The sequence below is a fragment of the Eutrema salsugineum genome, unplaced genomic scaffold (genome assembly GCF_000478725.1).
Source record: "Eutrema salsugineum unplaced genomic scaffold, Eutsalg1_0 scaffold_3, whole genome shotgun sequence".
In the NCBI taxonomy this organism is placed as follows: Eukaryota; Viridiplantae; Streptophyta; class Magnoliopsida; order Brassicales; family Brassicaceae; genus Eutrema; species Eutrema salsugineum.
Window position 1 is genome coordinate 14,536,553 of NW_006256756.1, and position 57,728 is coordinate 14,594,280.

The 57,728-nt window shown below is 41.2% G+C and overlaps 3 non-coding genes across 3 annotated transcripts; all 3 read left to right on the forward strand.

Annotated features, from left to right (window-relative positions):
- The first annotated feature begins 2,904 nt into the window (after positions 1-2,904).
- On the forward strand, positions 2,905-3,012 carry LOC112085878. Its single transcript, XR_002899162.1, has one exon. It is a non-coding gene; the product is annotated as a small nucleolar RNA R71 (small nucleolar RNA).
- A 21,647-nt stretch (positions 3,013-24,659) lies between these two features.
- LOC112085576 lies at positions 24,660-24,766 on the forward strand. Its single transcript, XR_002898879.1, has one exon. It is a non-coding gene; the product is annotated as a small nucleolar RNA R71 (small nucleolar RNA).
- An 8,787-nt stretch (positions 24,767-33,553) lies between these two features.
- LOC112085722 lies at positions 33,554-33,661 on the forward strand. The gene has a single exon (XR_002899021.1). It is a non-coding gene; the product is annotated as a small nucleolar RNA R71 (small nucleolar RNA).
- Positions 33,662-57,728: the final 24,067 nt, after the last annotated feature.

A 57,728-nucleotide genomic window follows, 5' to 3' on the forward strand; every position in this document is an offset into this window, starting at 1 on the left:
ATACAAGCACAGAGCTATCAATGGCTTATATGACTTCGGATAAACAGATCTTCAAGCAGCGGATTGATAGAACAATGATGGTGGATCGAAGAACGCCACTCAAGGGTGTGAAAGCCCTTGTGATGAGTTCACAAACCTAGTCTCAAAGAATCTCACACAAGAGACATAGATTTAATGTTTACTAAGTAAAGGAATCTCACCTAACTTAGATAAACAAAAACAAAGCCTAAGCTTTAGAGAGAAAACTCTTTCTTTCTATTTTTCCAAAAATCTGTATATCTTTTTACAATGACAAGTGATGAGCTTTTATAGGCTCATTTACAAGACTTTCAAGGTCAAAGAAATTAATTACAAGAGAAAATTATGCACAGTAAAAAGAGGAAAAAATCAGCTAAATTAAATTTATGGTCTTCTTCCACCAATTTAGCCATGATAATTAATGGAGATTAATTCTTTGTATCTAGACAACTTCTTGATATATCCATGATCTGATTTTATTCTAGAAACTTCTTGAGATTCTGGGCTGGATTTGAATTGGATCATTTGTTGATAGATCAAAGATGTGATTGGTATTATCATGGTTGCATCACAGTGACTCCTCCTTTTTTCGGAACAACATGAACTGGGCTAACCCAAGTGCTATCTGAGATAGGAAAGATTATTCCAGCTTCTAAAAGCTTCGTAATCTCCTTCTTGACAACATCCATGAGATTAGGGTTCAGTCTCCTTTGACTTTCGATTGAGTTTTTAGCATTATCCTCTAGATTTATCTTGTGCATATAAAGATCTGGAGAGATTCCAGGTATGTCATCAAGTGAATATCCTAAGGCTTTTCTATGCTTTCTCAGCTCAGTCAACAGCATTGTGGTTTCTTCTTCCGTCAAACCAGAGTTTATTTTGACAGGATAAGTAGAATTCGGTCCAAGGAAAGCGTACTTAAGTCCGACAGGAAGAGGTTTAAGCTCAAATTTAGGGGCTTTAAGCTCGCTCCAAGGATCATTAATTGCTGCAGCAGTGTCTTTAGGAGGTGTAGGAATGGTTGTTTGGTCCATAAGATCTAGATAGTTCAGAGGTTTCCTATAAGTTTCGGATTTATCAAGCATACGTGCGCACTCACTTGAAATTTCTTCAAGGAAATTGCGTTCATCTTTTGCGGGTGAGAGCGTGACATTTAAAGGGTCGTCTAGAAGCAGATCTTCATAGACTTCCTCAATAATTCCGTCTAACTCATCAACCCAAAAAATTTTGCCATCCAGAGTTGGTTTATCGAAACTTTTGTTCATGTCAAACTGCATAACTAGGCCGGCTAGATGAAGGTCAATTTTTCCTTCCGGGACATTGATTATGGCTCCGGCTGTAGATAGGAATGGACGTCCAAGAATAAGTGGATCCTTAGGTTCTCTTTCTAGCTCTAAAACTACGAAATCGGTAGGGATGGAACATTTTTCGATTTCGATAGGAACATCTATTAAGATACCTACAGGTTGTCTAACAGAACGATCAGCTAATACTAAAGAAATTTTAGTGGGCTGGAAAGTGTGGTGTCCTAAACGTTTTGCTACTGAAAGAGGCATCATGTTTATGCTAGAGCCTAAATCACAGAGAGCACGCTCAAAAGCTACATCATTGATGGTGCATGAAAGTACGAAGCTTCCAGGATCGTTTTTCTTTTCAGGGATTCGGCTTTGCAGGATAGAACTACATTCATGGGTTATCATCATAACGCCTTCTTCAAGAGTTAAAGAATTTGTTAGAATATCCTTCATGTATTTTCTTAAAGCGGGAATCATAGCACAAGCTTCTACGAAAGGTAATTTCACATTTAATTGATCGATTAACTCTTTCAGCTTAGCTTTTTCTTTCTCTTTCTTAGGGGCTCTTAAGGCTCTAGGATATGGAGGTTTAGGTTTATAGACACGAGTTGGTGGAGGTGGAATTGGGTCTTCGCCGAGAATTTCCCGGGATGAATCTTTTCTTACTTCTTCTCCATCTTCTCTCCTACCACTTCTTTTTCAACATCTTCAACCGTGATTCTGTCTCCTTCTTTTTCCTTTTCTTTACCCTTTTCCTCAACTTCGGGATCTTTAGGAAATTCAGGCTCTTTGTAAGCTAATCCACTCCTAAGTGTGATAGCTTTCACTTCATCGGAGGGATCTGCTTCACTTGAGCTTTCGAAAGAGTTTGCACTTGGCTCCTCCTCAGGTGGAAAATTTTTCATTGAAATCCTCTTGCATCGTTTTTAGTTCAGATCTAAGATCACTAATCTCTTGAGACCTAGATTTTTCAAGCTCTAGAATTCTTTTGTTTAGGTTTTCAGCTTTAGAAGAGGGAAAACTAGGATATGGAACAAGATTAGATTGAATAGCCAAGATTGGTTCGGAATGTGGTTTCTAGGTAAGTTAAGAAGACAGTTTCCCGCGGTCAGAAGGCTCGCGACCGCGGTGAAACAGGTCTTGGCCGCGGTCAGAAAAGACACGACCGTGGTGAAAGCTTGCTTGGCCGTGGTCCGGATGAATGGACCCGCGGTGATGAGAAATGAATGGAAGATCTTGAATTTGATAGACTTCTGCTGTGTTAACCATCCCTTGATCATAAGAATCCATTGGGTTGTCCCAACCGTCAAAGTTACACGTATTGTGTGCCTTGTTTGGTTGTTGCAATCCAAGATGACTCATTATGTGATGGAGACACTTCATAACTTCTGAAATTTCTTCTTTCTTCTCAGGAAGTGCAGAATTACCAAAGGTTACTAGATTTTGGATGCTGTTTGCGAAATTTTTAATGAAAACGTGAGCATCTTCTACAGATCTAGTTGAGAAGTCTCCATTACTTGCTGTGTCGAAAGAGTGTCGTTACTCTGGAGTTATACCGCGATAGAAGATACCCAGCAGGTATTCCTCGGTATATCCATGGTGTGGACAATTTCTTTGGTATTCCCTAAATCTTTCCCAAGTATCTAAAAGATCTTCATCTTCTTTTTGTTTATAAGTTCTTATCTTGTTCCTTAAGAGATTTGAACGATTTCTAGTATAAAAACGATTTAGGAAAGCAGTTCTACACGCTGCCCACGTTTTTAGTGAAGCAGGTGGCAAAGATTTTAGCCATTTGCTGGCATTATCTCTCAAAGAGAATGGGAAAAGACTACACTTTTGGTAATCCCCATTTGCTGTAATGGTTGCACATAATTCTTTGAACGTCTTGATATGGTCTATCGGGTTTTCGAATGAATAACCATAGAATTGATTTTGTTGAACTAAATGGATATATGGTACCTTAATTTCGGTTTTGCCATCCTTTGGTAAGGCTGGTTGAATAGCTCTTCGATCTCCCAAGAACTTTTCGAGTGAATCGAAACTTTCAATCAGTTCATCATCATCTTCATGTTTTGTCGATCCGATTAGCTCATTGTCATCATAAATCGGTTCTTCAAACTCATCATCAGTCAGGTCATCATCGCTTGGATCACCATCCACACGATTTGGTGGATCACCAAGAGTCCCGGGAACATGTTCCCGGTCTCTCATCGCAGAGAAACCTGAAAAATTCAAAAGAAAAAGTAAAAGTAAACAAGTGTTCTAATGGATTTAAGCTGGGATTCGCAACGAAACAAATCAAAGTCCCCGCCAACGGCGCCAAAAACTTGATTGCGGTTTGTAAATGGTGTATTGGTTCGTTCTACTAAGCTTCAGGTTTTAAATTTATAACCCCTAAATGTCTGCAAGTGCACAGATGTGCGCTGTAGTACTTAGGGTATCGATCCACAGAGACTTAGTTGTTTCAGTACGAATTCACTGCAATGCTTAAATCAGACTAGAACTAAACAATTTGGGTTTTGGTTTTGGGTTTTGGTTGTCAGTAAATCTAAACTAGAAAGCTAAACAAGTAAAAGCAAATAAAAACGAAAGCAAGTGCAAGCAAGTAAAAATCGGTTATGAATGAAAGCAAGTAACAAGCGAATAAAAGCAGAATGGAAATCTAAGGTTGTAAGCAATGAAAGAAAAACGTTGGGGCTCAAGGGGTTTCGCAAGGATTCATGGACTAAGCTATGTCGATTTTAAACAAGTGATAAAGGTAATCAACTACGTATGTTCTAGAAAAATTGGCACAGAAGTATGAATAGCCTACTTTCGCAGCACTAAACAACTATCTCTCGCAACCCTAATCAGTAGGTTTCTACTCTGATATCTGGAAGGGAGAAGATGCAATAGCAGAACAAGACTCATCAACATTCACAACTCAACTACAGGTAGGTTTCCACTCCTATAGAATCATTGCTCGTTTCATCCTAGTTCAAACAATCAATGAAAGCTTTCACAACATATTATATCAGATCGGCTTCTATGTGGCCAGCAAAGAATCACGCAGTAAGATTAAAGGCAAACGAAGAACATCTAGAAGATTATAAATCCTAAATATATCGATTCATAAGCAAAGACACATGAAATTACCTTTGAACAATTCCTTTAAACCCAACTAGGTAACTACTCAAACATATTGTAACAAAGCATCATAGAGTATTGAAAGTTACGGGAAATTAAAGAAAAGAGGGAAGAAAAACGAAGAACAGAGTTGCAGGTGGAGGCGCGATGATGCTCTCCAGCGGCGGTTCCTTCTTCGGGATCGACGGTGGCGGCCTCTAGGGTTCCACACGAACTCTCTCTCTCTCTCTCTAAGTATGTGTTTCTATTCGTCTCCCCTTTTTAGAATGACCTAAATAGGGTATTTATAGCTTCTGGAGTGGTCCTGAACACTTAGGGCTTCAAAAATAACAAAAGGAATTGATCTGGGCTTTAATTAAGTCGTCTGGAAAGTGAACGGCCAAGTTCCGCGGTCGCGGTGGCTCTACCCGAGGGAAAATGGGCGTTGGCCGCGGTCCCGGCACATGGCTCTCTTCCAGAACTGCATTTTCTGTCATTCTTGCATCGGGAATATCTGAAGTTCTAACCGTTGGATTGTCTCCAAACCAAGTGAATTAGAAATCTGGTTGGATCCGCTATGCTGTCTCAAATTTTGGAGGTGATCAGACGGTGAGAAGGTCTTCATCGCTTATCATACTTCTGACGGTCTGCATTTATCCAAAATTTCTCATTTGTTCCTAATTGCATATCTTTTGCCCAAGTTTCCTGTAAAGTCTTTTGAAACTCTAAAACATTGAAAACACTTTAAAAAACATTGAAAACAGAGTTAAAACACCTGAATAAGATACAATCATGATCCATAAAAGTGGTCAAAATACGGTGTTATCACTGATCTTGGTCCTTGGTGTTGCGAAAGTATTCATCCGGGGACAGATCTACCTTGAGAAGAGCAGATCAACCATAGGAGTGGAAACCTACCTATGGGCGAACTGTGAATGTTGACGAGTCTTAAGCAAGCTTGCATCTTTTCCCTTCTAGGGCCAGAGTGGAAACCTACTGGTCATAGTTGCGAGAGATAGTGGGTTATGATCACGACAGTGGCTTATTCATACGTTCGTGACTTGAGTTCTAAGAATTTACTAGGATTGATTTTAATGCGATTTTAATCGATCATATCCCGTAGACATTCTTTATATTCAACATCGATTTATTTACTTCTAGTTTAGTTTTAAAACCTTTATAAAACCCTTTGTAAAATACATATATAGGAATCGCACAGTGATGCGAGCTAGGGTTGATGTCGCAAAATAGTTTTAAATTTGTAAACCCTAGTGTTTGCAAGTGCACAGCCGTGCGTTGTAGTACTTAGGGTGTCGATCCACAAGGAGAGTTGTCTTTTCTGCAGAAACTTCAAACTAGATTAGTAATCGAAGTCAAAGACCAATGGGGGATTTTTTTTGTGGGGTTTTGGTATCACGATTGCTACTAAGCTAAACAGGAAATAAAAATAGATCAACAAGGATGAAAAACGTGCTGGGTATTAGGGTTCATCTCTAGGGTTCATGATCTATGACAAAAGGAATATAGGTAAGGATTTTCTATGATTTTGAAACTAGGATAGACACTTGTAAGATTAGCCAACTCTCGTCACCCTAATTATCTAATCACTTATCCTTGGCAATTAAATCTCGCTCTCATGCCAGAATAAGATCATGCATTTTAGCTCGGAATCCATCTAGAGTTACGTATCCCCTGTAAGTAGCTTTCGTCTCCTATGACGGTGACGTCCATAAGATCTAGTTCAGGCAACCCAGATACAACACTCTCGTGGCTCGGATTTAACCTAGGATCGAACACTGGTTAGCTACTCCTGCGTTACCGCATTGAGATTTGGATGAATGGGAGAATCATTTAAAATCAAAATCTTTTAACCTAAAAAATCTAGATGTCATTGATCATGGGGTCCCTTTCGATGGTCCTCTTTTCCCAGCAAGGTGACTACTCAGACATGGCTGAGCTTGACAACATCATCATTGGTTTTGAAACAGAAAAGCAGTAAAGTAAAAGAGATTTCATAAACTGAATTGATAGATGAAAAGAAAGAACAAAGGTTCAAGAGAAAAATCTCTATCTCCCTAATCTAAACATAAGAAACAAAAGTTGGGTGCCTCCCTATCAAGGGCAAAGGAGAACACACGAAATTAGGCCTTCTAAAATACATATTTATAGGTCTACAAGTGTTTCTGGTCGTATTTAGGACTTCTTTTGCAGAGAGAATGAGTTGGGCTTGAAAACAGGCTATTGGGCCGAAAATGGGCTTATCGCAGAATTGGGCTTTCCAAGGCTGGTAAATGTGAGTTCACAGTGTACGGAGGCTCTGAGGCGTGGCCAGGATAGTTTTCACCGCGGTCAGGAGCTCCTGGACCGCGGTAGTTGGTCTATGATGCCCAAACTTCATTCTTCCTCTTGCTTCTTTCGCGAGACTGCAGAACATGTCTTCAGTAAATTGGAGATAAATTTTGATCCAACCGTTAAATTGCTTTGATCCCAATTGCATTGCAAAGATGGTTGTGTCCTCCATATTGTGTCCAAATTTGAGCTTGATCAGACGATGAGAAGGTCTTCATCGGATGTGAAATTTCTGACGGTCCGAAATTGGCCAAAAGTGAATTTTTCTCCATTTTGCATTGTTTTTGCTTAAGTAATCTGAAAAGTCTTTTAAAACTCCAAAACATGGAAAAAACTTAGAAAACCTTCAAAACTGATTGATAACACCTGCATAAGATACTGAAAGTGATCCATAAAAATGGTCAAAATCAGGTGTTATCACACAACCTATTCAAAACCCGTTTTTCGTCTTAGACTTCGTTTACTAATTCTGGTTCTAAGGTTCGGCAGGTAAAACGTGGATTCTCTGTGGATCGATACCCTAAGTATTACAATGCACTGCTGTGCACTTGCAGATATCTAGGGTTATACATTTAAAACACGAAGCCACAAAGTATAAACCCTAGGCAGCATCATAGAGGCTTAAGACTTTGTCTTACATATTGTGCTCCCATTATTTTCTCCGTAATACCTTCTTGAAAATAATATCATCCTAACCCGCTAATAAATCTACATCTTTCCAAAAGCCATCAATATAAAATTACCAGCCACCATAGGCCATAGGTATTGATGAGCTCGGAGAATTGCAAAGATCTATAGGAGATGAATCTTGTTCAGACCTCTGAGCCTCCTCCCATAATGTTGCTTCTGTTTGCGCTCTTTTTAATGTAAAATGTGGATATATATCCTTATTCGAATAAACTTTCTCATTCCGTGTCTTCCATATATACCATGCGACATTTGAAACTCTCCAAAAAGATTATCAAAATTCGAATAAACCGATGACTCTCGAAAAACCCTAGGGGGTGTTGGTATCCGGGATAATGTCGAATTTTGTAACACAGGAGAGCATTCGAACAGGACATGATTAATTGTTTCTTCCTCTGCTCCACACCGTGCACATTGTGTGTCACGTTGTATTCCAATGATGCATGACCTAGCCTACATTGAGAGGCACCCATATATTGCTTGCCATATAAAATATCATAACTTTGGTGCACATTTCATTTTTTAAGTATATGCTTGTAATGCTTTTATGTCCGGGCCAAAGAAATCCTTTGAGATCCCCTCAGAAAAATAACGCTCAGTTTTTTACCCTGATTTTACCGTATATCGTCCGGATTTTGTGAAATACCAATCCAGTGGTTCAGGCCTATAGGAGCTACTAATGGAAATTTCATGAATATTTTCCACATCCTCTGGATCAATAATTGCCATTATAGAACTCAGGTTCCACGAGTTTTTCACTCGGTCAAACAAAGGAAATTAACCATAAGATTGGGGTAACAATTAAAACCCTTACAAGTGGCTGATCTCGGACGAAAAGAAGGTATCCAAGGATCATTCCATACAGAAATAGAACATCCTTAACCAACTATTTTAATTAGCCTTTTACTAACCAGTTTTTAGCTGAGATTATACTCCGCCATCCATAAACCGGTGAGTAGGATCTCACTGGGTACAAAGGACTTGTGCTCCGAAAGTATCGTCCTTTTCAAGACCTGTTCAAACAAGGAATTTGGTCTATCAAGCAGCCTCCATAAATGTTTTGCCAATAAAGCTGTGTTAAAATTCTCCGCATCTTGGAATCCAATTCCCTCTTCTGATTTATCTCTTCACATCTTTTTCCACGCTATCCAATGCGTAACGCAATGGTGTCCATCAAAGCTCCACCAATACCTTGCCGCTGCACCAGTTAGTTTCGCCGTAGTAGATTTAGGTAATCGAAAACATGACATGACGAAAGTAGGCATTTCAGATTCCACCGATTTAATCAAAATCCCTTTACCCCTTTTCGATCACAAGCGCGATGTCCAACTATTGATCTGATTATGCTGTCTTTCTGCTACAAAATTAAAGATTTTGGTTTTGGTGCCATCTAGACTTTCTGGGATACCAAGATAGGTTATCGTCCCTCCGTTTCTAGATATTCTTAAAATTTTGTCTCACCTCACTTTTAACTTCCGCCGCAACCATATGACCAAATTGAATCGAAGATTTGTCAAAATTAATTTTCTGTCCCGAGACACTTTCATACTGTTTCAGTATAGCCAGAATTTTCTGGCAATCATCTTTATTTTCTTTACAAAAGAATAAACTGTCATCTGCAAAAAGTAAATGTGAAACCGATGGACTTGCCTATGCAATTTTTAGGCCAGTCAATAATTTTTCCTCTTCAGCTTTCTATATATTTGATACTAGGTATTTACGCCGCGCCTTGCGCAGGCAGAAATGATTTATTAAATAATTACAATAGTTAGCTTAATAAATTTGTTACAAACAATAAATCTAGTTAGATTATTAAGTTTGTTATCTGATACTATGATAATAAACCTTGTTAGATTATTAAATTTGTTATCTGATACTATGAAAATAAACCAAACACAAATTAACAAATATTAAACATAGAATCAGAAAACAAAAAATATATTTCTAAGACTATTCCTTTTAATCTCTCGCGGGAGTTTATTTTTCCCGCTTTGCCTGAAGTATCGGTCTTTTTTGTCAATTCTTATCTTTCTGGCAATCATAGACACAAAACTATATTATTAAAGTGTAGGTAAACAATCCCCTTTGACAAGTCATAGTGTAAAAGCATAGGTAAACAATCATTCTGATAGTTTTTTGTCTCTCATTCTTGTTACTTCTCATCTTTTTTTGCAAGTGTGGATACAAAACTAAGGTATCAAGGTGTAGGTAAACAATATTTTTTGTTAGCTTTTGTGATTACATCATGTTTCTTATCAATTTTCTCACATTCAGGGAAACATAACCATGGTATTAGAGCATTCGTCTCTCCTCCTTGTGGTTCTTATATAAACTTACATTTACCTAAAGATTTTAACTTCTTGATCAACTTTATTATACAAAATCATAAATACGGAAGAAAATAACTAATGGTGATTGAATATTTATCATTAGATCTCCCTCAAGGCTTCAATATCTCAAAAACAAATCGATCATATATTGATATGTTTTAAGAGTGATAGTAAGAACTTTTAGGTTCAAACCCAATTACCCAAACTACTCATATCATTGTAGCATTTGAGGTATCAATCCAAATGGAGATGTCTAGGCACTAGGACTATGATGAATCAATTCTTAATCCAAGTATAATGAAATAAGTTGGTGACTAAGTGATCTAAAACATAAAACAAACAGGAAGCAAGTAATAACTAAGAACTAGACAAGCAAGACAAACAAAACAAAGACTCAAATTCAAAATAAGATAAAGCTAAACCTCTAGATGTGATCATTCATCAGGTGCTTTAAATGTTAATTCATGATGCTAAGAAAACAATGCAACACTTGCAATTCTTTATTCTAGACTTCTAATCAGATTAGTTCACTCTCATGACAATAATCCTTTTGTTAATTACCTAATCAAGACTAATTCCTCTTAATGAATAAGCAATTTACAAGCATAAGGTTCCAAGTCTAATATGACCAAACAGCCTCTTTGTGCATCAAAACAATGAGCTAAAAAAGACTGAATCTTATACAGAAATACTTAGCTAGCATCACATGATCTCAAAATCCAATTAACTTAGAACTCAAAGCAAGATCATTTATTTCCCAATATAATGATGACTATATCAACCAGCATTCAATCCTAACTCTCATTAGTGGTAATGATGATCAATATGCTTAATAAACAGTTCTAAAATGTCATTTGTGTTTCAAACAAACATTCTCATGGCATTCAAAACATAAACCCTTAAGTTAGCTCATTCAGGCATTTCATCACACACCTTGTGGGTGGAGAAATGCCTTAGGTTTAGATCAAGCTTATAACGAGAGATCTAGCACTAAGAGCAGCTAATTAAGGAAAGGAAATGATCTTCTAGAACCTAAACATCTTAAATCAAACATCTAAGCACTCTAATCTACACACCTAGAAGCTTAAAAGAAGACTACTCACTATCATGATGAACACACCATTTCCTTTGCAAGTGGTGATATTATTCATGATTAGAAGTAAAGATAAGAAGATAAGATGATAAGAAACAGCTTTTGATTGATTAAACCCAAAGATATCTCTTAAAAAATTTGTTTTTCACAAAAGGGGGAAAAACAAAAGGTGATCCAAAGATGTCTAGGGTTTTTAACCCCAAAAGTATTTATAGTGTGAGCTCTGGACCGGGTAGCCCAGAAAAAACTGGGTACTGACCCGGCTTTGTTGGGTCATGGGTGGTGTGCCTTGAGCTGATGTCCAGTCCCCCAAGTCGAGGCATCCATGTCGAGGCATAAAAATCTGGGTTAAAGCTCAAGAACATGTGTTGCCTTGGCTTGATTCTTCTCGAGGCAATGAGCCGAGGCACGCCTTTTTCTTGTTCTGGGAAGTCAAAAAAAGGAGGCCTCGAGGTAGTTAGGTTGAGGCCTCAAGTCAAGGCATTGCACAATTCGTTTCAGAAACTGCCTCGAGCTTAAAGCTCACCCGCGGCCTGAACTTAAGGTCTTGGACATTTACTTCGGGAATTGGCCTCGGCTTGTCTTTGAGTCATGGCCTTCATGTCAAGGCATGCCTAAAGGGTGTTGTGAAGTCATGCCTCAAGTTGGATTGGGTCGTGGCATTTGTGTCGAGGCATATTTGCCACTTGTACACCATAAACTCCATAGTTACATCAGGATCTGGGGACACATGTGTGTGCTTGAAAAGTTGTAACTTCCGAACCAGTGATCCAAACGACTCGCCAAGAAGGAAGTCAACTAAATTGCCTCTTAGACTTTCATGAAGAGCTCGAGTGCATCCGGGGAGAACAAGGCTTCCCGGACGACTGTTCTTTGAGGCGCATCTGAATGATCCGAAAACGGTTCCGAGACATGTTCTTCTCCCGCTTGCGATAACTTTCAGCTCACTGCTCCAAATCAGGTGATCCCAAAGATTCTGGAATCTTTAATTAATTCTATAAAATCTTGATGAAGACAACATAGACTAAATCGGCTGGGAAAGGCTTCTTTTCAGGTGATATCTAGATCGGTCCGGAATGGATGCGAGACAAGTTCATCCTCTGTTGGCCATATTGTTCGGCTCAATGCCCAAATCCATTGATTTGAAGTGTTATGGAAACGTAATTCAATCCTCCTGATTTGTTCTGAAGACACTGGAGGCTTAATCGGAAGGGAAGACTTTCTGGTAAGGCGATCTTTGAAGCGTATTGGCACTTGAGAAATTTTGGTGGATTATCACGTATTGCGGTACACGTTTTGGCTGAGAGATTGATAGACAAGACTTTTTAGGGTCTCAGGGCTATCAATCCCCTTGTCAATGTAGCACAAAGAGGTTTATCAATCCAGATGTGGTGTTAGACACTAAGCTATATGATCAAGTTCTTAATTCAAGCAAACAAGAGTGGGTTTTGATTAATCTAGAGACAACTATAAACATAAACAGGATTAAAGACTAATGATAATGACAAATGATATGAATATGATATGATGGAGGCATGAGATTCTAGACATGATAGTTGGTTAGGGTGCTTTGGTGTTAAACTAGAAATGCTAATGACAATGATGAGACATGATTCAAATGATTAAGAACTCTAATCTAGGTTAATCCTCTCATGAAGGTATTAACCCCTATACTAATCCATTTTCAAACCAAATTCCCATTTGTGAAATATGAATCAATATGCATTAATAAACAGTTCTCAATGATCATTCAAGCATTTAACAAATCATTCCCATGATGAAAAATTGCTTAAACCTCTAACACAACTCTTTCAGGAATTTCATCAAACACTTTTGGTGCATGAAATTCCCAGAATCTAGATCTCAAGTGATTATCAAGGATCTAGCATAGAGAACAGTTGTTTAGAGAAATGAATCAATGAATCTAGCCCTAAGCACTCCTAATCTAACACTTTAGCACCCTAACCTACACATCTAGAACCTCATTAAGGTAACTACTCACTAATCATGATCAACACACTAGATCCTTTGCAAGATGTGTTGTTAATCATGATTAGAAGTTGATTTTGATGATAAGAAATGATGAAAAAGAAGGAAAGAAACTGCAAATCGATTTTAAACTCTCTAAAACAAAGTGTATTCAGTAGGTTTTCACAAAAGGGGAAAGAAGACTAAAAGTAGATTAAGTCTCTCTACAGATTAGGTCTAAAAACCTTATAAAGGAGGCTTGGGCGAACCGGGTCAACCCGGAACAAACCGGGTACTGACCCGGCCTTGATGGGCAAAGAAGGGTTTGCCACGGTCTGGTGTGTCCTTGGTGTGACCGTGGCATTCCTGTCCGCGTCAAAGACTTCATTTGTGTTCTTGGTTCATTTTGATGCCACGGTCTGTTCAAGCTTCATCTGGAACTCGTGGCAAGCTACCGTGTCAAACGCCGAAGATGTGTAAAGGTTGCCACGGTCAAGCCTCCAGACCGTGGCATTCAGACCGTGCCAAAACTCGCATGCGTGTGAAATCCTTCCCAGCCAAGTCTATGCTTGCCACGGTCAAGTCTCAGGCCGTGGCATTGAAGTCGTGTCAAAAACCGAAGCTGTGTAGAAGTTGTCTCCAGCCACTTGTTCATTTGCCACGGTCAAGTCCCAGACCGTGGCATTCAGCTCGTGCCAATCGCCGAAGGTTGCAAGAAGTTGCCACGGTCAAGCCTCAGACCGTGGCATTTAGGCCGTGTCAATCGCCGAAGGATGCAAGAAGTTCCTCTCAGCCAAGTGTGTGTTTGCCATGGTCAAGTGTAGACCGTGGCATGAAGATCGTGTCGTTGGCCGAGGGTGCACAAAAGTTGCCACGGCCAAGTGTGGACCGTGGCATTGAAATCGCGGCATGTTTAACTTAGTCATCCTGGGCTGTCTGGACCATCTCGCATTCCGGAGAGTGTAACTTCCTGGAGACCTGTCCGAATTGAGTAATTCCGGTTGCAGAAGACAGAGGACTGATTAATCTCCAACTTTGATGAAGGACGTTTCAGTGCTTGGGAAGTGTAAGGTTTCCTGGAGGGCACATCTTTGAAGTGCATTTACACGACCAGAGAGAGGCGTCTAGACATGTGTCCATTCCGGAGACCGTATCTTTCTTCTCAAAGCTCCGAATTGACTGATCTCGGATGTTCTAGAAAGAAGACTCAAATGTCTCTGATTCTCATGAAGGCCCCGGAAACTGAATCGGCCTGGAAGTGCACCGTCCTTCGCATCCTTCAAAACTGATCTGCTCGGTCCGGAATACCTGCGAGACAGGGGTTCCTTCCGACGAGCTTATCTCTCTGCTCACGCGTCCGAATTCCACGATTCCACTTGCTATGAGACCGTGCTCCAATGCTCTCCAACTTCTATGAAGGACCTGCCGTCTGAATCGGACCGGAAGGCTCCCCGGACAGGCGATTTCTGAGACTCGTTCAAACCCAGAGATTTTGGCCGATACACTTCGTTCGCGGTACATGGAAATGGCCGGTAAAGCTTCCCGCGGTACATGAAAATGGCCGGTAAAACCTTCCTGGCCAGCGAGAATGGCCGATAATCTCCCAAGACCCAATTTTTCCACTTTTTCAAGCTTTGTTCACCATTCCACCTCCTGGATTCATCTTTTCAGCTCCATATTCACCTGATAGACACTCAGAACATGCAAAGACTCATTGGGACCTAATGCATCTCCTAAGTTCTAAAACAAACCCTAAGGACCTAAAATGCATGAAATAAAACATGATTTGGAATGATTTATTCAACCTAAATGATGCAAATTATAAACATATCAACTCCCCCACACTTGTCCTTTGCTTGTCCTCAAGCAAAAAGAGCAAATGAGAGAAAGAGGTTGTATGCAATGGGAGTTCACATTTTCTTTTTGAGAGAAGTGATCACAATGAGAATTCAAGTTCATGCTCAATTATGCAATGCAAAGTCATACTCAGATATATGTCAACTCAGCAAGGAATCTCCACAAGTTCTTCTCTCTCTCAACCCTTTCACATTCATTAAGCTTTTATCAGGTGGATCTCATGATGCAAGGTTTAAACAAGCTGGTTTGGCTAGGGAGAGGCTATGAGATTAAAATGATCTCAATCAGTGCTCAAGTGGGTTTAATGCAGCAAAGGGATCTCTCTATGAATGATCAAACTTTGGCAGAATGCTAAAGGTAAAAAGCAACCTATGCATACAAGGGCAAAGACTCATCACACCCACCCTCTACTCAAAGCTTCCTCACTTGCTCAAAAATCCTCACTTTTCACTCTCATTTTCCTCTCAAGTCTTGGAACTCAAACTTTACACAGCTCTTTTTCTTTTACAACTTCTAGCCTCTTCTTTCTTTCTTAACAAAACATTTGAGCCTTTGGCTTCTTTTCTTCTTTTTTTTTTTTTTTTAACTTAGAGGCTAGACTCTTTCTTTTCAACAAACCAGAGCTCACTTTCTCAAAACACCAAGACTGATTTCTTTTTCTTTCATTCCCCTAGCTATTTTCACTCTCTCTTTCCCACTCATCTCACCTTTTTCCACTCACCAAAAGGTCTTTTCCCCCACACTTATTCCTCGCCAAAACTCTCAGTTCCTTGATGTTGGAACACAGCACTCAATGAGACCTGCCCTTGTCGCTCTAAACCTAACACTTTCTGCTAAGTTTGATCCAAGGTGGCCTTTCAATTCACACACAAACATTGGCTTGAAAGAAGGATGGGTTCAAGGTGTGGGAACTGATCCATGATGTGGATTCAGCTACTTGAGCTAAGGAAAAGAGTGGTAAAAACAATGGTTCTAGCTCAAGTATGTATATTGGTATCCACAAGCTTTTTCAAACAATGCATCACAAGATATTTTCAAGTCAAGTTCAAGGTTCCCACTTAATTAGAGTTGAGTTCAATTCAAACTTGCTTCTCAGATTCAAATCATTTCAGACTTTGCAAGCACAGAAAAAGATTCACAAGCATATTCAATTCAAATTCTCAAATTGATGTACTCTCTAGAAAACCTATCATTACTCCTTGCAAGATGCAACCTATATGCAAATGCAATCTAGACTCAATCCTAAAAATGAGAATGCAACTACATGATCATTTTTTTTTTTTTTGGTTTTTATATGCACTTAGATGAATATGCAACTAGAATGTGATTCAAGACTCAAAGTGTAAAATAAGAAAAAAGAAAACATGATTAGTAAAGGATAAAACTCCTCCCCCACGCTTAAATAACACAGTCCCTTGTGTTATAAAAGTATGAGAGAGAAGTGAAATCAAAGCAAACAGGTAAAATGCAAAAGAAAAAGAAAGTCTACATGCTATTTACAAGGTTTTGAGTGTTTACCTCAATCGCTGAGGTCTGATCCCAAGTAGTGGGATGGATTGGAGGTGGAACATGATGGAGTGGAATATCTGGGTGGGCTGCTCTCAGGTGAGTCTGGTTGGAATGCTGTGGCCGGATTTACCCAATCTTCTTTTCCTGGTGGTAGCACAAGGTCATTGGCAGCTGAGCTTTCTCCCACCTCTTCTCTTGTATCTCGTTTGGGTGAGGTGGCTGGAGCTGTGAGCTTTTTAACCTTCTTCTTAAGCTGCCTAACACAGTCAACCAGCTTGTTGATCGTTTTGTCTTGCCATTTGCACCATTTCTGAAGGGTGTTAACTCTGGAATACAGCTTCCTTGTGTGATAGTCAGGCTCACCCCAAAAGTAAGGATCAAAGTGATACCTTCCTGCTCCCATCCTTCTTTCAAAATCTCTTGGCTCCTCATGCTCACAACCAGCGGTCCTAGTTGTGTCCTCCTCTTCAGCTGGCTCTTTACCCTTAGAATTAATTGGCTTCTTACATTTGGGAATTGGGGGGTGAATGGCTGAGTTGTAGAGCTGATCCTTTAGGACAATAAAGGAGACATTGTGCCTTTCTGTGAGAGTGGTGATGGCTGGGTTTGGCAACAGAACATGAACTTTTTCATTTTGCAAGAGCTTGAAGGTGTACAAGAAGTGTTCACCATTGCTTTCTTTTAGAAACCCAACCTTGGTGAGGGTAACTTCATCAATCAACCCAGGCCTGACTGCAACATTATCAAAGACAAAACCTCTTGCTTTCAGAATCCTTGTCACTAGCCATCCATTGTGCAGCTTAGTGAGCTTCTTTCTTTTACCCTCACTCCAAGCAATGTCCTTGTAAATCAGCATTTGGCGTGCCAAGAATGCACCGCTAGAAGGGATGTAATGTGGAAGGCGAAACTCTCTCTTGCTCTTCAAGTGACTGATGAAAGGATGAAGACCCATACCCAGTAGCTCCATGTCAGCTAGATGCACTACTCCATCATTGTGCTTGGTAAAGAACATTTGGCAAAGCACCTTGTGAGCATAGCGGATTGCTGGGTTTCTTATCCATGAACTCTTGCATCTTCCTCCTCTGAAGCTCCCAAAAGCAATTGTATCTCACAAGTCAGTGATCATGTGATCAGGGTATGTGAACTTCACTGTCTCTTCTTGTGCAGGTCTTGTAAAAGCAAAGATCTCATCAAGTTCTTTGAAGCTTACATGGTGTTGTGCACCATCTATTGTGAACTCTATGTGCCCAAGACCATTGCCCTCTTTGATTCTTGCATCTCTAGGGCCATATCCACAAACTTGAAGGGATGCAAGAAATTCTTGTGTAACACCATCATGAGCCACATCTTTCATCTCAAAGAATCCACCAAACCCCATGTTGTTGAAAATGAGCTGAACCTCTTCAAGAATACCCATCTTCCTCAGCAGTTCCATATCAGGGAACTTGGTTTGCTGCACTTTTGCACTTCTGAACATGTCAAAGTAGTCATCAAAAGTTGGCTCTCTGTCCTCAGAACCTGACTTTTCTTTCTTGGCCCGCTTCAATGCTGTTTCAGGGTCACTCTCTGTTCCGTCTTCATCCTCAGCTACAGCCACCTCTTTTCCTGCCCTGTGAACGACCTCAACCAATGCCAGCTCAGTACCAGAAGTTTTTGAAGTGGAGGCCTTTGTTTTCTTTGGTGCAGCAATCTTCTTTGTTTTCTTCTCAGCTGAATCCTTTGGCTTTCTCCTCCTTTTCTGTTTCTCGAAAACTTTGTGCCCAAAAGGCAAAATCTGATCCTCTGATTTCTCTTTTTTAGATTTCTCCATGGCTGCTTGTCTTTTTGTTCCTCCCATCCTGCATTTTCTCAAACCATTGTAAGCACCAAAGCAAGAGAACAACAAAAGTATTTCAAAAATTCACCAAGTTCATGAGCAGCACCAATCGATTTTTCTTTAAAAGAAGGTATTTCAAGCTGATTAAAAACTCATTAAACTCAAAGCAATGGCAAGAAGCAATGCACATAAAGAGTTCAGCTTGAAACACAATTTCTAAAAAAAATCGATTCACATGATGATTTTCAAGAAAATTTCTCAAAAATTCCAAGAACAGGTCATTCTCAAGCAAGATTCATGAAATCCCTATCCATTCTACTTGCACAATACTCACAAAACGATTCCAAGGTATCAAGAAGTCCATTAAAATCGATTCCAATTGCTTTTCTCTGTTCATGAACAGTACTCTAAAGCATGGAAAAGGTGAGTTTTAACAGATTAAATACCTTGGAATCTTCAAGTTTCGAGTGTAAAACGGATGTGCAACAAGAAACTAGACAGGATTACGAGTTCAATGCAGTTGGAATCACTCAATTTGATGCAGCAACGAGAGAGATATGAAAGTTTAGAGTTCAAGAATGGAGAAGAGAGAGCAAACTCGCGATGAAGAAGAAAGAGTGGTGGGGAACAGCTGGCCTGGCGCGTCTGTTGACTGGTCAACGTCCGTACGGTCAACTGGAATTCAAATTTTGGATTGCGCCCCTTTGACCGTGTCACATGCCCGTGTCTACCACTCGAGGATGCTGCCTCTTTGCCGCGGTCTCGACTTGGTCGTGTCTTCAGGCCGTGGCAACTCCGAGCATTGTCCTTCTTCTTTCTTCTTGCCACGGTATGATTGTGTCCCCGTGGCAAACCCCTCGTGGCCGTGCTCATTCCTCGGTCAAACCCTCAAAAACTTTGCCACGGTCAGGCCTTTAGCCCGTGTCTTGTAGACCGTGGCAAACACCGAACCTTGGCCGCTTCACTTTTGCTTTGCCACGGTCAGGCCTTTATCCCGTGGCAACCCCTAGTGGCAAACCCCGAACGTTGGACGTTTCACCTTCATTTTGCCACGGCCTAAGCTTCTTCCCGTGGCAACCAAGTCGTGACATGGTCCGAATGTTGCCTGGTCCACTTTTGTTCTTGCCACGGCCGCCTAGGTTCCATGTCACAAGGCCGTGGCATTCAACGAACACACGCCTCTTTTGCCACGGCCTGGCCTTGAGACCGTGATTATCTCCCCGTGGCAGCACAAAGAGACTTGCCATGCCTTGGTTTTGACCGTGGCTGGCCCCCATGTCAAAGGCCGAGCACAAGCTTGTCTCCATTCCTTCATCTCTTTTCATTCTGCATTCACTTTCCAAAGGTTCAGACTCACACCTAACACCTGTAAACACTTAACAGACCCATCAAAACATCCTAAAACATAAAAAGAAAAGAATCAAAAGATCAAAAGCATATTTACAAAGGGTAAGCTTGGGGTGTCTCCCAAGAGCACTTTGTTTAATGTCTCTAAGTTTGACTTTGGTAACCTGATTAGCAGGCTGGTGGATCAAGAAGGGGAACTGATGTAGCTTTCTCCTTCCCTTGTGAAACTAAGTAATGCTTGATTCTCTGTCCATTCACCACAAATTCCTGACCATTCTTCCCTTCTAAGACAATGGCACCATAAGGCCTTACTTCAAGAACTTTGAAAGGTCCAGACCACCTAGACTTAAGCTTTTCTGGAAACAACTTAAGTCTGGAGTTGTAAAGCAAGACCAAATCACCATACTTGAACTCTCTCTTCAGAATCTTTTGATCATGCAGAACCTTGGTTTTCTCCTTATAGATCTTTGAGCTTTCAAAAGCCTCAAGCCTAATCTCCTCAAGTTCATGGAGTTGCATGATCCTTTTCTCTTGAGCTGTCTTGATATCAAAGTTTATAAACTTCACAGCCCACATAGCTTTGTACTCCAACTCAATAGGAAGGTGGCAGCTCTTCCCATATAGCAAACTGAATGGTGATGTTCCAATTGGAGTTTTGAAGGCAGTCCTGTAAGCCCATAATGCATCATCTAGCCTTTTGCTCCAATCCTTTCTGCTTGAGCTAACAGTCCTCTCAAGAATGGCCTTGATCTGTCTATTGGATACTTCAACCTGGCCACTAGTTTGAGGATGATATGGAGTAGCTATCTTGTGTTTAACTCCATGCTTTCTCAATAAACCTTCCAGAGTCTTGTTCACAAAATGGGATCCTCCATCAGAGATGACAACCCTTGGAACTCCAAACCTTGGGAAGATGATGTTCTTGAACAGCCTCACTACAACCTTGGAATCATTGGTAGGGGAAGCAATGGCCTCAACCCATTTGGACACATAGTCCACAGCAACAAGTATGTATTGATTTCCATAGGATGAAATGAAAGGTCCCATAAAGTCAATCCCCCAGCAATCAAAGATCTCAACCTCTAGAATGGGGTTTTGAGGCATCTCACTTCTCTTAGATATGTTCCCATGCCTCTGACAGGCATCACATGCTGAAACCACCAACTGGGCATCTTTGAACATTGTAGGCCACCAAAACCCACTTTGAAGAACCTTTGCCACAGTTTTGAATGCCCCCATGTGACCTCCAAAGGCAGAACCATGACATTCTTGCAACACAGGTTGCATCTCCTCTTCAGCAAGACACCTTCTGTACAGCTGATCCTTGTTCAGAACATAGAGGTAGGGCTCATCCCAATAGTATCTCTGGACATCTCTGAAGAACTTTTTCCTCTTGTAGGCATCTAATTCAGGAGGCGCCACCCCACATGCAAGATAGTTCACTATGTCTGCAAACCAAGGCATCCTCCTTTCTTGAATGCTCTCTACTTCCTCAAAATCCAAGTATGAATGGAGCACCATCAGAGACTCTTCAGGCAAAGCATCATCTATGGGAACTTTTTCTTCAATCCTCAGCCTTGAGAGATGGTCTGCAGCCCCATTCTCAATGCCCTTCTTATCAAGCACCTCCATATCAAACTCTTGGAGCAATAAAACCCATCTCAACAGCCTTGGCTTGGCATCTTTCTTGGTCATCAAGTACCGGAGGGCTGCATGATCAGTATACACAATGACCTTTGATCCCAACAGGTAGCTTCTGAACTTATCAAAGGCAAAGACAATTGCCAGCATTTCCTTTTCAGTTGTAGCATACTTCTCTTGGGCAGAGTCAAGTGTTCTACTGGCATAGTAGATCACATGCAGCTTCTTGTCTTTCTTTTGTCCAAGTACTGCTCCAACAGCAAAGTCAGAGGCATCTGTCATGACCTCAAAAGGTAGGGACCAGTCTGGTGCCTGAACTATTGGTGCACTAACCAATGCCTCCTTGATCAACTTAAAGGCTTCTTCACATTCAGCATCAAAGATGAAATCCACCTCCTTACACAACAGTCTTGTTAAGGGCCTGGCAATCCTTGAGAAGTCCTTTATGAATCTTCTATAAAACCCTGCATGACCAAGGAAGCTCCTTATCCCTTTAACAGAAGTGGGGGTTTGCAGATTTACCATCACTTCCACTTTTGCCTTATCAACCTCAATACCCTTTTCAGAGATCTTGTGCCCAAGGACTATTCCTTCTTGCACCATGAAATGACACTTCTCCCAGTTCAGCACCAAGTTGTGCTGCTCACATCTCTCCAACACCTGTGTCAAATTAGATAGACAGTCCGAGAAGGAGGAGCCATAGACACTAAAGTCATCCATGAACACCTCAACTTTCTCTTCAATAATGTCAGAGAAAATGTGCATCATACATCTTTGAAAAGTGGCTGGTGCATTACATAAACCGAAGGGCATTCTCCTATAAGCATAAGTGCCATAAGGGCAGGTGAATGTCGTTTTCTCTTGATCCCGGGGGTCTATGGGAATTTGGAAGAACCCCGAATACCCATCGAGAAAACAAAAATAAGGATGATTAGCTAACCTTTCAAGCAGTTGATCAATGAATGGTAAAGGGAAATGATCTTTTCTAGAAGCAGAATTCAATTTCCTATAGTCAATGCACATGCGATGGCCAGTTATGGTTCTTTGTGCTATGAGTTCATCCTTATCGTTTTTCACCACTGTGATCCCACCTTTCTTGGGCACAACATGAACAGGAGACACCCATCTTGAGTCAGAGATTGGGTAAATTATCCCTGCCTCAAGAAGCTTTAGTATCTCCTTCTTAACCACTTCTCTAAGGTTGGGGTTAAGTCTACGTTGGTGCTCAATAGAGGACATGGCTTGGTCCTCCAGGTGGATCCTGTGGGTGCATATTTCAGGAGAGATTACTCTAATGTCTGCCAAGGAATACCCTATGGCTCTCCTAAATTTCCTTATTTCACTAAGTAATGCACGTTCCTCATGCTCCAGCAAGTTATCATTTATGATCACGGGAAAAGTAGAGTTCAGGCCTAAGAATGCATACCTGAGCCCTGTTGGTAGAGGCTTGAGCTCAACAGAGGGTGCATCAGCCTCATTCCAGTCCTGGTCCAGGCTGCTTTGGCTGGTGACTGATTCCTTGATAGCAAAGACTTCAGAGCCCCTTTGTTCCAGCTCCAAAAACTTTGTTTCAGGACCTAGCTCTCTTGCATTGTCCAGATACAGCTTATACCCTTCACTAGCTTCAGCCAAGAGCTCATTCTCTCCTTGTTCTTGAGTTAGAGCTGCTTGAAGAGGATCTTCAGTGTTCAGTTCCTCAAGCAACTCATCAGCCAACTGGTCCATTGTCTCCACATAGAAACATTGACCTTCAATGGTGGGTTTCTTCATCATCTCATTCACATCAAACTTGAGCCTTTCAGACCCAAGTTGAAGCTCTATTATCCCACCTCTCACATCAATAATGGCTCCTGCAGTTGCTAAGAATGGCCTGCCCAAGATGAGAGGATCTACTGGTTCCTCATCCATTTCCAGCACAACAAAATCTGTTGGAACCTCAAAACCACCTATCTTGACAGGTAGATCTTCCAACATACCTACAGGCAATCTAACTGATCTATCTGCAAGGATAAGAGAAATCCTTGAGGGTTTGAAAACTCTAAAGCCCAACTTCTTAGCTATGGAGAATGGCATCAAGCTGACTGATGCTCCTAAATCACAAAGACATCCAGAGAATAGAAGAGGTCCAATGGCACAAGGGAGTGTGAAGCTCCCTGGATCAGTTAACTTCCTTGGAATGGACTTCTTCTGAATGATAGCACTGCATTCATGACTTAGTACTACCATGCCTTGAAGCTCTTTTGTCTTGTTCAGAATTGCATCCTTCAAGAACTTCCCCATCTTTGGCATCATTAGGAATGCATCAATGAGAGGCATTGTGAGTGGTGTCTCTTTGAGTGCCTTCTCAAATACAGCTCTTGCCTTGTTCACTAGTTGCTTCTTAAATCTCCCTGGAAATGGGAGCTTGGGTTGGTATGGAGGTGGTGGCACATACTTCTTCTCTGGTTCTGGTTCCTTTGCTACCTCTTTACCCTTTTCTGTCCTTGGTTTCTCAGCAACTTGATCATCCTTTAATTTGAGTGCCTTCTCAAATACAGCTCTTGCCTTGTTCACTAGTTGCTTCTTAAATCTCCCTGGAAATGGGAATTGGTTGGTATGGAGGTGGTGGCACATACTTCTTCTCTGGTTCTGGTTCCTTTGCTACCTCTTTACCCTTTTCTGTCCTTGGTTTCTCAGCAACTTGATCATCCTTTAAGGCTGCCTCCCCCTCAGGTTGATCATTGTCCTCAATGATCACTTTGTTGTTCTCAATACCAGGTAACTCCTTGCCACTCCTCAGTGTAATGGCTTTGGCATATTCCTTGGGGTTGGGTTCTGGTTTTCCAGGTAGGTGACCTTGGTTCCTTGAGCTTGATGCCTGGTTTTGCTTCAGTTCCTTGATTTCCTGCTGCATAGTCTGTTGACCCTGAAGTAGTTGTTGCAGAATACCAACCATATCTGTACCCATCTGTGGCTGCTGTTGAATCATTGGTGGCTGAAACTGTTGTTGAACCGGCGTCTGCTGTTGGAACTGTGGTGGACCAAACCCTGGTGGTGCCTTTGGCTGCTGTGAAGTGTAACCAGTGCCCTGAAATGGTTGCTGTTGCTGACCAAAACTCTGATTCTGACCAAATTGATTCTTGGGTTGGAATGACCCTTGAAAGTTGTTCTTGGGAACAAAGTTCTTTGGAGCTTGAGAATTGGGATAGACCTGGTCTTGTGGGTTAGCTACATTGGTGTTCCTGTAAGAAAGGTTTGGATTGGCATTACCATACTGATATCTTTGGAACCTCTGATTCCCAATGTAGTTGAGCTCCTCTTGGGTAAGACCTTCTTCACTTATGTTCTCAAAGATTTGAGAAGGTTCCTCATACTCTCCAACAAAATGTATTGGCTTCTGAGTGGTGAATTTCAGCTTGTCTAATTCACTTCTCAACTCCTTAACTTCTCTGGTGAGCCTCTGTTCTTCGCTTGAACCTTCAGACCTATTTGATCTGTCATAGTCTTCACCATAAGTATCATTGCTCAATGCTAAGTTCTCCACTAGCTCTAAAGCAGCATGTATCTCTTTACCCAGAAAGTTCCCATTGGAAGCAGTATCCAGCTGGTTTCTAATCTTGGGAAGAGCTCCTCTATACAGTGTGCTGAGAAGAGAAGCCTCACTAAACCCATGGTGTGGGCATTGGTTTGTGTAGCTCCTGAATCTCTCATATGCTTCACCAAAACTTTCATTGCTGTGCTGAGTGAAGCTAGAGATTTGGTTCCTCAGTTTTGCAGTTCTTGAGTTGGAGAAGAACTTAGATAAGAAGGCTTGCTTGCATTGCTCCCAGGTTTGAATGGAGCCTCTTGGAAGATTCTTCTCCCATTGATGAGCTTTATCACCAAGACTGAATGGGAATAGTCTTAGCTTAAAGCTGTCTTCTGAAACTCCATTGATCTTGGTCAGATCACACACCTTATCAAACTGGTCCAAGTGTTCCAAGGGATCTTCCATTGCTAACCCATGGAACTTTGAGTTCTGGACCATATTCAGCAATGATGCTTTCACTTCAAAGTTGTTGTTTTGCACAGGTGGTGCCTGAATACCAGCTCCATACTGATGAGCATTGGCCCTGTCATTCTCTCCAACATAGACTTGGGGTTGCTCATATCTTCTTTGCTGTGGTTGGAAAGGGTGGGGTTGGTGGTGCACCTGGTGTCTTTGCTGAACATTGGCCTGATGCCTCTGTTGATGAGCTTGAGCTTGTCCCTGGTGGACATAAGCTTGTTGATGGTGCACCTGTTCCTGCTGAACATTACCCTGGTGAAGCCCTTGACCAACTCCAATACCAGCTCCATGACCTTGAGCCTGTTGCTCCTGAACTGGTTGTTCTATATCTACCACGTGATCTCCTTGTTCTGCCATCTCAGTCTGATCAATTTGTCTACCACGTCTGTCTCTTCTCCTCCTTGGTACCAAAAGGTTGATGTTGTTCTAGACCTGGTGTTCATACACCTGAAATCACAAACAGAACTTGAAAGGAATCAGTAAAAACAAGAAAGTAAGCACTTGATCTCAAGAACAGATCAGAGCTTAATGCTAATCAAACCACAATTTGGCAACGGCGCCAATTGATAGACAAGACTTTTTAGGGTCTCAGGGCTATCAATCCCCTTGTCAATGTAGCACAAAGAGGTTTATCAATCCAGATGTGGTGTTAGACACTAAGCTATATGATCAAGTTCTTAATTCAAGCAAACAAGAGTGGGTTTTGATTAATCTAGAGACAACTATAAACATAAACAGGATTAAAGACTAATGATAATGACAAATGATATGAATATGATATGATGGAGGCATGAGATTCTAGACATGATAGTTGGTTAGGGTGCTTTGGTGTTAAACTAGAAATGCTAATGACAATGATGAGACATGATTTCAAATGATTAAGAACTCTAATCTAGGTTAATCCTCTCATGAAGGTATTAACCCCTATACTAATCCATTTTCAAACCAAATTCCCATTTGTGAAATATGAATCAATATGCATTAATAAACAGTTCTCAATGATCATTCAAGCATTTAACAAATCATTCCCATGATGAAAAATTGCTTAAACCTCTAACACAACTCTTTCAGGAATTTCATCAAACACTTTTGGTGCATGAAATTCCCAGAATCTAGATCTCAAGTGATTATCAAGGATCTAGCATAGAGAACAGTTGTTTAGAGAAATGAATCAATGAATCTAGCCCTAAGCACTCCTAATCTAACACTTTAGCACCCTAACCTACACATCTAGAACCTCATTAAGGTAACTACTCACTAATCATGATCAACACACTAGATCCTTTGCAAGATGTGTTGTTAATCATGATTAGAAGTTGATTTTGATGATAAGAAATGATGAACAAGAAGGAAAGAAACTGCAAATCGATTTTAAACTCTCTAAAACAAAGTGTATTCAGTAGGTTTTCACAAAAGGGGAAAGAAGACTAAAAGTAGATTAAGTCTCTCTACAGATTAGGTCTAAAAACCTTATAAAGGAGGCTTGGGCGAACCGGGTCAACCCGGAACAAACCGGGTACTGACCCGGCCTTAATGGGCAAAGAAGGGTTTGCCACGGTCTGGTGTGTCCTTGGTGTGACCGTGGCATTCCTGTCCGCGTCAAAGACTTCATTTGTGTTCTTGGTTCATTTTGATGCCACGGTCTGTTCAAGCTTCATCTGGAACTCGTGGCAAGCTACCGTGTCAAACGCCGAAGATGTGTAAAGGTTGCCACGGTCAAGCCTCCAGACCGTGGCATTCAGACCGTGCCAAAACTCGCATGCGTGTGAAATCCTTCCCAGCCAAGTCTATGCTTGCCACGGTCAAGTCTCAGGCCGTGGCATTGAAGTCGTGTCAAAAACCGAAGCTGTGTAGAAGTTGTCTCTAGCCACTTGTTCATTTGCCACGGTCAAGTCCCAGACCGTGGCATTCAGCTCGTGCCAATCGCCGAAGGTTGCAAGAAGTTGCCACGGTCAAGCCTCAGACCGTGGCATTTAGGCCGTGTCAATCGCCGAAGGATGCAAGAAGTTCCTCTCAGCCAAGTGTGTGTTTGCCATGGTCAAGTGTAGACCGTGGCATGAAGATCGTGTCGTTGGCCGAGGGTGCTCAAAAGTTGCCACGGCCAAGTGTGGACCGTGGCATTGAAATCGCGGCATGTTTAACTTAGTCATCCTGGGCTGTCTGGACCATCTCGCATTCCGGAGAGTGTAACTTCCTGGAGACCTGTCCGAATTGAGTAATTCCGGTTGCAGAAGACAGAGGACTGATTTATCTCCAACTTTGATGAAGGAAGTTTCAGTGCTTGGGAAGTGTAAGAGTTCCTGGAGGGCACATCTTTGAAGTGCATTTACACGACCAGAGAGAGGCGTCTAGACATGTGTCCATTCCGGAGACCGTATCTTTCTTCTCAAAGCTCCGAATTGACTGATCTCGGATGTTCTGGAAAGAAGACTCAAATGTCTCTGATTCTCATGAATGCCCCGGAAACTGAATGGGCCTGGAAGTGCACCGTCCTTCGCATCCTTCAAAACTGATCTGCTCGGTCCGGAATACCTGCGAGACAGGGGTTCCTTCCGACGAGCTTATCTCTCTGCTCACGCGTCCGAATTCCACGATTCCACTTGCTATGAGACCGTGCTCCAATTATCTCCAACTTCTATGAAGGACCTGCCGTCTGAATCGGACCGGAAGGCTTCCCGGACAGGCGATTTCTGAGACTCGTTCAAACCAGAGATTTTGGCCGATACACTTCGTTCGCGGTACATGGAAATGGCCGGTAAAGCTTCCCGCGGTACATGAAAATGGCCGGTAAAACCTTCCTGGCCAGCGAGAATGGCCGATAATCTCCCAAGACCCAATTTTTCCACTTTTTCAAGCTTTGTTCACCATTCCACCTCCTGGATTCATCTTTTCAGCTCCATATTCACCTGATAGACACTCAGAACATGCAAAGACTCATTGGGACCTAATGCATCTCCTAAGTTCTAAAACAAACCCTAAGGACCTAAAATGCATGAAATAAAACATGATTTGGAATGATTTATGCAACCTAAATGATGCAAATTATGAACATATCAGAGATGTAACCCGTGGTACGTTTTTTTGGCCGAGAAAAAGCTGCCCGCGGTACATGGTTTGGCCCATACACTCCAAAATGCCATTTTCACCATTTCTTCATCTTCGTTCACCATTTTTTTCACTGGTTCCACCTTTTTCACTCAAATTAAGCTCTAGGGTACCTGATTGACACTCCAAACATGCAAGACCCCCCTGGACATAATGAAAAGTCCTAAAACTCTAAAACAAAGACAAAACATAAAGAATCTATCTAAAATACATGCATGAGACTCTATTTTTGGACCAAAAATGCATCCTAAACATGCAAAGATATGAATATATGAACTCCCCCACACTTATCCTTTGCCTGCCCTCAAGCAAACTTTAACAAATGAGAGAGAGAGCTTGAATGTTTGGGAGTTCACATTTCTTTAAAGAGAGAGATGATCATTAAAAGAATTCATGCTCATGGTCCTCGAACTAATTCTGAAATGCAATGTAGTGAATACTCTGAATGCAGCAAGTTCAAGCCCTGATCTACACCAACATTCTTATCCCTCAGCCTTTTAACATTCATTAAGTTGTAACCATGTAGATCAAAGTGATGCATGCTCAAATGAACAAGCTTGGCTAAGGATAAGGTTATGAGATAAAATAATCTCATTTAATGCATATGTGAGTTTAATTCAGCACAAGGGATCTCTCTTTGAATGATCAAAATTTGGCAGAATGCTAAAGGTAAAGAGCAACCAATGCATACAAGGGCAAGAACTCATCTAACCCCAATACATAATATGCATCTAACCCAAAGTCTCACACTTAAACTTCCCTCACATGAACCTCACACTTCTTTTCTCACTAGGGGATTCTTTATTTTCATTTACAAACTTTGGTTTTGGGGTCTAAACTTTACTGTTAGCTCTTTTTCACTTAACAATTCTGACCTCTCTTCTTATCTCTTTAGACATTTGAGCCCTTTTGGCTTCTTTTCTTTCTTTCTTTTCACTTAGAGGCCAGACTTTTCTTTTTAAAACACTAGAGCTTCTTTTCTTTGAACACTAGACCCCAAACCATTTTCTTTTCTTTTCCATCCCCTACCTCTCATCACTCTCCACTTTTCCATGCATCTCTCTTCTCTAACCCAAATGATTTCTCTCTTTTAAACTCTCACAAAAAAACCGTTCCCCCACACTCAATTTTTGCCATGATCTAGTAGTCTTTTGATGATGGAACTAAATATCATGAGAACTCACCCTTGTTGCTCTAAACCTAACTGTTTCTGCTTTTGATCCAAGGTGGCCTCTCAACACTCACAAAGAATTGGCTTGAAAGGAAGATTGGTTTAAGGTGTGGAAACTGTTCCAAAGATAGGAATAAGCTATTTGAGATAAGGAAGAGAGTGGTAAAAAATGAGTTTCTAGCTCAAATATGTATAACTATCTTCAAGTTCATCTAAGCAAGCATCACATGATAATTTAAAGTCAGGTTAAAATTTCCACTTGCTAAGGCTGAGTTCAATTCAAAGCTTTTTCAACCAAGGTCTAAAAAATTCCACACATTTCATCACTTGCAAGCATTAAAGAACTTAGAACTAGGACCATGAACTAAAATCTTAAAATGATGCTCTCTCAAAGAAACCTATCATTACTTCCATGCAAATGATGAAAACCGATATGAAATGCAATCTAGACACAATTCTAAAATGTGAATGCAACTAAATGAACATGAACATTTTTTTGTGAAAATTTTCAATTTTTTTTCATTTTTTTTTTGTTTTTCTATGCACTTAAATGCTATGAATGATCAAATGAGACTCAAGATGCAAAAGAGAAAATAAGAACATATAAAACATGATTAGTAAACACAAAACCCCTCCCCCACACTTAAACTACATAGTCCCTGTGTAATAAAAGCATGAGAAAGAGGATAAACAAATATGAAAATAATAAATTAAAAAAAAAAGAAAAATTAGATGCTTGAATGCTATGTACAGGTTTGAAGTTTACCAGATGTGTTTGTGATGGAATGGAGGAGTGGAATTGTGCATCTTAGGAGGCCAACCATCACTGGAAAAGTTGTTGTTTTGATGCTGCTCCTTGCACTGACCAAAAATCGCTTAAAGTGGGGGTAAAAGTCTGTTCTTGCACCTTTGCACCCATGCCTCGCCTTGGTCAGTTCTTCATCAACCCGAGGCCTCATCTTCTGGTTTTGTGCTCATCTTCTGAACCCTGCCACGCCTTGCATCACCCGCGGCCATAACTCGAGGTAATTGCTCATTTCCCTCGGCATCAGATACAAGCATGCCTCGACTTGGTTTAGCCCGAGAAATATAGGTCGAGGCCTCATTTCACACTTAGGAGTGTGCTTCATTTCTCACCATTTTGGTCACCTTTGTGATGAGGCCATTCAAGTTGAACCTGACTTAACCGAACCACAACTACAAGATGTGGAAGTACCAATTTTTCATGAAGGCCCCATAACAAGACAAAGAGCTAAGATTCTCCAACACAACTATAACCAGAGCATGATGCAAGCAATGTCACAAGTGGATCAAGTGAAGCCGCAAGAAGACCAAGAAGTGGATCCGCTTAAAGCCCAATCTTGGACTGGATTACTTGAAGAATGCCAAGAGCTAGCAAACGGCCCAGCTTCAAAGAATCAAGATGTCTGGCCCCTTTTACCAAATCAAGCCCAAGTCTACATGCTGACTATCTCGCCAATGAATCAAGACACTTAAGAGGGAAGATTCAAAGCTTAGTCAAAGACACACTAGTCTTGGCCACCAAATAAGGTAAGTGTTCAATCAGTTTTTATATCTTTGACTAATGAGTTTTTGTCTTTGATTCCTTGCAGAGACAGTTAGTTTAGACAGTCTTTCTTTCCTTTTTTTTATTTCCCTTTAATGTAGCATTTTAACTTACAAGTCCTGTTGTTTTGAGTCTTTACTTTTAAAAGTCCTGTTGTTTTGAGTCTTTTTATTTCTTTGAGTCTAAGCTGCTAGGACCATTATATAAGGTCCCATTACAGCCTTGTAATTTTTCACCTTTGATATTAATAAAACGAAGAATTTTCTTTCATTGAGTTTTCTGTGTAAAACTTGTTCTTCTTTTCTCTAGTTGAGACCAGTACCTCCTAGAGCCGAGAATCTGTGTTGTATCACAAGTCTTTCACAACTTGTGTGGTGCACTTTGATCCATTTCACATCCTTTACTTCCACCAGCCGATTCAATTGTCTAGAGTTGCTCATTCACTTGAATCACCCCTTGGCCATCGATCAACAACTTTGCTTCCGTGATCCTACAAGCCCTTGACAGCTTGGTGCTTGTAGCACAAACACCTCCTATGACCTGAGATCACTCAGAAAACACATCAAAAGCATTAAAAAAACAAAAAATAAAAGATCAAAAGACTATATACAAGGATAAGCTTGGGGTGTCTCCCAAGAGCACTTTGTTTTACGTAACCAAGTTTGACTTTTCATACTCTTTTCTTAGTGAGGGAGTGGAGGAGCTTTGATGCTCCTTGTTTTGTCCATGAATTCAAGCATGAGGTTCTTGTTCATCAGCTCTTGAACACCATCAGGTCCCTTTTCTTTGAACTCTGGTGTGAAGATAGCTCTGACTTTGGCAAATGGTCTTGATCTTCCATTGCCTTTAACCTTGTATTCCACAGCTCCAACATTAAACTTCCAAGGAGTGAGAGTTAAGACTTGAGAAGAACGCCCAAGATTGAATGGTTTGGTGCTTGTTGGGCTCTTATCTTGGAATTTTGAACTGTTGCCTTTGTTGTTACCAATCTCTTTCTCACTTGGTGTAGGAGATAGAGATTCCAAACAAGCTTCATCATCACTAAAGAAATCCCCTTCAAACTCAAGATCATGTCTTATTAGGGATTCTTTCTTCTTCTCACCAGCTGCTAGGGGTTGAGCTTCTTCTATAGTTCTAATGCTCCCCACATACTTCATATCATAGTCTTTTAACTCATAAACTTTCTCAGATATAACTCCACAAAACCCAGCAAGAGGTGGCTTAAGAGGATAGAAAACTTCATCATTTACCTTTGTAAGCACCAGTCTTTGAGTATCAAAGTCAATCCTTGCTCCTATGGTGTTTAGAAATGGAGTTTCAAGCAAGAGAGGAAGCTATTTGGTCTTCTTCATCTTCATTACCACAAAATCAGTTGAAACTATGCATTCACCAATCTTTAGTGGATAATCTTCAAAGATTCTATATGTCTTCTTTGAGGATGAATCTCCAAAGGTAATTGAGATGGGGTGATGCTTTAGAGTCTTCATCCCTAGTCTCTCCACCATGTCTAAAGACATTACACTGATGCTTGATCCAGAATCACACAAAGCATTGTCCACTTTCAAACTTCCAAGAGAGCATGGGATGGAGAATTTTCCTGGATTACCTAGCTTTGGAATAGATTTGAGTTTCACCCTTGTTGAACCAGTGCTAGAGACTCCATCAGCTGTCCTTGCTTGAATCCTTTTCTTGTTCTTTGATTTCAGCAATCTTAAGAGCATTCTTCTTCATAGAAAAACTAGCTGCCTACCCACTTTCTTTATCAATGTTCTCATTGAGATCATAGAACAGGTTCTCAGAGTCTTCTATTATGGCGCCGTCCTCCTCAATGTTAGGGTTTAACTCATTAGAGACTTTTCCATAAAGAAGGTATTCAATTTCCCGAATAGCAGCAGAATTCTCATCATTGAGTATATGGCGTTGCAATACTCTCTTAAATTTGCAGCAGATGTACCTGGTAAAGATCCTTGAGCTTGAGAAGTGCAGTGGCGCTTGTTGTTCTCTAAAGTCTTGACTTTGGAAGCCAAGGTTGCAAGCTGAGTTATAAGATCAGAATAAGAGCAATGCACTTTGTTGTAGATCTCTGCCATTTTCTTGTTGAAGTCCATGGCACCACTTGCTTGACCTTGAAGGATTTGCTGAAGCAGGTTCTGCACCTCTTGATCCTTATTCCGTGAGTGCTGTTGGAGACTTTGTTGTTGGGGAGGGAAAAAACTTGTTGGTGATTGTTTTGAGAGTAAAAGTTCTGGGTGTGGTGATTCTTGTAGTAGTTAAAGCTCTTTTGGTAACCTTGTTGGCCACCTACAAAGTGCACCTCAGCTGTGATATCTTCCTCTTGAACATTGTCCTGAAACACATGATTCACATCTCCAACAAAGTTGACTGACTTATGGGAAGCTAGGAGAAGTTTATCTAGCTTCTCATTGAGAGACCTGATGTCTTTCCTTGTCTTTTCCTTGTCTTTTCCTCTTCTATACTCACAGCTCCTCTTGAATTCCTGTCAAAGTCTGACCCATAAAGCTCATCACTCTGAGCAACATTCTCCACAAGGGTCATGGCATCATTGACTTTCCTGGTCATGAAATTACCATTTGAAGCTATGTCCAAGAGAAGTCTGACATTTGGTGAAGCACCTTTGTAGAAGGTACTTAGCAGCTGAGAATCCGAGAATCCATGGTGAGGGCATTGCATGGTATGCCCTCTAAATAATTTCCCAAGCCTCACAAAATGATTCATGGTCCTTCTGAATGAAACTTGAGATTTCATTTCTTAACCTTCCTTGATGAAGAGAAGAACTTGGTTAGAAATGATCTTTTGCATTGCTCCCATGTTGTGACTGATCCTTGAGGTAGAGACTTTTCCCATTGATGAGCTTTATCTCCTAGAGAAAAAGAAAATAGCCTTAAATTGAAGCTATCCTCACTCACTTCATTAATCTTGGTTAAGTCACAAACTCTATTGAGTTGTCAAGATAATCCAATGGGTCTTCTAGTGCCAATCCATGGAATTTGTTTGATTGTACCATGTTGATCAAGCCAGACATGATCTCAAAATCCCATTTCTCTGACCCCGAGCATTGGCCTCATCACCAGCTCCTACAACTGTTCTTGGACGTGGTGGTGGAGGATCTTGCTGATTCTGATGGTTTCCATTACCACTATGAGCCTGTTTCCCTTGATCCATATCCAACCTCTCAATGTGCTCAGCTCCTTCGCTTTGTCTTCTTGCTTGAGTTTTGGTGTTCATACACCTGAAAACAAAGACAGCACTTGAAAGGTAATTAGTAAAACAAAAGAAAATGACTTGATCTCAAGAAGATCCAAAGTCCTAATGCTAGATTAAACTCTCCAATTGACAATGGTGCCAAATTGGTAGTAAGAACTTTTAGGTTCAAACCCAATTACTCAAACTACTCATATCATTGTAGCATTTGAGTTATCAATCCAAATGGAGATGTCTAGGCACTAGGACTATGATGGATCACTTCTTAATCCAAGTCTAATAAAACAGGTTGGTGACTAAGTGATCTAAAACATTAAACAAACAAGAAGCAAGTAATAATTAAAAACTAGACAAACAAGACAAACAAAACAAAGACTCAAATTCAAAATAAGATAAAGCTAAACCTCTAGATGTGATCATTGATCAGGGTGCTTTAAATGTTAATTCATGAAGCTAAGAAAACAATGCAACACTTGCAATTCTTTAGTCTAGACTTCTAAATCAGATTAATTCACTCTCATGACAATAATCCTTTTGTTAATTACCTAATCAAGACTAATTCCCATTAGTGAATAAGCAATTAACAAGCATAAGGTTCCAAGTATTGGGCTATTATTATGTATTTAGTATTGGGCTTTGTATATATGATTAAGGGTTTATGTTGTATGTATATATATACCTTATTTAGTGAATAAATAGATCATCTTTTCTGCTGAACTTTGACATGGTATCAGAGCTTTAAGGTTTTCAAAATCGATCTTATTGTTCTCTCGTGTTTTCTCTCTTTGCGTTATTGTTGTCCGTGTTCATCGAGAAGCTCGTCGAGTCCGTGCTTCTCTCTTTTGTTGCGAGATCAGGTCTCTCGCGGTTCGTCTTCTGTTTCGTCTTCATCATGGTTGATGGTGATGGGTCTGTGACTCCTGCATCAGCAGCAACAGTTAGGAAGGAGGTTACAATTCTCTCTGATTATTACTTGCCTCCTGTAGCTGATCAAGGTCAAGTGATCTCTACGGTGTTCCTTGAAGGTCCAAATTATGAAAGATGGGCTAAGTTGCTGAGGAATTCTCTTAAAGCCAAAAATAAACTTGGCTTTATTGACGGTACCGTCAAGATGCCGACTTCTGATGCTGATGAGATAAAGCTATGGGGAATCATCAATACCATGCTGGTTGCTTGGATTCTCAATACAATTGATCCTAAGTTACGTCCGTATATCTCTTGTTCGGATATGGCGTTTGAGTTATGGCAAGGTTTGAAGGATCAGTTCTAAGTTGGTAATAAACCTAGAGTCTATGAGTAGAAGGTGAGCCTCACGACATCAAAGCAAGAATCACGCACTGTGCAAGAGTACTTTGGTCGTATAAATCTTCTTTGGGATAACTTGATTGATTATGAACCTATTCCCGCCTGTTGTTGTGGTCAGAGTAATTGTGAGACTACTAAAACTTTCACGTCTCTCAGTGATCGTCAAAGGAAGTTTCAATTTCTCATGGGTTTAGATGGAGCAAGATTTGGTATAACTCGGGCTAACATCTTTTTTATGCAGCTGTCACCAAATCTTCAGAGAAAGTTCAATATGATTATTCAAGAGGAAAGGCATCAGTTCGTTTCTCATGCATCTGAGTCTCAAAAGGATGGTGCTGGTTTTTCTGCAATTGGTGGATCTGCTCTTGTTGCTTCACAGCCTCGTAATCGTCTTGTTTGCTCACACTGTGGACGTCTTGGTCATGAATAGAAGACATGTTATCAGCTGCAAGGATTCCCAGACTCTGGTCGAGGACGAGGAAGAGGACTTGGTGGAGCGCCTTCTCCTCAAACTGGTCGTGGTCGAGCTAATGTCGCACATGCCAATTTTGGCTGGACACAATCCCCGTCTCATACTCTTACACCTGTGGATAGACAAGGATTGGGACATCCGTCGCAGCCTTTAATTTCTCAGTTGTCTGGTGTTCTTGGTTTTAGTAGTTCTAAATCAAACTTCAAACTTTATGTGAGATTTGTGTTCGTGCAAAACTACCCAGTTTTTCTTTTCCCGATAGTAATAATAAAACATATGCTACTTTTGGTTTAATACATTGTGATGTTTAGAGTCCCTATCAACTCCTGCATCGTGTGGTTCTTTATATTTTCTCACTATCGTCAATGATTTTTCCAGAGCAGTCTGGGTATTTTTGATGCGTTCAAAGGCTGAAGTTTTCACACATATCCAAAATTTTATGGGTATGACCGAAAATCAGTTTGATGCACGTGTTAAACGAGTATGCAGTGATAATGGAACAGATTTTATGGCTCTGTGTGCTTATTTTGCTGAAAAAGGTATTCACCATCAGACATCGTGTGTCGGAACACCACAGCAAAATTGTCGTGTGGAAAGAAAACACCAACATGTTTTGAATGTTGCACGATCACTACATTTTCAGGCATCTATTCCTTTGGAGTTTTGGGGGTGATTGTGTTTTGGCAGCTGCTTATTTGATTAATAAGACTCCATCTACATCATGGGCTCTCACCGTATGAGTAACTCTTTGGCAAAAAGCCTTCATATGATCATGTTCATATTTTTGGTTGTCTATGTTATGCTCACAAAGGCACTCGCCGCAGAGATAAATTTGATGAGCGTGCTACTAAGTGTGTTTTTGTTGGGTATCCCTATGGTCAAAAAGGATGGAAGGTTTATGATCTTGAACGTGTTGAATACTTTGTTTCACGGAACACTGTGTTTTATGAAGAACATTTTCCATATGAATTGTCTCCCTTGGTTCCATCTTTGCCTGTTTCTCTAGAGGCAGTGTCTCCTATTGTTCCCATTACCGAGCCTCCTTTAGTGGTAAAGGGGAGCTCGCCTGCAATCCTTGATTCTTTTCAAATTGTTACTTCTAATGACATAGGGGGAGCGCTGTTTCAGACCCAGTGTTAGTCTACACCAACTCTTCTGTGTCGATCGACATTGACTCTGTTATTCCATCAATGGGGCCTGTTTCTTTTACCCCTCATGATAGTGTTTCTACTGATTCTGGTACTGATTCTTCTTCTGCTGAAGAGAGTCTTGGGCGTGGAAAGCGAGTTAAGCAAAAATCTGTTCTTCTTACAGGATATGTTACAAACGTTTCACCATCACACTCCACATCTCACAACCCGTCTTCGTAAACACCACTTGAGTCATCGCACGGTCCTCCTAGGCATTCTCCAGGTATGCCTTATTTGATTGCTGATAATCTCTCTACTCATCTTTTATCTCCACTCTACTGCACATTTTTGGCAGCCATTACAGCTATCGATAAACCTAAAACTTTCAAAGAGGCTATGGCGCTTGACGTTTGGATCAAAGCAATGGCTGCGAAGATTAAAGCTTTGGAAGATAATCATACCTGGGATATAGTTGATATTCCGGCTAATAAGCGAGCTATAGGCTGCAAATGGGTATACAAGACCAAATTTAATTTGGATGGTAGTATTGAGAGATATAAAGCTTGTTTGGTTGCTCTTAGTAATCATCAAAAAGAGGGTTTGGATTTCAAGGAGACATTTGCACCTGTCTCTAAACTTACTACAGTGCGTGTCCTCGCTGAATTGGGAACTTCATCAAATGGATGTTCACAATGCCTTCTGCCCTGAATCTCTCGGGGCGTTACGACACCGCTTTGGAATTTCCAAGGCGATTAAGTTCATCCGTCCTGGGAAGACCGACCGAGCCGACAAGCCCCCTGCAAATCACATCACTGTCTACGAGGCGTTTTTTTGAGCTATGCTTCTTTTGGTTTTCGATCCCCAAGGTGATCCTTCAGTATCTGTGGAAGCACGGTATCTCGATTGGGAAAATCACGCCGAGGGGTCTGCGGCACATGATTGGCATCCTGGTTTGAAGCTTTGAATGTGGGATTATGTCGAGCTTAATCACTTGCTCAACTTGCTGGAGATTAGAAGGCTCCGGGCGGGAATAAATTTTATATCTCCAACAAATCGAAGCGCCAGATTATTGGCGGTTTTCTGAGCAAAGATTGTTTTTGGACTTAGCGTTTTTTCTATGTCCAAGTAAACGAGGCGTCAGTGGGCGAAGACTTTGTTCGCAAGACTAAAACCGATTTGGGACCACTTGGTAGTCGATCTGAAGCCATACCTCGGCTTGGAGTCACCACACTCTTTGTCTTAGTTTCTTGGCTTATGTTTTTCTTTTCTCCATTTGTTTGCAGTTCAGAATATCTTGCCTCCCGTTCTTGGAGACTTGTTCACCGTTCGAGATGCCCAGCAGCTCAGAGAGTTTATTGGAAACGGCATTTCTCACTTGAGAGAGTAGAGAGAACCTGAGCCATTCTTGCTGGGATTTCTATCAGTTTGGAAACTTCCAGATCTTTGAGAGACACGAGAGAGAAGATGGTCATTGTTACCTTGAGGGATCAAAAAAGTTGTGAGGCCGAGGAGCCCGAACGGCGAGCTGCTGAGGCCGCTCGGCAAAGCGGAGAGGCAACAGCAAGAGAGGAACTGGCGAATCCTGAGGTGGGGAACGACGATGTCCCTACCACCGCTACAAATGTTGCCGAGGAGAAAGCTGCTGAAGAAAAGGCTACCGAGGTAGAATGGGGTGAAATTGTTCCCGAGGCATCAAAGGAAAACTCCGGAGCTCGGAGTCAGATGCCGACCACCTCAGCCGTTCTTGCTCTTCCTTAGTCGGTGAGGCCTCCTGCTTCCACCTTGCTGAAAAACGATTCTGGCCGCAAACAGACCACGGATGAGAAAGGAAAAGGGGTAGCCTTCCACAAGGACGAGTCATCTAAAAAGAAGCGCAAGGTGCCACCCAGCAAGCCGTCTTCGTGTAGGTTGTTAGTTGACGACTCAATCGCTTCGGTGGTGATGTTTTCGAAGGTCAACAGCGCCAACACGAGGCTCCCGCCTCCTGAGAAGCTGAAGAGGGCAAAGTCCTATGCGGCGATGGCTCAGCGTGGCACAAAGGTAAAACTTTTATATTCGAAAAATGTTTCAAAATTTGGCTCACTACTTATGAGGATTGGTTTTTCTATTTAGTTCGTCGCGGCTATCAACGAGCTGATGGCTTGTTACGAGTCCGACCTGGATAAAGATGAATGTCGCTTGGATGAAGCGCGAAAGGAGGTGGTGGCGGCAAAAGAGAAGCTGGACGAGGCAATGACTCAGATCAAGACACTGTAAGAAGAGAAGATAGCCCTCCGCACCGATTTTGATAAAGCTGCCACCACAGCCATTCATCTCGAGGAAGAGTGCCGAGATCGCTTCATTGAAGAGGCGCATCGAGGCTAAAGACGCTTTGCTCGAGGCCAAGTTGAAGGAGCTCAGAAAGAAGCAAAGCGTTAGGTGACACTCAATGTTCAGAAGTGCCTTTCAAAGGTGGAAGAATCGATTGCCAAGCTCTAGAAGGCCAAGGATGATGAGAACAAACTCGGCCAGATCAAAAGTAATCTTGCTATGATCGATGAGCTCCGAAAACCTAACGGTATGACTTTGGATGCCGAGGAGGAGAAGCTGAAAAGCTGGTAGGTCGAATACGTCGGGGCTGACGAGATTTCCCCGGAATTCGACAAAGACTTTTGCTGGGACAAGAGGGCTTAAATCACCTGATGATCTTGGATGAGCTCGATTTAGTCAACGAGAGGCGCAACCAAGTCCTGATTCGGATTCAGAGTTATCAACAGGCGACGGCTCGGTACTACAACAAGAACGTCCAAAGCCGAAGATTTAAAGAAGGAGATCTCGTTTTCAGAAAGGTATTTTAGAATACTGCCGAGAAAAATGCAGGGAATCTCGGAGCCAACTGGGAAGGACCCTACAAAATCACAAAGGTGGTTCGTCGAGGAGTCTACGAAATCGCAACAATGGCTGAGAAACCAATTTCGAGATCTTGGAACGCCATGCACTTTACAAAGTATTATCACTAAGGACACACCACGACCAACATGAACTACGGGATGGCTTGATCTCTGCAAAGGATACGTAGGCAGCCCATCCTCGGACGGGTTCAGCTGTCCTCCCTCTTAAAAAAAGGGGGGGAGTGGGTACGTATACACTTATACGTACACAATTTCTTAAATTTTTAGCTCGTCGAGTGAGCCATCTCTAGATTTATCTTCACTTCGGCTAGTTTTTCATTCACTTGTTTTCAATTCGGCTAATTTTTCATTCACTTGTTTTCACATCGGCTAGTCTTTCATTCACTTGTTATACGTCGGCTAGTCTTTTACTTGTCTTACAAAGTGCTTTGTTTTCATTGATCTTGCTTTGCTTCGGCAAAATTCCCGCTTGTTACCATTTCACTTCGGTATCCAAACACCATAGACCTCATCTCGTTGCTGTCCACAATGGGACAACAAATACAAATTTCTCTAAATGGACTTTTACCATATTTTCTAGGACGAGGCTGCAAGTTACATCCTCTATGAATAAAAATTGAGCGCGCTATACATAAATTTCAGACCAAAAAGTATTGGTCGCCACACTTCACTATCGCACACAAGGTTATAAGTCGAGATTACATCTCTTTTCTCTGAAACCGAAGTGAACTCTTTAAAACCCGGTTAAACACGCTCATCAGCTCGGGCACGCCGGTCTATAGTCATATTCCAAAGAGAACACTATATCCTCTTGAACTTTCACCTCGGCAATCAGAAACTCAGGTCTAACATCTCGGTAAGAAAAACCCGGCCCATGTTAAACATCTCGGCAGCAAAGCCTAACTCTTCCTCATGAACGATCAGTCTATCAAAAGGCCATAAAGATATCACCTGCTTGAAAAAAAATTCAGTTTTAATTGAAGATCCTCTCTCAAAACTAATCTAAAATAGCTCGCCTCAATAAGAGCCTTTCTAAAAAAAACAGTTCAGAACAAATAATTCCCACAAATGACTAAGGCAAAACCAGCAATTCAAAAAAGATAAGTCGGATCAAGCCATCCAGGCATAAAATTCTAAAAGATAGCGAATGCATACAGAATGGATAAAGCCGTCCAGGCAACAAGTTCAAAAACAAGAAAAAACAAAAAAAAACAACACCATCCGGAAACACAAGCGATAGCGAAAACAAAGATCGCTGGAGGATTAGGTCTCGGCGCGCGATTCTTTCTCAGCAAGGAGGTTCGAGACGCCCAAAGTGCCAAGATTCGATCCGGTGGGATCCACGATTCCAAGATTGGCTGCGGCATCCTCAAGCGGTTCATTCCACAGAGAAGAGTCAACGAAATCTGGAGAAACCGGAGAAAAAACCAGCTCACCTCTCAGCTCGGAGGCAATGCGCTCGTAGGCCCACCTCGAGAGGGATCACGCATTCTGTTCCATAGACGAGGGCGAATGGGGTTTCTCCGGTGGCTCGTCGCGGAGTTATTCGGTGTGACCAAAGGAGTCCTTCCAGTTCGTCCGCCCATAGTTCTTTCTTGGTATCGAGTCTCTTCTTTAACCCGTCTAAGATCGTTTTATTATCTGCTTCGGCCTGTCTGTTCCCTTAGAGATACCTCGGCGTGGACTTACTTAGGGGAATTTTTCACTTCTCGCAGAAAGCTTCGAATCGAGTAGAAATGAATTGGGATCCGTTGTCGGCGACTATCTCGTAGGGGACCTGGGCGTCTTTTAAACTCGCGTAGGAGTCCGCTTCGACCCATTTCAAGAAGTAGTCGGTGAGAACCAGTAGGAATCACTTCTGCTTTGATCGGTGGAGAGGTCCGACTATGTCCATCGACCATCTCATGAAAGGATGGGATGACAAAATTGATGATAACAGCTCGGTTGGTTGATGTATAGTAGGTGCATGTCGCTGGCACTTCTCACACTTCACGGTAAATTTCTCGTAGTATTTTACCGTTGTATGCCAGAAATATCCATGCCGTTTTATTTTGATTTCGAAGGACCTTCCGCTAGAATGGTTCCCACACGCACCGCTATGCACCTCGTGCATTATTTTTCTCGCGTCGGCTCCTTATCAGCCGAACTCCTTCCACTACTTCTATGCTTGGTCGTTCGATAAATTTGACGTGTATGGTTCTTCTAAGATCTGGGTCCGAAGTCAAAGCGAGGGCTGCCAGAGCGTCTGCCGAAGTGTTCTCGCCTTGGTGTTCGAATTCGTCGAACTGTTTTACTAGGTTCGGGACTACCCTGAGGTAAGCTTCCATTCTTTCGTCTTTGGCTTTGTATTCCCTGTTAAACTGATTTGCTACCACCTGTGAATCGCAGAAAGCTCTTTTCTGAGCGCCATTCGTAAACCGGCTATCAATACTTCGTATTCTACCTCGTTATTCGAAGCATGGAAGTTGAGGCGAAAGGAATGTTCCAGGATTTCCCCCAATGGTGAAGTGAGACGTACTCCTATTCCCAAGCCACGCTTTGATGACGAGCCGTCAACGTTCAATATCCAAATGTCTTCCGAAACGGGTTCGTCTGTTACTTCATGGGGGAGTTTGACGAGGAAGTCTACGCGTACCTAAGATTTTGTGGATGACCTATTTTGATACTCGATGTCGTATTTGTTTAATTCAATAGCCCACTTAGTGAGCGACCTGACTGGCTCGATTTATGCAAGATCGAGAGTAATGGCAGTGTTGCGAGCACCACGATTGAATGCGATTGGAAATAGGGCCGCAATTTTTGGGACAACATTACTACGACTAAGGCAACCTTCTCGATCGGGGGATAGCGAGTCTCGGCGTCCGTCAACGTTTGGCTGACATAGAAGATTGGTTTTTGCTCTCAGCGCTCTTCCCTTATTAACACTACGCTTACAGCTGTGGCGGAAACGGCGATGTAAAGGAAAAGCGGTTCTCTTGCTGCTGGTTTTGCCAAGATTGGTGGGCTCGCCAAATAGTTATTCAACTCTTGGAAAGCTGCTTTACATCGCTCATCCCATTCAAACTTCTTATTCCCGCGGAGGATATCATAGAAGGGAAGGCACTTGTCGGTAGACCGTGAGATAAATAGGTTTAGCGCAGCGAATCTTCATGTGAGCCGTTGAACTTCTCGCTTTGGTCTTGGAGAGGGCATTTCGAACAACGCCTTGATCTGCTTGGGATTCGCTTCAAAGCCTCAGTGTTACCAAACAGCCGAGGAATTCTCCCGATGTCACAGCGAACCTACACTTCGCCGGGTTTAGTTGTTTGAAACATTCCCGTAGATATGCAACGTGATCCTTCTCTTCGAGCGATTTGACCACCATGTCATTGATATATAATTTCATGGTCTTTCCGAGCTGATCTGCAAACATCTTATTGACGAGCCGCTGGTACGTTGCCCCGGCATTCTTGAGACTGAATAGCATGACTTTGTAACAGTATATCCTGCGGTCGGTTATAAACGCCGTTTTCTCTTTATCATTGGGGTGCATGAAGATCTGATTGTATCCTGAGAAAGCGTCCATGAACGAGAGCAACTTATTTCCCGTTGTGGCTTCGACGAGTCGATCGATGTGTGGTAAAGGGAAACTGTCTTTTGGGCATGCCGTATTAAGGTCTGTGAAGTCTACGCAAACTCACCATATATCATTCTTCTTTTTCACTACCATGGGGTTTGCGAGCCAATACGGGTACTTCACCTTGGTAATTGATCCTACTTTGAGCAGCCTTTCTACTTTGTTGTTGACAGCTTTAGCTTGTTCGGGCCCGAGCTTCCTCCTTTTCTGTTTGACTGGATTGAAGGTCGGATCCACATTTAGTTCGTGACAGGTCACGTCGATTCTTATGCCCGGCATATCTTCCGCACTCCAGGTGAAAGTATTGATGTTTTCTTTGAGGAAGGAAAGGAGCTCATTTTTCAGGGGTTCATCTAGCTTGGTTCTAATCTCAACGAACCTCTCTGGATACCTTTCGTCCATGCACACCGAGTCCCCCGAATCGCATACTGGCTCGGCGCGTGTTTTGCGGCTCTCTGCGATCTGTAATTGCTATAAGAGTTTGGAGAGCTCGTTCGTGGGCTCCCAGTCCATCTTAAGCTTCTTGCAATCCACATCAGCGCGTGCATCAGTACCATGATTCCTTAACTTTGATAGTGGACACCGTTGGTTCGGTCCAGTTCTCCTTTGCCTTGACTCTGCACTGATAGGCTTTAATAGAGGACACCATGTCTTGGTAATATTGGGATCCACTCATTATCATATTGAGCCTTTGCCTCGGCTTGGATCGTTCTTCGGGTTCGCCTCTCCTATTGCGCTTGGTATTGTCACCTCGTCGGGTGGATTTGTCGCTTCCACCGCGCCGCTTGGTTCAGTCCCTTCCTTCGGCTCAGCGGGAGCGAGGTCTTTGAGACTCACCGCGCTTTGGAGCCCTCCGGATGCCATTTTGGCCGGGAACTTTGCTCCCAGAGTTCAGCATTGTGCTGTTGAATGCCCGTGGGTTTGGTGATATTCGCAGAATGATTTTTCTTCGTAATTATTTGGTTTTCTGACCCAATGTTACTGCGCGGCTCGCCTCTTCCGCGGCCAGTGCCTTCTTGATAATTGTGGGCGCTTCCGACCCTCGGTTCTTCTGAACTCTGCGTTGTTGCGTTGTTTGCGGGATTACCTTCGCTTGTGTGGTGCATCAGAATTAAGCTCCGGATCGCTGCTTTTGTCGCTTTATACTGTTCGTCCAAATTTTTCATATCTTCTTCGTTTACAACGAAGTCTAATGATCGAAGTAAGATATCCTGGACTGTCTGCGGCGTGTTGTGCGCTATTTCCGGTCGAAATTCAGACTTGTACCATAAGGATCGCTTTAGAGCTTCAAGAGCGTCCTTGTCGTTTATTCCATCTACTTTGGATACGATCGCCTTGAATCTCAGCATGTAGTCGCAAAGCGGCTTGTTTCGTCCTTGGGATAACGTTCATAGATCGGCGTCAGAAGTTCCTCGGTCCATGACCATCAAGTACTGGTTCAGGAACAAAGCGGAGAGCTGCTAGAAGCTTGATTGAATTAGGTTCTTGCCTTGAGAACCATTCCAGTGCAGCTCCTTTGAGATGCTCTATGAAAAGCAGACAATAACCGGCGTCTTTTTTTTGCTCGGTTTAGTTGGCAGCGCTCCTCGTGCCGGCTCGTCCCATTGCTATGCAGAATGCCATGATATGTGTTTTCGTCTTGGTGGTTCCTTCGTAATAGGGAATTCTGAGTTTCCGGGATCCTAGCCTCAGTGATCCTCGTCATAAACAGAGTCTTCTGGGTTTCTTCAAGCATCTGATTGATCTCTGGCGCAGCGCTTATTGCGTTATGCACCTGGGATTTTACAGTGCTGATTTCAGCAACTGTCCGAGCCATGGAGGCTCAAAGCTCTTCCATCTCTCCAGTCTGCGCACGGGTCATTCTCCTAGGTAGGCGAGGTCACTCCTTATCTTATATCCTCGGCTCGTCTCTGTACTCCGCCTGCTCGACCCATTGGAGGTTCTCCTCTTCCTTAGTTAGACTATTATTGTGAGTCGGGGCGGTGACTCCGTTTGTTTGGATGCCATTAATCGCTGAGGCAAGGTCTTTGCGACTTATCTGCCGAGCCGAGCTGTTTTTCTGCGGGTCTTTAGTACCATCGTTCTGTTGGGTGTCCACGTCGATTATGTCAGCTTCGTCTTCTTCTACGAGCCGTCTTGAGTTTTACTGAAGTGGAGGCGGCTCGGTTATGTTGACACGGGTCGCTGCGGGGGGTTGCTCATCAAGGTGGCGAAACATCGGCGGAGCCATGGGATTTCTTGCGCCACTACCCAATGCTCCTGCAGGCGTCGAGAAGTCGAAGTGTCTTCTAACCCCATCTATTGGATCAGAGATCTTGGTTCTCCAAGTCGTGTGCCGCCTTTCGATTGTTATGGCGTCGAGTCACTCCGTGATCACCTCGTTCCTCTTGTCCTGCTCGTCGAGCTTCTTCATCAACGTGGCCAACATGTTCCGCATCTCCTGTTGGGCTTTGGTAGTTGTCTTCGTGTTTGCTGGAGGAGCATCCTTCACTGTGCCGTTGTTGTTGTTGTTGATGTTCTCGTCATTGGCGGTGTTGCTCGCCATGTTTTTTGGATCTTAAAGTCTTGTCGATTTTAGAGTAAGAAATTTCGATTTTCCCAGACACGGCGCCAAATTGTGTGAGCCAAAACTCGCACAACTAAAATTTGTTAAATGAACTTTTAGGGATCAGCAAGTTTTAGGGTTTTTCTCGACAGAACTCGAGATCAAAAGAAGGTTTTAATTGTTGTGAAATTTTTTAGGTCTTATTGCTCTCGAGTTGTAAAAAGTTACATAATGAATCCAATACATTGACTATTTATAATAATTCTTTAAACCTCCTAGCCAAGGATCTCGAGATGGATTCTAGGAATATTTCCTTATCGTCTTGCGCGGCCACTGCCTTTCACTTCTCCTAGGGTTTTTACGTGGGCTTCATCCTTTTTGGCCTATGCCTGCTAATCATCGATCACCTGGTTCAACCCACAGAAAAGGAACCAGCTCGGCCCAAAAAAAGAAACCGACTCGGCCCAACAAGAGAAGAACCAGATCGGCCCATTTCTTCTCCTACACGGCTCGGCCCACATGTTCTCTCTCTCGCGGCTCGGCGCATTTCATGCTTTGTCGCAGCTCAGCCTAGCCGAGGAAAAGTTCAGCTCGGAATTCATCATGGACCTGATATCATCCCTCGAACACTTAATGGTTTTCGGGGTAACTAAACTTGTTAAGGTGAAAACTGACCCCAACAATTTTAGTAACGTGGAAGATGAGTACCAAGGCTGGATCATGCCATTCTATGAGAATAGTAGAATACACTAAACTATTATTAGTTGTTTTTTGTTATTTTTCCACATTGGGTAGTATTTTTTTCTTTTTAAGCATCAATTTTATTTATTGATGTACTTATTTATGATACATTAAAAATAATGCAAAAACGCAGTAACAGATGAATAACAATCCGATATAAGATATTAAATGAAGAAATTATTTATGAATTCAGTAACATAAAATAAAATGTTTACGATTAAGAATAAAATTGTGATTGAATTATAAAATAAAATGTTCAGTAACATTAAGGAACATTGAAATGGAAATAATTAAAACCAAAAATGGCATGAGATTGAATTTTAAAGAACGATGCAATGTCTCACACTTTGTTTTTTTTTTATCAATTTTGTTCCCAACTCTGCTTCCCTTAACATTTTCCATCGACTTTACGTCAATTTTCGCATCATCATTCGAGGTTTCATCAGAATTCGATTTTCCTGTTAACCCTTCCACAGTAGCATCCACATCAACTTTTTCAACATATTCATCAGCAAGATTAATTGTCAATACAAAAAAACTCCTCATTGATAGCACACTGTAATAGCACGGTTTGCTGAGCTGCTATGAATATGTGATTATAATTATTATTTATATATTATAGCATTTGATAAACGCTATGATATTATTTCACTAAGCGAGAAACTAAAATCACTTATTCCGCCAAACACTTAGCACAGAATTGTACTTTTTCTCGGGCAAACCTCATTTTCCCTTTTCACTTCCCCTCTCTATTGAAAAACCCTAAGATCTCCGACCCAATTCTCTGAGACCAACTCCCTTCACCGGCCGTCAATTAAACTCGCCGCCGACGCCGGTGAAGCTAGCCGCTGAAAACCCTTTTGTCGGGCCTAATTTTGCCCATCGCTCTCTGAATCAAGATCAAATCGAAGGCATGTCTTCTTCTTTTCTCAGCTGCTTTCGTTCATTTTTTCTGGTTTCAATTGATTCTTTCATGCATGTCGCTAATCTAAAACGGATTTCTGGTTATTTGTGTTGTCTGCTAGAATCGATTTTAGGGTTTCACTAATTCGATTTTATCAAAATTTTAAATGTTTGTGTGATTTGATTTAGGCGTTTAGAATATTTTTGGGTTTAGAAGTCCAGATTTTTGTGATTCCAACTTCATCTGCTCTATGTAAATTGCGATGCGTCTTTCTAGTTTTAATTTCTTTTTATTGTCAAGTATATGCAATGTCATACAGTAGTGCTTATGTTATTCTCCTAAACTTTCGATGCATTAGTTCTATTCAGTTAGATTGTTTAGGAAACACTGCAAAGTAGATACTGTAATTGCTGTGTTTCATGTTTATGCATAACTGCATACTCAATATATAAATTTGTTTTTGCAAGTGTTGACGAGAACAATAATGGGAAATTGAAGATTTTGCTTGACTCTTATCAGCCGACAGGTTAGCACCATCTTCTTGTAGACTCTTAAATTAGATTCCCTTAAGTAGTATAATACGTTGGTGTTGTTTGTTTGGTTTCGTGATTTATGATGGATTAATTTTAAAGATGCGAATATGTGTTAGACATAGTTTTGTAACCTGGTTTATATAGATTTATTGAGATTGTTTATATTGAGTTTATTTCTGAGACTGAGTTATTTGTTTAATGATATGAATATTACCTGGTCTTTCATTCTCTCTAATATCCTGCATATGGCACTATAGGTTATTTTAGGTTTAGAACTTATAATGGTGGACAAGACTTAGGTCCATCTTTCCAGGTAATAAATCCACTTATATAAATTAGGTTTCAGTAGGGGTTTGGATCATTTACTAGTTTTTTTTTTGTTTATTCTACTACAAAGAGCTGATCCTGCATATGAGAGGGGGGCTTCAAATTTTGTACGAGATTTTTCTGCAGCTTTGGGAGACATTGACATGATCATATGTTCTTGCAATGACTGTCGCAATATAGATCGTCACCCTGGTAGTGTAGTAGTTGATCATCTCATTACTAAGGGAATGAATGAGACTTACAAGATGTGCACTGATTGGTTTTATCATGGGGAATTGAACTCAGCGGTTGAAAGTGATAACGAAGCAAGTCAGTGAAATGAAGAAATTTATGGGTTATATCAAGCTGCTGAATATCTAGATCAAGAATTTTCTGCTAAGGCTGAATTGCGTGAGATTGGAGAGGGAGAAGACAAGAAATAAGACGAGTTCTTGGCAAAGTTCCTGATGCCGAGACACCGTTATATCCAAATTGCGTTAATCATAGCAAGCTGTCAGCTATTGTATCCCTGTTCTGACTCAAGACAAAGAATGGATGGTCTGACAAGAGCTTCAATGATCTACTAGAGACACTGCCGGAGATGTTACCAGATGATAACGTGCTACACACCTCACTGTACGATGTCAAGAAGTTTCTTAAATCCTTTGATATGGGGTACCAGAAGATTCACCATGTGTCAACGACTGCTGCTTATTCAGAAAGAAATACAAGAAGCTCGAGAGTTGTCCAAAATGCAAGGCTTCACAATGGAAGACCAACATGCACACCGGTGAGATAAAGAAAGGTCACAGAAAAGGTCTGCCAGCAACACATAGTTATAGGGTAAAGAAATCATGGTTCGATGGTAAAGCTGAACATGGGAGAAGGGGAAGAATATTGTCTGGACAAGAAACACCGTATTTTGACCACTTTTGTGGATCGATTTTAAATGCTTTTCAAATTGTTTTTATTTCTTTTAAGTGTTGTTACTATGTTTTTTATTATTTGTAGTTCCAAGGCTGTTTTCAGGTAATTAAGGCAAAATGTGTGCATTTTGGAGAAAAAGATCATTTTGGATAAATTCAGGCCATTAGAAGTTTCACATCTGATGAAGACTTTTTTACCGTCTGATCATCCCGAAAATTGGACCTAATATAAAGGAGACAACTAGTTTTCAAATGAAATTTGTTTGGAGACAATCCAATGGTTAGATCTTCGTATATCTTTGATTCACTGAAGACATGTTCTGCAGTCTCGCGAAAGAAGCAACCACTGAATGAAGATTCAACCTCACAAGCCAATCTCCATGGGTCCAGGAGCCACGACCGCGGAGAACACACTCTTGGCTACGGTTAGGATTCTCTGGCCGCGGCCAAACCCCCATTCACCACGGGTAGAAGCCTTATGACCAAGGCTGACTAAAAGGATGGCCCAAGACACCGTTTCAAGTCCAATTTGTCTTCTCTTCACAGAAAACCCTAAGGACGACTGGACAGAGTTGAAGACCTATAAATATTTATCTAAGCAGACCTATTTTTGTGTGCCTCAGAAGAATCCCTTTTGGGAGCCACCAAATTTAGTTTTTTAAGGTTTTTATGTTCTTATGTTCTTAGTTCTTAGTTTAAGGAGATAGAGATTTCTCTTGAACCCTCTTTATGTTCTACCTTTACTTTAATTCGGTTTTTACTTTTATGCATCTTTCAATTTCGTTTTTACCTTCGTCATGTTCGATTAGTTATTTAAAAAAATTTGAAGAGAAGTTTTCTCCGTGCTTAGATCTCGAAATCGAGATGCTTCTTCATCTCCTTGTCTCTTTTTTCTACTTCTTTCTGTTAATTACTTTGTACACGTTTTGGAATGATGAGGTATGAGTTTAGGCTCCATCAAAGGGAACCGAATATGCTCGGTAGGGATCTTCGTGAGATAAACCAAGCCGAATTCTAGAAATCTTTCTTTTAAGCTTATACTTAAAGCATGGATCTCGTGTCGCGAACTAGAGACTGATCTTGGTCCTTGGTGTTGCGAAAGTATTCATCCGGTGTCCGATCTAGCTTGAGAAGAGCAGGTCAACCATAGGGGTGGAAACCTACCTATGGGCAAATTGTGAATATTGACGAGTCTTAAGCAAGTTTCCATTTCCCTTCCAGGACCAGAGTGGAAACCTACTTGTCAGCATTGCGAGAGATAGTTGGTTATGATCACGACAGTGGTGTATTCATACGGTCACGACTCGAGTTCTAAGAATTTACTAGGATCAATTTTAATAGCTTTGTTTTGCGTGATTTGAATCGATCATATCCCGTAGACATCCTTTATATTCAACATCGATTTATTTACTTATAGTTTAGTTTTAAAACCCTTTTTAAAACTCTTTTTAAATAACTTTTTGAAAATACATATATAGAAATCACACAACCTATCCAAATCCCGTTTTTCGTCTTAGACTTCGTTTATTAATTCTGGTTCTAAGGTTCTGCAGGTAAAGCGTGGATTCTCCGGGGGTTGTTTCCGTAAGTACTACAACGTACTGCTCTGCACTTGCAGATATCTAGGGTTATAAATTTAAAACATAAAGCCGCAAAGTCAACCTTAGAAGCATCAAATTTTTGGCAGCGTTGCCGGGAAATCCAATCGTCTTCACTTGCACAATCTCAGAGGTTAGTAAATTACCTTTAAAAAACCTTTTTCTTAATAATTTTTGGTTTTGTTTTCCTTAGTTTCAGTCTTTGAAAAGAAATATATATATATATATATATATATATATATATATATATATATATATATATATAAGTACCTGATAACACCGTATTTTGACCACTTTTATGGATCATAATTATGTCTTATGCAGGTGTTTTAACTCAGTTTTCAATGGTTTTTAAAGTGTTTTCAATGTTTTAGAGTTTCAAAAGACTTTTCAGGAAACTTGGGCAAAAGATATGCAATTTGGAACAAATGAGCAATTTTGGATAAATGCATACCGTCAGAAATATGCCATGCGATGAAGAATTTCTCACCGTCTGATCACCTCCAAAGTTTGTGACAACATAGACGATACAACCAGCTTTCTAATGCACTTAGTTTGGAGACAATCCAACGGTTAGATCTTCATATACTCCTGATGCAAGTATGACAAAATGCAGTTCCGGAAGAAATCCACGAGCCGGGACCGCGGCCAACACCTTCCCCGTGGGTACGACCATCATGACCGTGGCCAGACAACGTTCACTTTCCAGACGACCTAATTAAAGCCCAAGTCGATTCCATTTGTTATTTATGAAGCCCTAAGTGTCCAGGACAACTACAGAAGCTATAAATACCCTCTTTATGTCATTCTAAAGGGGGAAGGGGGATCAATAAAAACACATACCTAGAGAGAGTGAGATTTTCGTGTAACCCTAAGGAGGAGCCGCCATCTTTGAAGAAGGAGGAGCCGCCGCTGGAGTGCATCATCGTGCCTCCGTCCGCTTCTCCGTTCTTCGTTCTTCTTCCTTGTTCTTTTTAATTTCCAGCAACTTTCAATACTCTGTGATGATTGTTTACAATATGTTTGAGTAGTTTCCCAGTTGGGTTTAAAGGGATTGTTCAAAGGGAATTTCGTGTGTCTTTGCGTATGAATCGATAGATTTAGGATTTATAATCTTCCAAATGGTCTTCATTTGCCTTTGATTTTACTGCGTGATTCTTTGCTGGCCACTTTAAAGCTGATCTGATATGATATGTTGCGAAAGCTTTCATTGATTGTCTGAACTAGGGTGAAACGAGCAATGATTTTATAGGAGTGGAAACCTACCTATAATTGAGTTGTGAATGTTGATGAGTCTTGTTCTGCTATTGCATCTTCTCCCTTCCAGGATCAGAGTGGAAACCTACTGATCAGGGTTGCGAGAGATAGTTGTTTAGTGCTGCGAAAATAGGCTATTCATACTTCCGTGCCTCGAGTTCTAGAACATACGTAGTTGATTACCTTTATCATTTGATTAAAATCGACATAGCCTAGTCCATGAATCCCTGCGATACCCTTGAGCCCCAACGTTTGTTTTCCATTACTTACAACCTTTGATTTTATTTGCCTTTCATTCGCCTATTACCTGCTTCCATTCGCCTTTGATTTATTCGCTTATTACTTGCTTTCATTCGCTTTTGATTTTATTTGCTTTTACTTGCTTTGGTTTTTAGTTTATATTTAGTGACAACCAAAAACCCAAAACCTGTTTAGTTCTAATCTGATTTAAGCATTGCCGTGAATTCGTACTGAAACAACTAAGTCTCTGTGGATCGATACCCTAAGCATTGGGAAGAAATTACTATGAATTATGGAACTAGTTATGGTAATATAACTCATTTAAATTGGAGTGAAGAAAATGTGGGTAATGTAGTAGGAGATAGATATGTGGATATGGTGAATGATGCATTTCATGGTAATTATCATCAAGATGATACATATCATCAAGAAGATAGTTATCAGAATGTACAAGAATCGGTGCGTAACCATCCTCAACAATTTTACGACTTCTTAGAAGCTGGGAAAAAACCATTATATGATGGTTGTCATGAAGGTCACTCGCAGTTATCTTTAGCTGCTCGGTTCATGCAAAATAAAGTAGATTATAATATGAGTGAAAAGTGTGTGGATTCGTGGGCATCTTTGTTTACGGAGTATTTACCAGAAGGAAATCAGTCAACCAGGTCACATTACGAGACAGAGAAATTGATGGGAAATTTGGGGCTTCCATTTCACAAAATTGATGTTTGTATTAACAATTGTATGATCTTCTGGAAAGAAGATGAATGTGGGAGGAGTGTAAATTCTGTCAGTCACCAAGATATAAGCCTAACGAAGGACGACGTTCACGAACCTGAATACCATATAGTCGTATGTGGTATCTACCTATTGGTGATAGATTGAAGAGGATGTATTAGAGCCAGAAGACTGCAGTGGCAATGAGATGGCATGCTGAGCACCAAGCAAAGGAGGTTGAAATGTGTCATCCCTCTGATGCTGCAGAGTGGAAATATTTTCAAGATTTACATCCCCGGTTTGCTGAAGAACCCCGTAACGTTTATCTTGGATTATGTACAGATGGATTCAATCCATTTGGCATGTCTCTTAATCATTCGTTATGGCCTGTGATCTTGACTCCTTATAATTTACCCCCTGGTATGTGCATGAAGACTGAGTACTTGTTCCTCACACTACTGAATTCTGGGCCAAATCATCCGCGTGCTAGTCTCGATATCTTCCTCCGGCCTCTTGTCGAGGAATTAAAAGAATTATGGTCAACTGGGATCGATGCATATGATGTATCTTTGCAGCAGAATTTCAAATTAAAGGCTGTGCTGATGTGGACGATAAGCGACTTTCCCGCGTATGGCATGTTGTCAGGATGGACGACCCATGGTAGATTGGCTTGTCCAATTTGTTTGGACGATACAAAGGCATTCTATCTGCCTAATGGAAGAAAGATATGTTGGTTTGATTGTCATAGAAGGTTTCTCCCTCATGGTCATCCACTACGAAAGAATAGAAAAGACTTTTTGAAGGGTAGACAAGCTATAAATGAGTCACCACCAGAGTCTTTGACAAGTGAACAAGTTTATAGTGAGCGCATAGAAACTGTCAATCCTGCAAAAACGTCTGACTGCGGTGGCAACGGTCATGAAAAAAAGATGCCTGGATATGGGAAGTGGCATAACTGGCACAAAGAAAGTATATTTTGGGAGTTGCCTTACTGGAGGGACCTCAATCTCCGACATAATCTTGATGTGATGCATATAGAGAAGAATTTCTTTGATAACATCATGAATACTCTAATAAGTGTGACGGGTAAATCGAAAGACACTATAAAGTCAAGATTGGATATAGAACGCTTCTGTGATCGGGCACACTTACATCTTGATGAAAATGGGCAAGCTCCTTTTCCGGTATACACATTGGAAGAAGCTGATAAAAGAAGATTATTGGAATGTGTGAAAGCAGTACAATTCCCAGATGGTTATGCGTCAGACTTAGCTGCTTGTGTTGATATTGAAAAAGTAAAGCTTGCCGGCATGAAGAGTCATGACTGCCATGTTTTTATGGAACGGCTACTTCCATTTATCTTTGCAGAACTCTTGAACCGTAACGTCCACCTTGCATTATCAGGTACTTTATAGTCTATTTAATAGTACATGTAAAATTTCTGATTATAGTAATTTATTTATGATTGGACTTTAATATATTTAGGTGTTGGAGGATTCTTACGTGATTTATGTTCAAGAACTTTGCAAAAAAACAGGGTCCAAATCCTAAAACAAAACATAGTCCTAATCTTATGAAATTTGGAGAAGATTTTTCCACCATCATTTTTCGACGTAATGGAGCAATTGCCTATACATCTTCCTTATGAAGCTGAATTAGGAGGTCCTGTGCAGTATAGGTGGATGTATCCTTTTGAAAGGTTTTTCAAAAAACTGAAAGCAAAAGCGAAGAACAAAAGATATGCATCAGGATCGATTGTTGAATCATATATCAGCAATGAGATTGCTTATTTTACGGAGCACTACTTTTCCGATCATATACAAAACAAAATCGAGGTAAACTCCAAATGGATAATTCATATTTATAAGTCAATATTGGCCACAGGATAATTTTACATTAACATGTGAATTTATATTTATTTGTATGTAATGGGAAAGGTTAACAAGATTTGACGAAGGTGAAGTCCCTGTATATGATGTTCCCGGAGTTCCTGATATATTTACTCACGTAGGTCGGCCAAGTGGGCAAATGCATGAAATATGGCTTTCAGAAAAAGATCACAAAATTGCACATGCATATGTTTTGCGAAATTGCGATTACTTTCAACCATTTGAGAGGTATATCGAATTTCATCCTTGTCAGATATGTAATCTACAATCATTTCTTGTATAATATATTTTTGTGGTGGACAGGATGTTCGAAGATTATATTTCCACAAAATATCCACAACTCTCTGATAAAGAAATTTCTGCAAAAAGAGCGGATGAATATCCTTCATGGGTGAAAGATTACGTATGTTTTCTATATTTATATGTGCAGATTACTTACTGGAACACTACGAATCCTTTTCCTATTTGGGTTCAGGATATAGTTCATGGACCAGTCAATAAAGCCAAAACCTGGCCAATTTACTTTACGAGAGGATATTTGTTTTATACAAGGCACCATGGCATGGGACGAAAGACATGTAACTTTGGAGTGTGTGTGTTAAAGGAGAAAACTACACCGATGCATCTGATGAAGCTGATTTTTACGGGATCTTAACTGATATCATAGAACTCAAGTATGAGGGGATGACAAATCTGAAAATTACACTTTTCAAATGTGAGTGGTATGGCCCTGTAATTGATAGAGGCACTCGAAGGAGCAATGGTGGTCTCGTTGACATTCTTTCATCAAGAAAGTACAATAAATACGAACCATTTATTCTAGGTAAAAATGATATAAATATACAAAGCAATACATTTCATGTATTTAGTTTTTAAATTATATTTGTATTCTACAGCCTCCCAAGCAGATCAAGTTTGTTATATTCCATATCCATACCGGAAAAAACCAAAGCCCCTGTGGCTAAACGTCTTAAAAGTGAATCCAAGAGGGAATATTTCAGGACAATATGAAGACAAAGAACCAACTCTCTTGCAACAAGATAATGATGATGGTGTTATGCTGACCACAATTGAAGATATCGTTGTTGAAAATCGAGTACACAGGGTAAACCCAATAAATCTCGATTACGATGTCGGAGATGCAGAACCAGAAGATGAATTTAGATGTAATTTGTCATCATCTGATGATGATGATGAAGATGAAGAGGATCCTTACTACTATGTGTCTGTTTATGAATAAAATTGCTGAATGAAATTGTTGTATTGTAAGATAAACTGTGTTGGTGTTTTTTAAAAAAACTTAAAAAATTTACGACTGATTTCCGACTCCTTTACTACTAATGGCCCAAAATTTAACCCGCAAACAAAGCCCACCTTTAATCCCATTATCAGGCCCATTATTTAGACTAAGCCCACTAATATACTTAGTCGTTTACACCTTAATCCCGAAAAATCCCCAAATCCATTCTCAAAACCTAACCCTAATTTCCCAGAAAATCCCCAAATCCATTCTCTTCCCCAAACCCTAAACTATCGATCGATCTTCCCCAATTTCAACCGAAATGCACCGTTAATTGATACTAGCCATCCTTAATCGACTGATATTCCCTTAATCCTCTTAAAAAACCCTGAATCGATCCCGACGAAAAACCCATCCCGAAATACCCGACGAGCATCGATCCCAAGCCTCTCCAGGATTCCGATGGGTGGCCGTGGAAGGAAGAAACACGGATGAGCACGAGGAGGAGCAGCCTTAACCAGTCGAGCATCGACTCCCTTACCCAGTCGGTATGAGTTCATACCGGCGACATCTCCACCACCGCTAGTCCCGAGCAACGGGCCGACACATGTAAGAGATTATCCACCGCCGATGGAGCTCTTCCAGAACTCGCAACAAGGAGCCCCTGAGTCTCAACCACCGCCTCAACCTAGAAGGTCAGAACATTCTCAAACTCGGTTCTCTCCATCTCCTCAACACCGGTTCCAAGAGCAATCTCATCGGCAGCATTCTGCATCACCTCAATCTCAGCACCAAGGAGCTTCTGGAGCTTATTCTTTCTCTCAAAACCGAGCCTCTCCATTATCTCAAGAAGGAGGTAATTCTCCACACTCTCAACAAGCTCATTATGACAGTGAAGAAGCTGCATTTCAAGAACCTTCAGATGAAGAATACGGTGATGTCAACCTCTCTGAAGACCAGCTAAGCATTCTAAATGCCTTGCTCACGAAGCCTGGGAGAGAGGCTTATACTACGGTACTGTCTCCCATAGAGAAACCGGGTACAACGTGGTAAGTCTTTTTTACTCTAGCTTCATTTGTTTCATTCTTCAAATGATGGCTCGATGACTGCTTGCTTTGTTTTCTTTGTATCCATGTTTGGTCGTGACAAGTCCTCTCTTACCCGGAAGATTACCTAGGTATTCACCAACAAGTTTGATGGCCCTTTGTACAGCTGGAGTCGTGTGCCTCATGATAGACAAGAGCATTACTTCATGAATTCGTGGTAAGATCATCCTTTTTCATTTACATGGTTTTGTTTTTGTTTTTGTAA